Source organism: Eriocheir sinensis, chromosome 13 (genome assembly GCF_024679095.1).
Source record: "Eriocheir sinensis breed Jianghai 21 chromosome 13, ASM2467909v1, whole genome shotgun sequence".
NCBI classification, from domain to species: Eukaryota; Metazoa; Arthropoda; class Malacostraca; order Decapoda; family Varunidae; genus Eriocheir; species Eriocheir sinensis.
In genome coordinates, this window is record NC_066521.1 from 296994 (window position 1) to 369082 (window position 72089).

Here is a 72089-nt window from a genome sequence, read left to right on the forward strand (position 1 = left end):
CCTTCCTTAACATCAACATTTCTTTCATCTCTTTTCATCCCTTCTCACACTTTCTTCTTACCCTTGTTTTCTGTATCTTCCTCTTCCCTCCTTCCTTAACATCAACATTTCCTTCATCTCTTTTCATCCCTTCTCACACTTTCTCCTTACCCTTGTTTTCTGTATCTTCCTCTTCCCTCCTTCCTTCACCCTTAACATCAACATTTCCTTCATCTCTTTTCATCCCTTCTCACACTTTCTCCTTACCCTTGTTTTCTGTATCTTCCTCTTCCCTCCCTCCTCCTCCCTTAACATCAACATTTCTTTCATCTCTTTTCATCCCTTCTCACACTTTCTCCTTACCCTTGTTTTCTGTATCTTCCTCTTCCCTCCTTCCTCCTCCCTTAACATCAACATTTCTTTCATCTCCTTTCATCCCTCACACTTTCTTCTTACTTCTTTTTTTTTTTACAACAAAGGAGACAGATCTTCCTTTTCTTCACAAAAAAAGTAAACAACAATAAAAAAAAGCTCGCTACTCGCTACTTACAAAAAGAAACCAAAGAGGTGGCCGAAAGAGAGGTCAATTTCGGGAGGAGAGGTGTTCTGATACCCTCCTCTTGAAAGAGTTCAAGTCGGAGGCAGGAGGAAATACAGATGAAGGAAGATTGTTCCAGAGTTTACCAGCGTGAGGGATGAGAGTGAAAATGCTGGTTAACTCTTGCATAAGGGGTTTGGACAGTATAGGGATGAGCATTAGTAGAAAGTTGCGTGCAGCGGGGCCACGGGAGGGGGGGATGCATGTAGTTAGCAAGTTCAGAAGAGCAGTCAGCATGAAAATATCGATAGAAGATAGAAAGAGAGGCAACATGGCGGCGGAAATTAAGAGGTAGAAGACTATCAGTAATAGGAGGAGAGCTGATGAGACGAAGAGCCTTAGACTCCACTCTGTCCAAGAGAGCTGTGTGAGTGGAGCCCCCCCACACGTGAGATGCATACTCCATACGAGGGCGGACAAGGCCCCTGTATATGGATAGCAACTGTGCGGGGGAGAAGAACTGGCAGAGACGATACAGAACGCCCACCCTCGAGGAAGCTAATTTAGTGAGAGACGAGATGTGAAGTTTCCAGTTAAGATTTTGAGTTAAGGATAGACCGAGGATGTTTAGTGTTGAAGGTGACAGCTGAGTGTTGTCGAAGAATAGGGGATAGTTGTTTGAAAGATTGTCTCGAGTTGATAGGTGGAGAAATTGGGTTTTTGAAGCATTGAAGGACACAAGGTTCCTTTTACCCCAATCGGAAATGATAGTAAGGTCTGAGGTTAAGCGTTCTGCAGCCTCCAGCCTGGAGTCATGTAATTCCTGTTGAGAGTGTCTTCTGTTGAAAGAAGTTGAATAATGCAGAGTGGAGTCATCAGCGTATGAGTGGATAGGACAGTTTGTTATGGAAAGAAGGTCATTGATGAATAACAGGAAGAGAGTGGGTGATAGGACAGAGCCCTGTGGAACACCACTGTTAATAGGTTTAGGGGAAGAACAGTGACCGTCTACCACAGTAGAGATATAATGGCCAGAAAGGAAACCGGAGATAAAGGAACGGAGAGAAGGATAGAATCCGAAAGAGGGGAGTTTAGAGAGCAAAGACTTGTGCCAGACTCTATCGAAGGTTTTCGATATGTCTAGTGCAGCTAAAAAAGTTTCACCGAAACGGCTAAGAGAGGATGACCAAGAGTCAGTTAAGAGAGCAAGAAGATCGCCAGTAGAACACCCCTTGCGGAACCCATACTGGCGATCAGATAGAAGGTTAGAAAAGGAAAGGTGCTTTTGAATCTTCCGGTTAAGGATTAATTCAAAACCTTTAGATGCACAGGAAAGTAAAGCTATAGGGCGGTAGTTTGAGAGATTGGAACGGTCACCTTTCTTAGGCACAGCATGTACGAAGGTGTACTTCCAGCAGGTAGGAAAGGTAGATGTTGATAGGCAGAGGCGAAAGAGTTTGACCAGGTAGGGTGTCAGCACGGAAGCACAGATTTTAAGGACAATAGGAGGCACTCCATCAGGTCCATAAGCCTTCTAAGAGTTGAGGGCAGAGAGGGCATAGAAAACATCATTAGGAAGAATCTTAATAACAGGCATAAAGGAGTCGGAGGGGGGATGAGTCAGAGGAATATGCCCAGAATCATCCAGAGTGGAGTTGTTACAGAAAGCTTGAGCGAAGAGTTCAGCCTTAGAGATAGAAGAGACGGCAGTGCTGCCGTCTGGGTTAAGAAGAGGCGGGAAAGAGGAAGAAGTGAAATTGGAGGAGATGTTTTTGGCTAAGTGCCAGAAGTCTCAGGAAGAATTAGAAAAAGCAATGTGTTGACATTTGCTATGGATAAAGGAGTTTTTTGTAAGTCGAAGAATAGATTTGGCACGATTCCGGGTGGAATTGTAAAGGTCATGGTTAGTGGGAGTTTGAAGGCTCTGGAACCTTTTGTGAGCTGCCTCTCTATCTTTGACAGCACGAGAACAAGCGTGTATCATCCTCTTCCCTCCTTCCTTGACCCTTACCTAACATCAACATTTCTCTCATCTCTTTTCATCCCTTCTCACACTTTCTTCATACCCTTGTTTTCTGTATCTTCCACTTCCCTCCTTCCTTCACCCTTATCATCAATATTTCTTTCATCTCTTTTCATCCCTTCTCACACTTTCTTCTTACCCCTGTTTTCTGTATCTTCCTCTTCCCTCCTTCCATCTCCGTTAACATCAACATTTCTTTCATCTCTTTTCATTACTTCTCACACTTTCTTCTTATCCTTGTTTTCTGTATCTCCCTCTTCCCTCCTTCACCCTTAACATCAACATTTCTTTCATCTCCTTTCATCCCTTCTCACACTTTCTTCTTACCCTTGTTTTCTGTATCTTCCTCTTCCCTCCTTCCTTAACATCAACATTTCTTTCATATCTTTTCATCCCGTCTCAAGCTTTCTTCTTACCCTTGTTTTCTGTATCTTCCTCTTCCCTCCTTTCTCTCTCTCTCTCTCTCTCTCTCTCTCTCTCTCTCTCTCTCTCTCTCTCTCTCTCTCACCCCGGCCGTGTAAATTTCCACCCCGCCCGTGTAAATAGACGCCATGAATCGCAACAAACCCGTAACCGTGATCCCGCAAGTACCACCACCTCTATTACCAAGCCTCTAGATAAAAATTCTTAGTTTCAATGCGCGTACCCTAAGGAACAAATTTGATGAACTGAGATGTCTTGCTCTAACAGAAAATTTTGACATAATTGCTATAACGGAAACATTTATCGACACTACAAATATTGATTTAAGTTCCGAATACAACATAGATGACTAGAGACTCTTCAACAAAGAGCGTGTAAACCGTAGAGGCGGTGGCGTCGCCCTTTTTGTCAAAAGCTATTTGCAATCCACTGACAAAACACCAAGAGACAGTAACGTTGAACATTTGTGCGTGCGAGTAAACATTGCAAAAGTCAATTTAAATATATCTGTCACCTACAGGCCTCCCGGGCAATCACTCGATGACGACCTTGAAATGTACAGCGTTTTAAGGCAGTCACGTAATAACAGCGACTCACTGGTATTAGGAGACTTTAACCTCCCCATATCGACTGGGCGACACTGTCAGGTACAGAAGGCGAGTCACACAGAATGATCGAAATTTTAGAAGAAAATTATCTAAGCCAAATGGTTTCTGAACCAACTCGACAAAATAACATACTCGACCTTGTTATAACGACCCAAGATAACCTAGTCAGTAATGTCACGGTAGGAGAACACCTCGGTTCTTGCGATCATAAATTAGTGCGCGTCGACATTAGAGCTCAAACATCAGTGACTGAAAATAAAGTAAAGGTGCCCAATTTCAAAAGAGCTAACTTCGTAGAAATCCGACAAAAACTAACAGAAATACAACTATCAGATGACGGCAATGTAGAGGAAGCCTAGCTAAGCTTTACAAATCATTTACTCACTCAGCAGAACACATTCGTCCCCTTGTGCGAGAAGCGAAATAACACTAATAAAAGCCCACCTTGGTTTAATAGCGAAATTAAACACTCAGTCAAGGAGAGAAAATTGTCTTACAGGTTAAAGAAAGAACAAAGCACGCCCGAAAACATTAGACTTTATAATGATGCCAGGCGACGAGTAAAAAGATTAGTCAGGCAAAGCGTAGATACGAAAAAAATATTGCAGCCAACTGTAAAAATAATCCGAAATCTTTCTTCAGTTACATAAACAATAGAAAGGCGATCAGAAGTGGAATTGGACCTTTAACAAACAGCGACGGTGCACTAGTGGGTCAAGATGTGCTCCACTTTAGAATTAAAATATTCAAAGAACTTTACATAGTTAGTAGAGTTAGGCGAGAGATAAACAGCACAGATGTATTTAGTAATAGAATGACAATGAAGTCTAAGCCAGATGGTAGAAAATTCAGAAGAGTCAAGGTTGTGGGCACGAGAGCAAGTGATGTCGTTGCGCACGTAGGCGCAACATCCAGCTTTGGATTGAAATTTAGGATAGAGATAGTAGGAGGGAACAGAGTAGAGATTGCTGTCAGTAGCCTCAGATATCTGTGTTTCGGTAAGGAAGAGAAGGTGAGGTTTAGAGGAGGAGAGATGATGTTCCACAGAATGAAAATTAGAGGGAAGACCGCGAATGTTGCAGAAATTGAGAAGAAAGAGGTTCGAGGAGTTATCAAGACACCTCTCGGGTCGGCAGCCAGAAGGGGAGTCCTCCCTGGTAGTAGTAGTAGTAGTAGTATATTTCCCTCAGTTTAGCCATCAAGATTAAGTTTTCTTTAGAACAATTTATATAAGTAATTTTACAGCAACCTAACGTAGAAGGAAGGAAGGAAGGAAGGAAGGAAGGAAGGAAAAAGAAGATGAAGGAAGAGGAGAAATATGAAAGAAATAACAAGATATTATATAGAGAATGAATAAAGGAGGGAAGGAGGGATGGGGAAGAATGGGGGAAGAAGAGGAGGAGGAGGAGGAGGAGGAGGAGGAGGAGGAGGAGGAGAAGGAGGAGTAACCGCCACGAGGGGCAAAAATAAGCGCACCAAACATCACTGTAGCAGATCCAGGATTCAGTATATTTCCTAACTAGTAGAAGGTAATGTTATAATTGTATTTCGTAAAGAATCCTTATAACCAAAAACTAACTAAAATTACGGGTATTCTTTTTCTTGAACAGAACATTGAATAAACAACAAAACAGTATTATGAAAATACGTAAAGCTACCGTTGCCAGGTCATCGTACTCAGAGCACAGTATTTACCGGTGTCTGACGCCTAACTATTGCCAAGAAACATCAGGATCTAACTCTTTTAACGATAACTATAAATTAGTTTCGGTATTGAAGCCCAGAAGACAGTTTAGGGGTAGGAAGTCGGGAAATACAATCGTCTGAGTACGACAACCTGGCAACGTTGAGGCTGTAGCCCGCAGGCCCGAGCCAGCCTATACGCCATTTTGCGGGTGTCAGATACCACAAATAGGATATTTTTACTGCACAAAGCAGGTGATGTCACTTATTTTAACTAAGTGAGCTTTCATATTTATCTATTTGTGTATATTTCATGGTGGCAAAACTTTCATTACTAGTTTCATTTTTACTATTGACACGAATGTGTCTGTTTTTTACAATAGAATTTCACTCAAACAAGTGAATCAGACACCACAGAAATATTACCAGTGTGTGTATGAATGAATACAAAGATAAGCACATACTTTGATTTAACTCTAGGATGTCTCGTGGACCATTAATAAATAGAAACAAAATATCTGGATAGGCTACTCTTTAGCCCGTTACCGGCTATGGCTGCCAAAACAGTCCCTCCGCCAAGTTTGTACCCCCCATTTGGTGATTGTCGGGTGCGCCTATTATATACTATAAGGATAGCTCACTAAGCTTTTGTTTTACCCACAATGCACCGCGGATGACGTCACACATGTAACCAAATGGTGCTGGGCGGCAAACTGATTCACTTCACTATGTTTTCACCGTAGTGTGCTCAGAGAAAATGGTGATTTGTGGTGTATATGGGTGTTACAGTGGCTCAACTGCGGAAAGTCGTCAAGGTGTTAAGTTCATTAGGTTTCCTAGAGACAAACACACCTTGAAGGAGTGGATTTCGGCCTGCAAACGAAAAGATAAAGTGAAGGTGAAGTCTGCACGGGTTAGGTCCAAACATTTTTCAAGAAAGTGATAACATTAAAGAAAAGCCAATGAAGCTCTATAGTGAAAGTTTGGTAAAGGTAAATTAATTTAGTTAATAATTTGCGTAAATATTATACAATAGCCTATATATGTACGCATGTATAAAAAAAATACTTTTATTATATAGGTATGACAGGATTAGTTTACCCCTGTAAATTAAGTTGTAGAAAACTAATGTTAATAAAAGTTAAGGAAACGTAAGCATCGCTGGTAAACAGAGCAATATTTCTGCAGCTTGTTTACCATGTTTCTCACATTATTTATATTATTGTATACTATTAGCCAACATAACAGCTGCCTAAATTAATTACTTAACCTTAGCAATCAAAAAAGCGCAAAATCTGACCATGAATAAGAATAAATAAGGGTTTTCTAGTACATTTTATGCCGTGAGGGTAGGGTGAGAGTGAACCAGATGACATACCGGTCATGACGTCCTCGATGACGTTTCAGTGAGCTATCCTTATAGAGGGGTTGCACTGACGTCACACCGCTTCGCTTTTGTTTTAGGAAAAACAACTGTCAGCCATTTTGGGAGGCAAGAGCGATCAGCTGAGCCCCTGCCCCCTGATGATGGCTGGCCTGTGCCTCCCGTCTTCATGACACAATCTAAGTGAATATGCAAATAATCTGGACAGTGAGGCTAGCTTCGTTATATAACTATCCATTAGGCTGCCAAATGATAATGGACATACAGTATATATATTTATTATCAAACTTTAAGATAAATTTGATGATAAGAACGATGAATATATGACTAATTTAACACCGGGCATCCCCGGGCGGTGTTTAGTAAGAACATACGAACGTAAGGGTTTCGCAAAAAGCCCACTGACCAATACTTGGCAGCCCCCGTCTATCTACCGCGATTGGCAGTGTAGCACCTATCAGTAACAGTAATAGATGGGCCACTAACACACCCACCCACACAGTAACAGATGGACACTAACACCCACCCACCCACACAGTAATATATACACTAACACCCACACCCACAAAGTAATAGATGGGTCACTAACAAACCCACCCACACAGTAATAGATGGACACTAACACCCACACAGTAATAGATACACTAACAGCTACACCCACACAGTAATAGATGGGCCACTAACATCCACACCCACACAGTAATAGATGGACACTAACACCCACACCCACACAGTAATAGATGGACACTAACATCCACACCCACACAGTAATAGATGGACACTAACACCCACACCCACACAGTAATAGATGGACACTAACATCCACACCCACACAGTAATAGATGGACACTAACACACCCACACACACACACACAGTAAGATATGGACACAAACACACCCACTCACACAGTAATAGATGGACACTAACATCCACACCCACACATTAATAGATGGACACTAACACACCCACCCACACAGTAAGAAATGGACACTAACACACACACTCACACAGTAATAGATGGACACTAACACCCACACCCACAGTAATAGATGGACACTAACACACTCACCCACACAGTAACAGATGGGTCACTAACACCCACCCACACAGTAATAGATGGGCCACTAACACACCCACCCACATGGCAATAGATGGGGCACTAACACCCACACCCACACGGTAATAGATGGGCCATTAACACACCCACTCACACAGTAATAGATGGGCCACTAACACACCCACCCACACAGTAACAGATGGACACTAACACACACACACACACACACACACACACACACACAGTAATAGATGGGCCACTAACACAAACACCAACACAGTAATATGGCGGGGGAAAAGCTGAGGAGCACTCTTGCGGTAAATATTTACCTCCCAAAGTGGCGGGCCTTTGCGGGGCAGCTGAGAAGTGATCAGCTGATCGCTGATGATGACGTCACGTGCAACCCCTCTATATTATATAATCCTTGACGAGGGGGAAGAGGAGGTACATCCCCCCCCCCTCCCTCCTCCTCCTCCTTCCTCCTCCTTCCTCCTCCTCCTCCTCTCTCTCTCTCTCTCTCTCTCTCTCTCTCTCTCTCTCTCTCTCTCTCTCTCTCTCTCTCTCTCTCTCTCTCTCTCTCTCTCTCTTCGTGAAAGATAACAAGAAAGAAAAGGAAGAAGGAATGAAAATGAAGAAATTATAAAAGATTGAAAGACAAGAAGGGGAAAGAAACGAGGAGAAAAGGTGTGTGTGTGTGTGTGTGTGTGTGTGTGTGTGTGTGTGAGAGAGAGAGAGAGAGAGAGAGAGAGAGAGAGAGAGAGAGAGAGAGAGAGATAGAGACCCACCCGATATCCTGCACACGAGAGCACGCCAGCCCTCCTTGGGCGAGCGGTCGGGTGGCCCTTCCGCAGCGGTGAGGTGGACCTGCTTGGTCATTTTTGCTTTAGGCTCCCCCGCTGCGGTTAAGTTGACTGCTCGGCTGTTCGCCCGTGTCCTGCTACGGGCTGCTACTGGGGGCCTGCCCGGGGGGCCCGTGTCTCCGTCGCTGCTCGCCGGCTGATACCCATGGCTATGGCGGCGGCGGAGGCATCCCTGAAACCGCCCTGAGTTTGCATCGCTCGTCCCCTTTTCCAGGGCCCCCTTTGTGCAAAGACCCTGTCCTCTGTTCAGGGGTAAATCTTACACCACCACCCGCACACGAGAGAGAGAGAGAGAGAGAGTGTGTTTGCTGTCCCCCCCTTCTCCTCCCCTTCTCAGTCAACTGATTAAAGGACACACCATCATCTAATATTAATAATAATAATGATAATAATGATAATGATAATGATAATAATGATAATAATAATAATAATAATAATAATAATAATAATAATAATAATAATAATAATAAAAATAATAATAATAAAAATAATAATAATAGAAAGAAAAAGTAAACGAAGGAAATAAGTACAAGAATAACAAGAAGGAAAAAAGTAGAAAAGTAATAAGAGGAAGAAGAAGAGGAAGATAAAAAAAGGAAGAAATAGAAAAGAAAAGAAAAAGAGGAAGTAGAATAGGAAGAAAAAATAATAATAATAACACTCACCTAAGCCTTGATGTAGACGTTGTAGTTCCTCTTCTTTTTTTTCTTCTTCTTCTTCCTGTTCTTGCAACATATAATTAACACACACACACTTTCATTATCACCATTATTATTATTATCATTATTATATTATTATTATTATTACTATTTTCTAGGCTATTTCTAACTTAATTTCACATTATTTTTACTTCATTTTTCCTTGTTGTAATTTTCAAAGTATTTTCTAACTAATTTTCATATTGTTTTTGCATTTCTTTAATTTATTGTAATTTTCTAAGAATTTTCTAACCTACTTCCACATAATTTGTAACTAATGTTTCCTTATCATTAATTTCTAAGCATTTTCTAACTTTCACATTATTTTTAACTAATGTTTCCTTATCATTAATTTCTAAGCATTTTCTAACTTTCACATTATTTTTAACTAATGTTTCCTTATCATTAATTTCTAAGCATTTTCTCATTAATTTTCACATCATTTTTACCTTATCTTTCCTTTCTATTATTTTCTAAGCACTTCCTTTCAAATTTTCACGTGACGTTACCTTACTACTATTATTTTCTAAGCCATTTCTCACTAATTTTCACATGACGTTACATTACTATTATTATTTTCTAAGCTATTTCTCACTAATTTTCACACGAATCTTACTTTATTATCATTTTCAAGGCATTTTCACACGCTCTTTGCCTTGTCTTTTCCTAATTAATTTCTAAGCATTTTCTCATTAATTTTCACATCATTTTTACCTTATCTTTCCTTTCTATTATTTTCTAAGCACTTCCTTTCGAATTTTCACGTGACGTTACCTTACTATTATTATTTTCTAAGCTATTTCTCACTAATTTTCACGTGACGTTATCTTACTACTATTATTTTCTAAGCTATTTCTCACTAATTTTCACACGAATCTTACTTTATTATCATTTTCAAGGCATTTTCACACGCTCTTTGCCTTGTCTTTTCCTAATTAATTTCTAAGCATTTTCTCATTAATTTTCACATCATTTTTACCTTATCTTTCCTTTCTATTATTTTCTAAGCACTTCCTTTCGAATTTTCACGTGACGTTACCTTACTATTATTATTTTCTAAGCTATTTCTCACTAATTTTCACGTGACGTTATCTTACTACTATTATTTTCTAAGCTATTTCTCACTAATTTTCACACGAATCTTACTTTATTATCATTTTCTAAGCATTTTCACACGCTCTTTGCTTTGTCTTTTCCTAATTATCATTTTATACTTTTTCGTTAATTTTTCCTTTTCAACACACGACTTCCCCGCTATCTTGCCCTCCACCCTCCGCTTTCCTCTTATTTCAAGACTATTTTAGCATTCCCACGCGTTAAGATTGGCACTGTATGATCTATGGCACATCTTCTTTGTTTGAATGGCACTGCGGCACTCTGAGGAAACGCAGTTTACTTTAAAAATTGAAAAAATACATCTGGCGCTGAAGCGGGGTGTCAGACACGACCCACCGCCATTTTCACTCCCCCCTCATCTTTTCTCTTATTTCAACCTTATTTTGGCCTTCCAGGAGGCTAGAAATGGCAATATATAACCACTGGCACCTATTCTTTCTTTCTGTGGCACTGCAGCACCCCAGCAACACGTAATTCACTTAAAAAAATGGAAAAATATAAGGCTGGAATTTCCCCGCGGTGGCATTTTCCCTCCCCTCCATTTATTTTCACCCAGTTTTCCACCTGATGTAAGTTTTTCCAAGGGCTGGGATTGGCACTGTATAATCTCTGGTACCTCTTCTTTCTTCCCTGGCACTGTGGGTCGCTGGCACTGCATAGTTAGCCGGAAAATGATAAAAAGAATGAAATATTCCGGGTCACCCGAGAACAACTAAGGACGCCGCGTGGGAGCTGACGCTGACTGACCCAATGGTTTTGTACGGGATCACTATTTCCAATGTTATTATGATTATTTTTTACTATTATTGATGTTATTATTAAGATTCATGAAGGGAAAATATAGAAAAAGATGTTATTAGGCCTTTGGAAATAGATGATGTGAGAATATGTATTTGAGAAAGCTTTCGTGGACGTTGTGGGCGTTTCCAGGGGTAGTTTTTTGACCCTGGTGGTAGTTTAATCCTTCTTCTTTACTCTGAACCTGAGGAAACGCTAACTTAACCCCGATTAATTAGAATTCCGATCTTTGAAAATTTTATGTGAGAGCTACATAGGGGGCTGAAGCGTCTAAGAACACATATTTGACAAGGCTGTAGTGGGCGTTGTGGGCGTTTTCAGGGGTAGTTTAATGAGCCTAGTTGTAGTTTAACCTTTCTTCTTCACCCTGAGCCTAAGAATCAGCCATGAGGACCCGTTAATATACTCTTTGGCCTTTGGAAATAGATATATATTGTGCGAGGCGGAGGAGGCGACTGAGCCCTGCATGGAGGCGGGTGGGCGGGGCATCTTGCAAGGGTTAGTCACCCATTCATATATTACTCAACCTATTTATTCTGTGGCTACGGGAAGACCAACCACTTGCTCTCTCGGGCACACAGCTTCCCTATGTCTAAGGAAACAACTCTATCGCGCCCATAACGAATAAAACGCAGCAGAAATTCCACAGAAACGCACACAAGGGAAATAGATGAAGCGGTCACCAGCCACCTCACAGCGTACTCCCTGACCTCCGGCTCAAGAACGCCTAATTGACAAGGCTTTCGTGGGCGTTGTGGGCGTTTCCAGGGGTAACTTAATGACCCTGGTGGTAGATTAATGCTTCTTCTTTACCCTGAGCCTAAGAAAACAGTCCATAGAATGCGATTAGACTCATTTTAGGCCTTTGGAAATAGTGGATAATGTTCGCCCCCGCGGCCGACCGTCCTTCTGTCACGTCTCGGCGCCCACATCTGCACATTTGACGAGGCTTTTGATGGGCGTTGTGGGCGTTTCCAAAGGTAGCTTAACAACCCTGGTGATAGATTAACCTTTCTTCTTTACTCTGAACTAGAGAAAACAGTCAAAAGAACCCGATTAAGCTCCTATTAAACCCACTGATCAGTGATTAGACCTTGAGAAATAGTCTTTCAAACCCACACAACTCCCACACAACCCCACGTAACCCCTCCCCAACCCACACCAACCCCACATAGCCCTACTTGACCCCAACATGCCCCTCCAACAACCCCGAAAATCCCAACTAGCCCCTTCCTAACGCCCAACAACAACACATACCCCTTTCCAGTGCCTCACAATCCCACGTAACCCCTCCCCGACCAGCCACAACCACATATTATAACCCTTCCCAAACCCCTCATAACCCCCGCAACCATACAGAACCCCTCCCCACCTCCCAGTACCCCTTATAAGTGACAGAACCCTTAACACACCCTTCATATCCCCTCCCACACCCTTCATATCCCTCCCACACCCTTCATATCCCTTCCCACACCCTTCATATCCCTCCCACACCCCTTCATATCCCTCCCACACCCTTCATATCCCCTCCCACACCCTTCATATCCCTCCACACCCTTCATATCCCTCCCACACCCTTCATATCCCCTCCCACACCCTTCATATTCCCTCCCACACCCTTCATATCCCTCCCACACCCTTCATATCCCCTCCCACACCCTTCATATCCCCGCCCACACCCTTCATATCCCCTCCCACACCCTTCATATCCCCTCCCACACCCTTCATATCCCCTCCACCCTTCTATCCCTCCCCACACCCTTCATATCCCTCCCACACCCTTCATATCCCCTCCCACCCCCTTTATTATCCCTCCCACACCCTTCATATCCCCTCCCAAATCCTTCATATCCCCTCCCACACCCTTCATATCCCTCCCACACCCTTCATACCCCCTCCCACACCATTCATATACCCTCCCACACCCTTCATATCCCCTCCCACCCTTCATATCCCCTCCCACACCCTTCATATCCCCTCCCACACCCTTCTTCATATCCCTCCCCACACCCTTCATATACTCCCCGCCCCACACCCTTCATATCCCCCCACACCCTCATATCCCTCCCCCACACCCTTCATATCCCCTCCCACCCCTTCATATCCCCTCCCACACCCTTCATATCCCTCCCACACCTTCTTCATATCCCCTCCCACATCCCTTCATATCCCCTCCCACCCTTCATATCCCTTCCACACCTTTTCCCTCCCACACCCTTCATATCCCCACACCCCTTCATATCCCTCCCTCCCACACCCTTCATATCCCTCCACCCTTTCTTTTCTTTGCTGTCCTGTTTTGTTTTCTTTTTTTCTTTTTATTTCATGTCTGTGTCTGCTCAGCGAGGGAATTTTATCGGGGTCTGTAAATAGCTGTTATTTTATTATATTTTGTTTTTGTTTTATTTCATTTTTTATTTGGGCCAATAGCTGTTTTTTCATGCCCTTTATTTTATTTTATTGTCTAATTTGGGTCTATAGCCGCATTTTTTCCCTTCCCTTCCTTCCTTCCTTCTCTCTGTTTCCTTCCTTCCTTCCTCCTCTCTATTTTATTCCTTCCTTCCTTCCTTCCTTCTCTTCATTTTATTCCTTCCTTCCTTCCTTCCTTCCCTTCATTTTATTCCTTCCTTCCTTCCTTCTCTTCATTTTATTCCTTCCTTCCTTCCTTCTCTTCATTTTATTCCTTCCTTCCTTCCTTCCTTCTCTTCATTTTATTCCTTCCTTCCTTCCTTCCTTCTCTTCATTTCATTCCTTCCTTCCTTCCTTCTCTTCATTTTATTCCTTCCTTCCTTCCTTCTCTTCATTTTATTCCTTCCTTCCTTCTCTCATATTTTATTCCTTCGTTCCTTCATACTCTTCATTTTATTCCTTCCTTCCTTCCTTCCTTCTCTTTATTTTATTCCTTCCTTCCTTCCTTCCTTCCTTCTCTTCATTTTATTCCTTCCTTCCTTCCTTCTCTTTATTTTATTCCTTCCTTCCTTCCTTCTCTCTATTTTATTCCTTCCTTCCTTCCTTCTCTTCATTTTATTCCTTCCTTCCTTCCTTCTCTTCATTTTATTCCTTCCTTCCTTCCTTCTCTCTATTTTATTCCTTCCTTCCTTCCTTCCTTCTCTTCATTTTATTCCTTCCTTCCTTCTCTCTATTTTATTCCTTCCTTCCTTCCTTCTCTTCATTTTATTCCTTCCTTCCTTCCTTCTCTTCATTTTATTCCTTCCTTCCTTCCTTCTCTTCAATTTATTCCTTCCTTCTCTTCAATTTATTCCTTCCTTCCTTCCTTCTCTTCATTTTATTCCTTCCTTCCTTCTCTTCATTTTATTCCTTCCTTCCTTCCTTCTCTTCATTTTATTCCTTCTTTCCTTCCTTCCTTCTCTTTATTTTATTCCTTCCTTCCTTCCTTCTCTCTATTTTATTCCTTCCTTCCTTCCTTCTCTTCATTTTATTCCTTCCTTCCTTCTCTTCATTTTATTCCTTCCTTCCTTCCTTCTCTTCATTTTATTCCTTCTTTCCTTCCTTCCTTCTCTCTATTTTATTCCTTCCTTCCTTCCTTCTCTCTATTTTATTCCTTCCTTCCTTCCTTCCTTCTCTTCATTTTATTCCTTCCTTCCTTCCTTCTCTTCATTTTATTCCTTCCTTCCTTCCTTCTCTTTATATTATTACTTCCTTCATTCCTTCGTTCCCTTCATTTCATTCCTTCCTTCCTTCATTCTCTTAATTTTATTCCTTCCTTCCTTCCTTCTCTTCATTTTATTCCTTCCTTCCTTCCTTCTCTCTATTTTATTCCTTCCTTCCTTCTTTCTATTTTATTCCTTCCTTCCTTCCTTCCTTCTTTTCATTTTATTCCTTCCTTCCTTCCTTCCTTCTCTTCATTTTATTCCTTCCTTCCTTCCTTCCTTCTCTTCATTTTATTCCTTCCTTCCTTCCTTCCTTCTTTTCATTTTATTCCTTCCTTCCTTCCTTCCTTCTTTTCATTTTATTCCTTCCTTCCTTCCTTCCTTCTCTTCATTTTATTCCTTCCTTCCTTCCTTCCTTCTTTTCATTTTATTCCTTCCTTCCTTCCTTCCTTCTCTTAATTTTATTCCTTCCTTCCTTCCTTCTCTTCATTTTATTCCTTCCTTCCTTCCTTCTCTTAATTTTACTCCTTCCTTCCTTCCTTCCTTCTCTTCATTTTATTCCTTCCTTCCTTCCTTCTCTTAATTTTATTCCTTCCTTCCTTCCTTCTCTTCATTTTATTCCTTCCTTCCTTCCTTCCTTCTCTTCATTTTATTCCTGCCTTCCTTCCTTCCTTCTCTTCATTTTATTCCTTCCTTCCTTCCTTCCTTCTCTTCATTTTATTCCTTCCTTCCTTCCTTCTCTTCATTTTATTCCTTCCTTCCTTCCTTCTCTTCATTTTATTCCTTCCTTCCTTCCTTCCTTCTCTTCATTTTATTCCTTCCTTCCTTCCTTCCTTCTCTTCATTTTATTCCTTCTTTCCTTCCTTCTCTTCATTTTATTCCTTCCTTCCTTCCTTCTCTTCATTTTATTCCTTCCTTCCTTCCTTCTCTTCATTTTATTCCTTCCTTCCTTCCTTCCTTCTCTTCATTTTATCCTTCCTTCCTTCCTTCCTTCTCTTCATTTTATTCCTTCCTTCCTTCCTTCTCTTCATTTTATTCCTTCCTTCCTTCCTTTTCTTCATTTTATTCCTTCCTTCCTTCCTTCCTTCTCTTCATTTTATTCCTTCCTTCCTTCCTTCTCTTCATTTTATTCCTTCCTTCCTTCCTTCTCTTCATTTAATTCCTTCCTTCCTTCCTTCTCTTCATTTTATTCCTTCCTTCCTTCCTTCTCTTCATTTTATTCCTTCCTTCCTTTCTTCTCTTCATTTTATTCCTTCCTTCCTTCCTTCTCTTCATTTTATTCCTTCCTTCCTTCCTTCTCTTCATTTTATTCCTTCCTTCCTTCTCTTCATTTTATTCCTTCCTTCCTTCCTTCTCTTCATTTTATTCCTTCCTTCCTTCCTTCCTTCTCTTCATTTTATTCCTTCCTTCCTTCCTCCCTTCCTTCTCTTCTTTTTCTACCTTCCTTCCTTCCTTCTCTTCATTTTATTCCTTCCTTCCTTCCTTCTCTTCATTATATTCCTTCCTTCCTTCCTTCTCTTCATTTTATTCCTTCCTTCCTTCCTTCCTTCTCTTCATTTTATTCCTTCCTTCCTTCCTTCCTTCTCTTCATTTTATTCCTTCCTTCCTTCCTTCCTTCCTTCTCTTCATTTTATTCCTTCCTTCCTTCCTTCCTTCTCTTCATTTTATTCCTTCCTTCCTTCTCTTCATTTTATTCCTTCCTTCCTTCCTTCTCTTCATTTTATTCCTTCCTTCCTTCCTTCTCTTCATTTTATTCCTTCCTTCCTTCCTTCCTTCTCTTCATTTTATTCCTTCCTTCCTTCCTTCCTTCTCTTCATTTTATTCCTTCCTTCCTTCCTTCCTTCTCTTCATTTTATTCCTTCCTTCCTTCCTTCTCTTCTTAATTTTATTCCTTCCTTCCTTCCTTCCTTCTCTTCATTTTATTCCTTCCTTCCTTCCTTCCTTCTCTTCATTTTATTCCTTCCTTCCTTCCTTCCTTCTCTTCATTTTATTCCTTCCTTCCTTCTCTTCATTTTATTCCTTCCTTCCTTCCTTCTCTTCATTTTATTCCTTCCTTCCTTCCTTCTCTTCATTTTATTCCTTCCTTCCTTCCTTCTCTTCATTTTATTCCTTACTTCCTTCCTTCCTTCTCTTCATTTTATTCGTTCATTCCATCTCTTCATTTTATTCCTTCTTTCCTTCCTTCCTTCTCTTCATTTTATTCCTTCCTTCCTTCCTTCTCTCTATTTTATTCCTTCCTTCCTTCCTTCTCTTCATTTTATTCCTTCCTTCCTTCCTTCCTTCTCTTCATTTTATTTCTTTCTTCTCTTCATTTTATTCCTTCCTTCCTTCCTTCTCTTCAATTTATTCCTTCCTTCCTTCCTTCCATCCTTCATTCCTTTCTTCTTTGCTTCCTTCCTTACCTTCTTTTCTTCCTTTTCTTCCATCCTTCCTCCTCCCTTCATTCCTTCCCTTCCTTTCTTTTCCTTCCTTCCCTTCCTTCCCTCCTTCCTCCCATCCTTCCTTTCCCCATTTTATCCCTTCCCTCCTTCGTTTTTTCCCTTCCTTTCTTTTCCTTCCTTCACTCCTTCCTTTCCTCCCTTCCCTCCGACTCTCCTTCCTTCCCTCCTTCCTTTGCCCATTTATCCCTTCGTTCCTTCCCTTCCTTCCCTCCTTTCGTTCCTCCCTTCTCTCCCTTCTTCCCTTCCTCACTTTCACCATCGCCTAAATCACTGAAGGAAAGAACACCAAATTGTCACACACACATGTATATATTTTTTTTCAGGCACCTTTATTGAGGCGCTGAGGGTCTTAACACACACATAATAAGACCACTGATTCACAATGTTTTAAGAAATCATATCAAAAACTTAATCAGTGCCAGTATATTTACACACTAAAGGAGGGTCGTGTGTGTGTGTGTGTGTGTGTGTGTGTGTGTGTGTGTGTGTGTGTTTGCATAGATAAATAATTGTGGTTTTAGTAAGGGGGACGCAGTGAGTGAGTTATGTCATGTGCTATTTATTATTATTATTTTCTTATTACTCCTATTGTTAGTTATGAGATGTTAAGATGTGGCAAATCATGACAAGGAGTACCAGAGCTGGGCGCGTTACTGGATTTGGGGTAGTCCGCCACCGCTCCTCCGCACCTCGGACGCAGGAAGTCCGCACCTGTACTTCCGCGCCTAAATTTTTTTCGCTTGGTCCGCTACCGGACCTCCGCACCTCCGCTACTGTATCCAAAACTATTAAAGCGCGCCTGAAAAAAACTAGTCCGCACCTCAAAAATAAAACAAAGCTTCATATATATATATATATATATATATATATATATATATATATATATATATATATATAGAGAGAGAGAGAGAGAGAGAGAGAGAGAGAGAGAGAGAGAAATAGCGTATTGACAAAGGAAAGAAAAGGAACATCAGAAAACAGATCAAACAAAAGCAGGACAAATCAGTGTGGCTTAAGGGACGAGTGTGCAGGGAGGCAAACCGTCACAGCAAAGAGTGGCCGGAGAGACGGTGTAGGGAAGGGTGTGTGTGTGTGTGTGTGTGTGTGTGTGTGTGTGTGTGTGTGCGCGCGCTCGAAGTACTTCGTGACCCTGACCACACCCGGGGCACAATAAAACATGAAAAATACACTAATAACAAAAAAAAAAAAAAAAAAAAAAAAAAAAATAAGAACTATCACATCGAAACTCAAATTGGCGCAGGTACAATAGTTTTGTTTTCGTGTGTGTATGTGTGTGAGGTCGAGGCACTTCTTCATGACCTTGACCACACCCAGAGCACAAAAAAACTATCATACCAGCACAAGTTACAATTTCCCACGGCTCTTCTTGTGACAACACTGCGCCTGCGATGAGGGCGGCCACACCCTCCTGTGCCGTGGTTGCGGTGTAGGAAAGCCACTCAGCCGAGGACGAAGGGCGTCTGCTCCCTCTTAGGAGCACAGTTGAAGGCCTGGCTGAAGAGTGGCTCATTCTGCAGCACCAAGTTGACCCTGAGGAGAGAAGGAGAGTCACGGCACTTCAGACTGGGAAGCGCTGTGGAGGGGGAGGTGGAGGGAAGGAAGGAGAACAGCTGGGAGGCGGAAGATTACCTGTAGACATGAAGAGGTGGAGGAGCACCAGGTAGGAGAAAAGCTGTGGAGGGGGAGGTGGAAGGGAGGAGGCCAAAGAAGACCTGGAGACATGAGGAGGAGGAGGAGGAGCACCAGGTAGGAGAAGAGCTATGGAGGGGGAGGTGGAAGGAAGGAAGGAGACCAGCTGGGAGACAGAAGATAACCTGGAGACATGAGGAGGAGGAGGAGGAGGAGCACCAGGTAGGAGAAGAGCTGTGGAGGGGGAGGTGGAAGGAAGGAAGGAGACCAGCTGGGGGACGGAAGATAACCTGGAGACATGAGGAGGAGGAGGAGCACCAGGGAAGAGAAGAGCTGTGGAGGGGGAGGTGGAAGGAAGGAAGGAGACCAGCTGGGAGACGGAAGATAACCTGGAGACATGAGGAGGAGGAGGAGCACCAGGTAGGAAAAGAGCTGTGGATGGGGAGGTGGAAGGAAGGAAGGAGACCAGCTGGGAGACAGAAGATAACCTGGAGACATGAGGAGGAGGAGGAGGAGCACCAGGAAGGAGAAGAGCTGTAGAGGGGGAGGTGGAAGGAAGGAAGGAGACCAGCTGGGAGACAGAAGATAATCTGGAGACATGAGGAGGAGGAAGACGAGCACCAGGAAGGAGAAGAGCTGTAGAGGGGGAGGTGGAAGGAAGGAAGGAGACCAGCTGGGAGACAGAAGATAACCTGGAGACGCTGTGTGTGTGTGTGTGTGTGTGTGTGTGTGTGTGTGTGTGTGTGTGTGTGTGTGTGTGTGTAGGAAGACATGAGGAGGAGGAGATACTCACAGCCCGGCCAACACCATGAGGGAAAGTAAGGACGCTAAACAACAAGAAGTGTCCAGGTCTCCTTCTGTTCCTCGTTTGAAAGGGCCTCCAGGATACACACGTCTGGCCCTTCCTTCCCTTCCTTCCCTCCTTCCTCCCATCCTTCCTTTCCCCTTTTATCCCTTCCCTCCTTCTTAATAACAGTTTGGAGTCCTTACACCCAAACCTTCCAGCTGAACAAAAGAAGGAAAGGGCGGCATAAAAAAAAAAAAAAACATTCTGGACCACAGGACAGGAGTCAGCCTGGCCCTGTTGTAGAGCCAGTGCCACCGTCCAACACAGGGTCTTCGTAGCAGCCTGAACCTAACTGTACAATCTTATGTAATCTCTAATGGCCAGGCTCTTAATGCAACACCAGACACACAAAATGTTTTCTTAATTTATACATGAACTCAAAACACAGTCCAAGGAATATTTTAAGCCTTTGGCATGGGTCTGAGAGCCTCTTAGCCCCCCCATGTGGAGCTGTGAAACTGGCCCTTAGTGATTTTTCCCTTCCTTTCATTTTCTTTTATTTTTTCATTTTTCGTTTCCATTTTTCAAAATCAGAGCCAACGCCACCGTCCAGCACAGGGTCTTCGTAGCCACCTGAACCCAACTGTACAGCTCTCTACAATCTCAAATGGTTAGGCTTTCAGTGACACGAGATATTTCCTGAGTGGTTTCCTCAATTTATGCTAACCTCTATTTGAAGACAAATCACCATGCAAGGAATATATTATGTCTCTGGCACGGGTTAGAGCCTCTTAACCCCCATTTGGGTTGTGCAACTGGCCCTTGGTGATTTTTTTCTTTCTCCGTTTCCAGGATGTGTCCCGGCCAGCTGTTCACCCTCCCTTTGGACCGGAGGAGAACTGGGTGCCTGGGGAAGGAACATTGTGGTAACCCGGATGTCGCACCTGCCCTGTGCCCTGGGTAATGGGTTCAGGCTCGAGGCCCATGTGACGGAGATGAGCACCGAGGCCGAGTGCAGCTATGGCGGGCAACCCAAACTTTGTCTTTTGTTCAGAATTGTGTGAAGGTACAGCCAATGCTCTGGTGTCAGTAATGAGATTGATGGTGAAGTTACGTGAAGTTTCCTGAGACAAAGAGTGAAGTTACATGAAGTTTCCCAAGACAAAGAGTGAAGTTGCATATGAAGTTTCCCAAGATAGAGTGAAGTTACATGAAGTTTCCCGAGAAGAACAGGAAAGTTACATGAAGTTTCCCGAGTGACAAAAAAAGATATAAAAGTGGTACCAAAAGGGATGGTACAAGAAACTGAGTGACTGAAATGAATACAGAGAACTGAGTGTGACTGACTAAAAGGGGGACAAGGAAAGAACGTAAGTGACTGATATGGACACAAAGAACTGAGTGTGACTGACTAAAAGGGGTGCAGGAAAGTGAGTGACTGAAATAGATACAAAGAACTGAGTGTGACTGACTGAAAGGGATACAGGCATAGCTGGGCACGATAACAGAAAACCTTATTCCCGATAACCGATAACTGATAATGGAAAACCTTATCAGTGATAACCGATATTCGTTAACTGGAATCACAAATATAGGCGATAACCGATACCCGATATTAATCCACAATTCCGATACTAACTAACGATAAGTCCGATAGGCGAAAACTATGCTATATTGATAGTTTAAATAAAAAACATAGATGAATTCAAATTTTCATTATCTATATTTTAGAAAACTTACAAAACCTGAAAACCACACGTTGACATGTACCTATGGACGGTAATACTAGAAACGCCTGAACCGGTGTTGTTATTTGGCGTCCCCACCGTAAATTGTTTGCAAATACTGGTCTCTCGTGAACTACGCATGCTCAGACCAGCAAGCGTAGACCTGTACAGTCTCACAAAGCTTTTTAACCGTAATTAAGAGTTGCTGGAAGGCTGAATGAGACATACAGTACCACTACCACCATCCCCGCTGTTTCTAGACTGACACTACAGAGTGTCGTTCTAGAAACAGTGAGGATGGTGGTACTGTACGTCTGATTCAGCCTTCCAGCAACTCTTGATGTGTTAAAAGCTTTGAGACTGTACAGGCTACGCTTACTGGTCTGAACATGCGTAGTTCTGAGAGACCAGTGTTTAATAAACAAAGCTTTCGCAACTTTGACGATGGGACACCAAATAACACAACACCGGGTGCCTTCAATACCATGGCATGCTCACAAACGTATATGGAATACCAAATTTGAGACAGTGAATAATCATTTTTGGGGCAAAGTTAAATGATTTTTCTCTTTGATATATTGATTTTTGAGTCTAACATTAAAAAATAACCTAGAGTTTTAATGTTGATGATCTAAGTATGAAATCTCTTCACTGAAGATATTTCATACCCCGAAGTTTTTTCACACAACACCGGGCGCCCGGGCCACGCACGCACAGTAGGGAGGAGACAACGTTTCTTTTCTGAGAGGCTGAAAAAAGTAGCAATTATCGCTAGTTTGGTTACAAAAGTGTCGAAGATACCGATATATATATATATATATATATATATATCTATATATATATATATATATATATATATATATATATATATATAGATATATATATATATATATATATATTTAAATAAGTAGCGGATGGCCGATAACCCGATCTCGTTATCAGCGATAAAGTATCGCGATAACTTAACGCGATAACGCCAAGCTATGGATACATGAAAATGAGTGACTGAAATAAATACAAGAGAGTGCTAACCAACCCCCCAGCACCCTCTGGACAGAACACACACAACACAACACTGGCGCCACTCACCTCATCCTGGCCGGCGGCAGTTCACTCTCCATCAGCTCCAGCAGGCCCATCACCCCGCTGGCGGAACAGTAGCGCTGAAACACAGTGTTGGCTCAGACACATCACCACCACCACCACCACTACGAGGGCACCACCACCACCACCACCACCACCACCACCACTACCACCACACCACCACCAGGGCACCACCACCACCACTACCACCACCATCACCACCACCACCACCACTACGAGGGCACCACCACCACCAGGGCACCACCACCAAGGTATGTGTTACTTCCCTTCCCCTTACAGCCTGGGGTGAGGTGTTCCCAGCCACCCAGCCGTCACCCCATCTAACAGCCTGGGGTGAGGTGTTCCCAGCCACCTAGCCGTCACCCCATCTAACAGCCTGGGGTGATGTGTTCCCAGCCATTGTTAGCCGTCACCCCATCTAACAGCCTGGGGTGATGTGTTCCCAGCCATTGTTAGCCGTCACCCCATCTAACAGCCTGGGGTGATGTGTTCCCAGCCATTGTTAGCCGTCACCCCACCTAACAGCCGGGGGTGATGTGTTCCCAGCCCGTGTTAGCCTTCACCCCATTTTACAGCCTGGGGTGATGTGTTCCCAGCCACCCAGCCGTCACCCCATCTAACAGCCTGGGGTGAGGTGTTCCAGCCACCTAGCCGTCACCCCATCTAACAGCCTGGGGTGATGTGTTTCCAACCATTGTTAGCCGTCACCCCATCTAACAGCCTGGGGTGATGTGTTCCAACCATTGTTAGCCGTCACCCCATCTAACAGCCTGGGGTGATGTGTTCCCAGCCATTGTTAGCCGTCACCCCATCTAACAGCCTGGGGTGATGTGTTCCCAGCCATTGTTAGCCGTCACCCCATTTTACAGCCTGGGGTGATGTGTTCCCAGCCATTGTTAGCCGTCACCCCATTTTACAGCCTGGGGTGATGTGCTTCCAGCCATTGCTAGCCGTCACCCCATCTAACAGCCTGGGGTGATGTGTACCCAGCCACACATCCGGCACACCATCCCACAGCCTGGGGGGATGTGTTCCAACCACCCAGCCGTCACCCCATCTTACAGCCTGGGGTGATGTGTTCTAACCACCCAGCCGTCACCCCATCTAACAGCCTGGGGTGATGTGTTCCCAGCCATTGTTAGCCGTCACCCCATCTAACAGCCTGGGGTGATGTGTTCCCAGCCACTGTTAGCCGTCACCCCATCTTACAGCCTGGGGTGATGTGTTTCCAGCCACTGTTAGCCGTCACCCCATCTTACAGCCTGGGGTGATGTGTTTCCAGCCATTGTTAGCCGTCACCCCATCTAACAGCCTGGGGTGATGTGTCTAACCACCAGCCGTCACCCCCTCTTACAGCCCGGTGTGTTGTGTTCCCAGCCACTCAGCCGTCACCCCATCTAACAGCCTGGGGTGAGGTGTTCCCAGCCATTGTTAGCCGTCACCCCATCTTACAGCCTGGGGTGATGTGTTTAACCATCCAGCCGTCACCCCATCTTGCAGCCTGGGGTGATGTGTTCTAACCACCCAGTCGTCACCCCATCTAACAGCCAGGTGAGGTGTTCCCCAACCACCCAGCCGTCACCCCATCTAACAGCCTGGGGTGATGTGTTCCCAGCCAGTGTTAGCCGTCACCCCATCTAACAGCCTGGGGTGATGTGTTCCCAGCCATTGTTAGCCGTCACCCCATCTAACAGCCTGAGGTGATGTGTTCCCAGCCATTGTTAGCCGTCACCCCATCTTACAGCCTGGGGTGATGTGTTCCCAGCCCTTGTTAGCCGTCACCCCATCTTACAGCCTGGGGTGATGTGTTCCCAGCCATTGTTAGCTGTCACCCCATCTTACAGCCTGGGATGAGGTGTTCCCAGCCATTGTTAGCCGTCACCCCATCTATCAGCCTGGGGTGATGTGTTCCCAGCCACCCAGCCGTCACCCCATCTAACAGCCTGGGGTGAGGTGTTCCCAGCCATTGTTAGCCGTCACCCCATCTATCAGCCTGGGGTGAGGTGTTCCCAGCCACCCAGCCGTCACCCCATCTAACAGCCTGGGGTGAGGTGTTCCCAGCCATTGTTAGCCGTCACCCCATCTATCTGCCTGGGGTGATGTGTTCCCAGCCACCCAGCCGTCACCCCATCTTACAGCCTGGGGTGATGTGTTCCCAGCCACCCAGCCGTCACTCCATCTTACAGCCTGGGGTGATGTGTTCCCAGCCACCCAGCCGTCACCCCATCTTACAGCCTGGGGTGAGGTGTTCCCAGCCATTGTTAGCCGTCACCCCATCTAACAACCTGGGGTGATGTGTTCCCAGCCACCCAGCCGTCACCCCATCTAACAGCCTGGGGTGATGTGTTCCCAGCAATTGTTAGCCGTCACCCCATCTAACAACCTGGGGTGATGTGTTCCCAGCCACCCAGCCGTCACCCCATCTAACAGCCTGGGGTGATGTGTTCCCAGCCACCCAGCCATCACCCCGCCTTCCGCGCCTCGCTTCACTCGGTGCCCAGGCCTCAACAGTCACTCTTTAGCGCCTTACTTTGAAAACTTGGTGATAAATTTGCGTGGCTCTTGCCTGTGCCACATAACCGGCGGGCCGACCACCAGGCCCACCAAGAAAGCCTTCTGGCGCTGCAGGCGGAGCGTAAAGAATAAAAAAAAAATGCAATTGTAAAAAAACAGTAAAAGTTGACCTCTGAGGCTGTTGATTAATGAATTCACTCCCAGAAACATGCCAATAGTTGTAGCAGTAGTATAGGAGAAGTAACAGTAGAAGTAGTAGTAGTAGTAATAGTAGTAGTAGTAGAAGTATATAGTAGAATCATTACCATTATTATCAGTAGGCTGGCGTAGGTAGGAAGACACCTACTGAACGGGCGCAAGCCACTCCCGGTGAGGTATATATAGGAGATGAGAAGGGAGCTGAAGCCCTCCAAAGACCCTTCCCATGTCCTCACTAACCGTTTCCCTATTGTCTCACCAACACCGGAGAGTAGTTCAGCATGCTCTCTAAAGACAGATCCTCTCTTTATCCACACCACACTACATTCACACAACATATACACCTTTTCCCAAAGTTAAAATTTCAAAATGGCGCACATACACCAAGCCTCGGAGTCCCAGCCTGGGGGGGGGGACCACAAATTCCCCCAGGGAGGACTCCCCTTCTGGCTGCCGACCCGAGAGGTGTCTTGATAACTCCTCGAACCTCTTTTTTCTCAATTTCTGCAACATTCGCGGTCTTCGCTCTAATTTTCATTCTGTGGAACATCATCTCTCCTCCTCTAAACCTCACCTTCTCTTCCTTACCGAAACACAGGTTTCTGAGGCTACTGACAGCAATCTCTATTCTGTTCCCTCCTACTATCTCTATCCTAAATTTCAATCCAAAGCTGGATGTTGCGCCTACGTGCGCAACGACATCACTTGCTCTCGTGCCCACGACCTTGACTCTTCTGAATTTTCCGCCATCTGGTTAAGGCTTCACTGTCATTCTATTACTAAATACATCTGTGCTGTTTATCTCTCACCTAACTCTACCAACTATGTAAAATTCTTTGACTATTTGAATTCTAAAGTGGAGCACATCTTGACCCACTCTCCCTTCGCTGAAATCGCCATCCTAGGAGATTTCAATGTTCACCACCAGCTTTGGCTTTCATCCTCTTTCACTGACCATCCTGGTGAACAAGCCTACAACTTTGCTATCCTCAACGACCTAGAGCAGTTGGTCCAGCACCCTACACGTATTCCCGACCGTCTTGGAGATCGGCCCAACATTCTAGACCTCTTCCTTACCTCAAACCCTTCTGCTTATTCTGTCAAACCGTCCTCTCCGTTGGGCTCCTCCGATCACAATCTTATTTCTGCATCCTGTCCTATCGCTCCTGTACACCCTCTGGACCCACCGAAGAGGCGATGCTTCTGGCATTTTGCTTCAGCTCGGTGGGACGACCTGAGGATGTACTTTTCCGATTTCCCATGGAATGATTATTGCTTCCAGGATAGAGACCCCTCTGTGTGTGCTCAGCGCATCACAGAGGTGATTGTCTCTGGAATGGAGGCATACATCCCTCGTTCTTTCTCTACTCCTCACGCTAAAAAGCCTTGGTTTAATCACGCTTGTTCTCGTGCTGTCAATGATAGAGAGGTAGCTCACAAAAGGTACCAGAGCCTTCAAACTAATGCTAATTATGATCTTTACATTTCTGCCCGAAATCGTGCCAAATCTATTCTCCGACTAACCAAAAATTCTTTCATTAATAGAAAATGTCAAAACCTTGCTTTCTCTAACTCTTCCCGTGACTTCTGGCATCTAGCCAAAAACATCTCCTCCAACTTCACTTCTTCATCTTTCCCTCCACTCCTCAGTCCTGACGGCAACACTGCCGTCTCATCTATCTCAAAGGCTTAACTCTTCTCTCAAACTTTTTCTAAAAACTCCAATCAGGACGATTCTGGGCATATTCCTTCTACTCATCCCCCCTCTGATTCCTTTATGCCTGTTATAAAGATTCTTCAAAATGATGTTTTCTATGCCCTCTCTGGCCTCAATCCTCAGAAGGCTTATGGACCTGATGGAGTGCCTCCTATTGTCCTTAAAAACTGTGCCTCCGTGCTGTCACCCTGCCTGGTCAAACTCTTTCGCCTCTGCCTGTCAACATCTACCTTTCCATCTTGCTGGAAGTATGCCTTCATACAGCCTGTACCTAAGAAGGGTGACCGCTCCAATCCCTCAAACTACCGTCCTATTGCTTTACTTTCTTGTCTATCTAAAGCTTTTGAATCAATCCTTAACCGGAAGATTCAAAAGCACCTTTCCACTTCTGACCTTCTATCTGATCGCCAGTATGGGTTCCGCAAGAGGCGTTCTACTGGTGATCTCCTAGCCTTCTTAACTGACTCTTGGTCATCCTCTCTTAGCCGTTTCGGTGAAACTTTTGCTCTTGCGCTGGACATATCAAAAGCTTTCGATAGGGTCTGGCACAAATCTTTGCTTCCTAAACTACCCTCCTACGGTTTCTATCCTTCTCTCTGTACCTTTATCTCCAGTTTCCTTTCTGACCGTTCTATTTCTGCCGTGGTAGACGTTCACTGTTCTTCCCCTAAATCTATTAACAGTGGTGTCCCACAGGGTTCTGTCCTATCTCCCACTCTTTTTCTATTGTTCATTGATGATCTTCTTTCCAAAACGAACTGTCCTATCCATTCCTACGCCGATGATTCCACTCTGCATTACTCAACTTCTTTTAATAGAAGACCCACCCTACAGGAACTTAACGACTCAAGGCTGGAGGCTGCAGAACGCTTAGCCTCAGACCTTACTATTATTTCCGATTGGGGCAAGAAGAACCTGGTGTCCTTCAACGCCTCAAAAACACAGTTTCTCCACCTATCTACTCGACACAATCTTCCAAACAACTATCCCCTATTCTTTGACAACACCCAGCTATCACCTTCCTCAACACTAAACATCCTCGGTCTATCCTTAACTCAAAATCCCAACTGGAAACTTCATATCTCATCTCTTACTAAATCAGCTTCCTCGAGGCTGGGCGTTCTGTACCGTCTCCGCCAGTTCTTCTCCCCTGCACAGCTGCTGTCCATATACAGGGGCCTTGTCCGCCCTCGTATGGAGTATGCATCTCATGTGTGGGGGGCTCCACTCACACAGCTCTTCTGGACAGAGTGGAGGCTAAGGCTCTTCGTCTCATCAGATCTCCTCCTCATACTGATAGTCTTCTACCTCTTAAATTCCGCCGCAATGTTGCCTCTCTTTCTATCTTCTATCGATATTTCCACGCTGACTGCTCTTCTGAACTTGCTAACTGCATGCCTCCCCCCCTTTTGCAGCCCCGCTGCACTCGACTTTCTCATGCTCATCCCTATACTGTCCCAACCCCTTATGCAAGAGTTAACCAGCATCTTCACTCTTTCATCCCTCACGCTGGTAAACTCTGGAACAATCTTCCTTCATCTGTATTTCCTCCTGCCTACGACTTGAACTCTTTCAAGAGGAGGGTATCAGGACATCTCTCCTCCCGAAACTGACCTATCTTTCGGCCACCTCTTTGGATTCTTTTCAGGAGCAGCGAGTAGCGGGCTTTTTTTTTTATTAATGTTTACTTTTTTTGTGCCCTTGAACTGTCTCCTTTGCTGTAAAAAAAAAAAAAAAAAATAGTAGTAGTAGTATTTGTGGAAAGAGAAACATTACCATTGTTATCCGTAGCAGGAGCAATAGTAGAAGTAGTAGTGAAATTAGCAGCAGCAGCAGCATAGGAAGAAGGGGGAGAGGTAACCCTTGAAGGAGTAATATCACTTAAAAGTTGACCTCAAAACTTCGCCTTGAAAAACTATTAAACATTTACGCAGACTTTTCAACGACAACCTGCAACACTGTTTCTGAAGGGTGCCACAGCAGAGGAAGGGGAAAACAAACAGCAGAAAGGCTTGCTGTGAAGGGATGCGGAGGGGAGGGGGGAGGAGACCAGCTGGGAGACCAAAGAAGACCTGGAGACAGTGTGTGGAGGAAGGCACGAGGAGGAGGAGCATCAGGGAGGAGAAGAGCTGTGAAAGGGAGGAGACCAGCTGGGAGGCCAAAGAGAGCATGGAGACTGTGTGTGTGTGTGTGTGTGTGTGTGTGTGTGTGTGTGTGTGTGTGTGTGTGTGTGTGTGTGTGTGTGTGTGTGTGTGTGTGTGTGTGTGTGTGTGCGTGTGTGTGTGTGTGTGTGTGTGTAAGACATGAGGAGGAGGAGCACCAGGAAGGAGAGAGTGCCACCGCCAAGAGTGGGAGAGACTCACAGCCCGGCCAACACCATGAGGAAAAATAAGGACGCTAAACAACAACAACAACAACAAGAAAGAGGGGTCTGCCAGGAGCGTGGTGTGAGGTGTACCTGTGACCAGTGAAGGAAGTAGAGCGTCTCCTCCTCAGACTCGATGGAGGGCAGACTCTGAGGGCCGGGCGCCACACGTTTGGTGCGGCGGGGCAGGTCCTGTAGGCTGCGGCGGCGGCGGCGGAACGACCAGGACACATCTGCGGTCAGGGGTGAAGGTTAGGACGGAGGGAACATGACACAGGCAATCTTCCCTCTATGTAAGGGTTTGGTTCCTCAAGCTCTCACACTCACTCAGTCAGTCACTGTGGGCACTTGCCGGGGGGCGCGTTGCCTCGCCCACCCTACGACGCCAAGCCCGGGGGTCCCTCCAGGTGGGTCTCCGTGCAGGCCCCCTTCCCATCCCGAGTACCTCTCGGCAGGATCTATCGACTTGATCAAGCCACGAACTCTGTGGGCGTCCCCTTGGGCTCCTCCATTCAGGATTGTCTCTTACAGAGACAACCTGGTGAGCAGGATCAGCTTCTGGGCAACGTGCCACGTGCCCGTCTAGCTGGAGTTGGCGTTGACGGACTATGCAGGTAATATATGTCGAATCAGTCTCATGGAGTAGTCGCCGGTTTGACACAGTCATTCCAGCGATATCCCATGATTCTGCGTAGACATTTATTACCAAAGGCATCAATCCGCCTCTCCAAGTCCCCGTTTAGTGTCCCTGTCTCACAACCATAGAGTAAGGCAGGGAGCACAAGGGACTTGAAGATCCGGATCCTTGTCCTTCTGCACAGGTATCGACAACGCCATATACTCGTGTTGAGCGAGTCCATAACACCGTGGGCCAGGCCAGTCCGCCGTAAGACTTCCTGGCCAGAATCACCGTTGTTATGAACTACGCTACCAAGCTGTGTGTTTCCGAAACCTCATTGCCCTTGCCTCACGCATGGACAGACTGAACTGTGTCATCCAGGGAGCCTCCAAAGCTCTCACAGTTGATGAGCTTACACGTTACAAGACTCTTTATCTAGGTATGCCAGCCGTGTGTCCGTCCTATCTCCCTCCTCCTCCTCATCATCATCTTACTTTGAAAAGGTCATTATACTATTTCACTGTTAAATTGCTCCTTCTGTGCCGTTTCTGCCACCAACACCAACAACAACAACAAGTTACCACCAACAACAGTCACCACCACCACCAATCACAACAACACCAGTCACCACCACCACCATCTACTTACGAGTCGCCGTGCTGGGTGTCGCCATCGGTAGGTCTGGCTCTGTCATGGGAGGAGGAAGAGAAGCGTTAGTAGTAGTCTCAGTAGCCTGTTAGTAGCTTGTTAGTAGCCTGTTAGTAGTGTGTTAGTAGCTTGTTAGTAGCCTGTTAGTAGTGTGTTAGTAGTAGTCTATTAGTAGCTTGTTAGTAGTAGTGTGCTAGTATCCTGTTAGCAGTAGTCTGTTCGTAGTTTGTTAGTAGTGGTCTGTTAGTAGTTTATTAATAGTAGTCTTGGTAGCTCGTTAGTAGCATATTAGTTGTAGTTTGTTAGTAGTAGTCTGTGAGGAGCTTGTTAGTAGCAGTCTGTTAGTAGCCTGTTATTGGCTTGTTAGTAGTAGTAGGTTAGTAGTCTGTTAATAGCCTATTAGTAGCGTGTTAATAGTAGTCTGTTAGTAACTTGTTAGTAGTAGTCTGTTAGTAGCTTGTTAGTAGTACTCTGCTAGTAGCTTGTTAGTAGTAGTCTGTTAGTAACTTTTTAGTAGTAGTCTGTTCGTAGCTTGTTAGTAGTAATTTGCTAGTAGCTTGTTAGTAGTAGTCTGCTAGTAGCTTGTTAGTAGTAGTCTGCTAGTAGCTTGATAGTAGTCTGTTAGTAACTTGTTAGTAGTTACAGAGGGGAGCATCAAGATGCCTCTCCATTCAAAACTGACCCCTCTTGACTTTTTCTGACTTCTTGACCTCTTTTTTGGCCTCTCGACATCTCTTTTGGAAACTCTTCTAGCCACTCTTTTGAGCTCTCTTTTGGCCTCTTCTGACCTCTCTTTTGAATTCTCTTTGCCACTCTACTTGCTATTATAAGGGCAGAGATTAGCCGGCTTTTTGTTACTTATTTTAGCCATTGAGCTGCTTCCCTTACTGTAAACAAAAAAGCTTATGGACCTCCCTCTGTCTGTCTGTCACCTAATTTTGTACAGCCGGACATACTACTAACAGTGCAACCTCCGGGTTGCTCCACCGCCAGATGTCAGTTTAATCTTAAACAATTTAGCCAACTTCGTACGCATCCACCACCCGACCACTCCACCAATAGCTGTGCCGAGCTGGTCATGGCCTGACCTGAGTGGATGGCTGACAATGCTCCACTCTCTCTCTCTCTCTCTCTCTCTTGGTAGAGGTGAGGCAATGAGGAACGCAATGATCGCTGCTCAGTTTAGCATTAGTCCAACATGCACTAAGATTACTCAACAGGAGCTTCTCAGTGCTATTAAAAAAGGAAACTCCACAGCTCCAGGCCCACATGGAATAACTTATGATATCCTAAATTGTCTTGTCTCACTAAGAAATAGCCCTTTACTTGATCTATTCAATATGAGTCTTGAAAGTGGTGTTTGCCTAAAAATGGAAGGAAGCTGTCATTGTTCCCATACCTAAAAGTAATGGGGAATTCAGGCCGATCTCATTGACTTCATGCATGTCTAAGATGATGGAGAGAATTATAATTAACAGACTATTCTATGCCTTGGGTGATAATCTATCTAACAATCTGTATGGATTTGTAAAAGGAAAAGGCACAACAGAATGCATTATAAAACGTTTGTCCTACGAACACGGGAACTGCAGAGTGTTTATAGACCTCCAAGGGGCCTTCGATAGAGCCCACGGTCAAATAATCTCCTATGAGCTTGCCAGTCTGGGCGTATCAGGGAGATTGCTTAGGTGGATATCTGACTATCAGACGGGCAGAAAAGCAAGTGTCTGGTACCAAGGATGTTTCTCTGAACAAAAAAGCTTTCATCAAGGCACTCCACAAGGAGGAGTACTTAGCCCTACTCTCTTTAACGTAATTATCAACAAAATAGCTTCAGACAAGTACCCTAGGGATGTTCAACCCATTGTATACGCTGACGACATCTTACTTCAAAGTAAAACAGTCCTCAATATGCAGGTAGCACTGGAGCAGCTCTCCACGTCATGGAAATCATTGGGCCTAGTAATAAATGAAAATAAGACCAAATTTCAATGCAGACATAAAAAAATAACTACATTAAATTTAAACGGGAAGAAAATAGAACAAGTTGACAGATATAAGTATTTGTGTACTCATGTCGGGTACTCTGGCAAGGGGAAGGAGGCCGAGACGAGACACGTCATGGCAATGTGCAGGGCTCGCCTCCAGCCCCTCAAGTGCCTGGCGTGGTATGGGCGAGGAATTGGAATACCCATACTGCGCATGATATACATCAGCACAGTTTGATCCGTAATCGATTATGCTGCTCCAGTGTTGTCTGTTGAGGGTAAAGGTAAAATAAGAAAACTAGAGGTAATTCAGAATGAAGGCATGAGAATCATATTAGGATGCCAAAGAAACACCATGGTCGAGACGATGAAAATGGAATTAAACTTGCAGAGTGTAGATGACAGGGTCCAAGAAATCAATACAAAAAATGTAATAAAACTAATCCGAGCAGGGGATGGTAAGGAAATAAGAAAATATATCATAAGTGGAAAGCGATCTAATATAGATTATGTAAGAAATATTGTAAAGTATGTGAACCTGTATCAGCTGCAGGCCCAGTGCACAGAGTTAAGTGGTGACTGTGTTGATATTCCACCTTGGCAAGGAAGTGGAGGTGATGTATGCATCAAAACACTAGCCATGAAAAAGTCCAAGTACTCCCTTGAACAACTTAACCTCATTTTTAACAATTTTATAGAGAGCCTTCCCAAGCTTAACACTGTGCACGTGTTCTGCGACGGGTCTGTGAGCGAGGCAGGCAGGGTGGGGTGCGGTGCTCTGTTACACGCCTGACTCGGGCTGCAGCGAGTCGGAGCATGGGTCGCGGCTCAGTGACGGCATCTCGTCCACTCACGCCGAGCTCCAGGGTATAAAACTAGGTCTGACACAAACTCTCTCCATCAAAAAAGACGTACATATGTTTGTTGACAGCAGATCGGCTCTGGAGTCCCTATACAGCAATAAGCCCGAGTATGACATTCTTGTAACAGCGTGTAAACGTTTAATACAGTGTCAAGACAGCAGGGTCAAGCTGTACTGGCTGCCATCCCATGTGGGCATTAAATGCAACGACACGGCTGACAAAATAGCAAAATCGGCCTGCAATAAAGAGCATATTGACATTGTGTGCCCCATATCAATACGGCAAATAAGGTCAATAATAAAGTCAAGGCAGGATAAGGTCGGATCGCTCAGAAGGGCGGAGGTGTATGACTCCAGCCCAACTCCAGCACTACATGCACATGAGTCAACACACAGACGTCACATACGGCAGAGGTGGTGATAGTGACACCGTTATACTAAGGCTAGGCTATAAGTATTACTGGGAGCTTGAGCTCCCAGTAAATGATGAATTTAAAAAATGTGGCATATGTGGACAGGACGACTCTCACACACTGTACTGAATTGCCCTTCCCTCTCTAAATATAGAAACAACTTTATACACGATGGCAAGGAACAAATAGTGTGGATGATAAATAATAATAAGGTTAGGGAAATTCTCTGTAAATACAAATCTTTCGCTCCCCGAGTCTAAAATTGTAAGTATGTTTGTGTGTGTGTGTGTGTGTGTGTTTAAGAATGTACACTCATTTGTATTATGTAGGGGCTGTACCACTATCATAGAGGAAATCATATGTAATGAGTTTGTGTATGCCAGTGTTCTTGTGTGTTGCTGGTCCTAGTTGGCTGTTTGTGAGATCATAGTAAGTGTACGTGTGTGTGTGTGTGTGTGTGTGTGTGTGTGTGTGTGTGTGTGTGAATAATGAATTGTTTATGCACTGCCTAACGCCAACAACATGTATGTTCTGTTTTATATGTACTTAAGAGTACGCCACAGTAGGAAAATGTAAATTATGGGTGCAAGCAGAAATCTGCCTCACCCATTTGACTGTAATTTGTCAATAAGCCAAATCAAGTCTAATCAAATCAAATTTCTCTCTCTCTCTCTCTCTCTCTCTCTCTCACACACACACACACACACACACACACACACACACACACACACACACACACACACACACTTTGAAACAAATCGCAGAAACTCTTGGATTACAAATAATGTTTCCTGGTGTGGCTGTGCCTTGAGAGAGCAGTCACTTATGGGCGGAGATGCGAAAGCCATTAAGTAAGGAGTGACAAGCGAAATAAGAGGCCTAGGCGGGTCAGGAACTCGCCCAGTGACAATCTGACAGTCTTCCCGCCAAGAGAACTTTGTAGAGATATAGAAAACTAATATCTTAAGTGATGTTTATTTGCCTGTAGATTATTACTAAAAGAATAAAAAGAAAATATTAAATAAAACTTCTATAGAATAAATCTTACGGGAGTCAGAGGAGGAGAAATGGAGAAAGGCGTGCGCGCGCACGTGTGTGTGTGTGTGTGTGTGTGTGTGTGTGTGTGTGTGTGTGTGTGTGTGTATTTACCTATTTGTATTTAGCTATTTGTAGTCTAGGTGGCCCGAGCTAATCTCTAATAGTCCCGTCTCCATATCTACATTGATCCAGCCTTTCCTTCATTTGGTGGACACTGCTCGCCTCCACCACCTGTGTGTGTGTGCGTGTGTGTGTGTGTGTGTGTGTGTGTGTGACAGAGAGAGAGAGAGAGAGAGAGAGAGAGAGAGAGAGAGAGAGAGAGAGAGAGAGAGAGAGAGAGAGAGAGAGAGAGAGAGAGAGAGAGAGAGAGAGAGAGAGAGAGAGAGAGAGAGTGGAGCATTGTCAGCCATCCACTCAGGTCAAGTCATGACACAGCTTCTGGTGGAGTGGTCGGGTAGCGGGCGTGTACGAAGTTGGCTAATTTCTTGCGATTAAACTGACATCTGGCGGTGGGGCCGACCCTGTAGGTTACACTGTTGATATGTTCGGCTGTACCGACCATGTACTGTAGACCCTCTATTACTATTACTGCAGCTGCTACTATCACTACTACTACTACCCCTACTACTACTACTACTACCCCTACTACTACTACTACTACTACTGACCGTTCCTCATGGTGTAGGCCTCCCATGCTAATCTGGCTGCCCCCGAGTCCGCCAGCAGCTCGTCCAGGGCCAGGGCGCCCATCTGTGGAGGGGAGGAAACGATCTTGAGGGGAAGCAAGTGTACGGTGAAGAGATACGAACATTCTAGTCCATTAAGGCAGCCAGCAGCCTCCCGCCTTCCTCTCTCCTTTCCTCCTCAGGGCAGCAAGATTGACAAACAGAGAGAAGAGAAGAAGAGAGGAGGAAGAGAAGAGGAGAAGAAAGAGAAGAGGAAAGCAATTGTACCATGACCTTTCCAGCAGCCTCCCTCTCTCCTTCCTTCCTCCCTCCCTCCCTTCCTCTTCAGATCAACAAGACAGACACACTCACCTTAACGGTTGCCTTGACGCCACCCGAACCCGCGATGTCGAAGCTGGTGTTCGCCATGTACTGCTCCCGAAGGCCATTCTGCTGGCCCGTGTAGTAGGTTTGGTCGTCCAGCACATCCAAGATCCCGCCAGCCTGGAAGTACAGCCCAGGAAGGAAGAATGTAGGTGCAGTGGTCCATATTTTTAAACATTTCGGCACGGCGCCCAAGCTTACAAACTTAACAAGGCTTCCATAAGAGTTTGGGTCATTTCCTTGGGTAGTTGTATAACCCTGGTGGTGGTCTGACCCTTCCTCTGTACCATGAACCAAGAAAAGCTCACTGGAATCTGGTTGTTCTCTCTTTTGGCCTTTGGAAATGATTGACGTGAGAGGCGGATGTGTCTGATAATACTGACTGTCCAAATCCCTTATGCATCTTCATTCTTTCATCCCTTCCCTGCTGCACACGACTCTCTACTCTAGCTCATCCCTGTACTGTCCAAATCCCTCTGAACTGCACACACTGTAGGAATGGAGATCAACAGACCAGTGGAGGAATACACGAAGAATAGACCACTGGGAGAATAAAGAATAGACCACTGAAAAATAGAACAACAGACCACTGAAGGGATACGGACCTACAGACCAATGGAGGAATAGAGAAAGAATAGAAGAAAAGACTCAAACAGTTGTTTATGAAGGAAGGAAGAAGAGGAGGAGGAAGGGAGAACAGAGGGAAGGAGGAGAGGGGAAAAGGAGGGAAGGAAGGAAGGAAGAGCAGAGGAGAGTCAAATGAAGGAAGAAAGAGGAGAGGGAAGTCAGAGAAGGGAGGAAAGAAGGACAAGAGGACATATTTGATTTTTTTTTTTACAGTGAAGGAAGCAGCTCAAGGGCAAACAATACGCGTCAATCCCTGATCCTATAAAAGAGTGTATAGAAGAGTGGCCAAAAGAGAGGACAATATCAGGTGGAGAGCTGTGTTGATACTCTCCTCTTGAAGATGTCGTCGTAGGCAGGGGCTGAAAGAATGAAAGAATGAAAGAACTCTTGCATGAGGGCTTTGGACAGAACAGGGATGAGCTAGAGTAGAGAGTCGTGTGCAGCAGGGAAGGGGATGAAAGAATGAAGATGGTGGCTAACTCTTGCATAAAGGATTTGGACAGTACAGGGATGAGCTAGAGTAAAGAGTCGTGTGCAGCAGGGAAGGGGATGAATGAATGAAGATGCTGGCTAACTCTTGCATGAGGGCTTTGGACAGTACAGGGATGAGCTAGAGTAAAGAGTCGTGTGCAGCAGGGAAGGGGATGAAAGAATGAAGATGGTGGCTAACTCTTGCATAAAGGATTTGGACAGTACAGGGATGGGCTACAATAGAGTCGTGTGCAGTGGGGCAGCGGGAGGGGGAGGCAGGCAGTTAATATGGTCCTGATACTCACCTGAAGTGTCGTATCCGTGCATAACCAAGTGGCTGATCATGTGGCCAATGCCGGCGTAGCTCAGGTAGGCGGGGATAGCGTCAAAGGTGCGGGAGTCGTCCTGGGCAGCGAAGGGCACCACTGGAGGGAGGCAGAGCAGAGGAGAGTCAATCAGGGAGGAAAGGAAAGGGAGGAGAAGGGAAGAAGAACAGAGAGAAGTGAGAAGAAGGAAGAAAAAGGAAGAAGAGGAGAGGTAAGGAAGGAAGAAAGAACAGAGAGAAGACAAGGAAGGAGGAAAGAAGAAGAGAGAAATCAGGAAAAGAAGGAAGGAGGAGAGAGAAGTCAGTGGGAAGGAGGGAGGAAAAAAGAGCTTGAGTAGAGCCAAATGAAGGAAGAAAGAGATGGGGGAGGAAAGAAGAGAGAGGAGGACGGAAGGAAGAGGACAAGGAGAAAAGAAGAACAGGGAGAAGTCAGACAGTAGAAGGAAGAAAGGGAAAAGGAAAGAACAACAACAACCAAAAAAAACCCGGTTCTTTTCTTACTGATCCTGTTCAAGGCGTAGACGTGGACTCCAAACGCATCGTACGGCCGCACGAACTTCCACGGCCTGGAGGAGGAGGAGTAAATCACCATCAGTATCAACAGCAGCAGCAGCAACAGGTAAAGCTCTAGCCCAGCACCTCGACCAGAGCCACACACACCACATGACTGCCAGGCCTGTTCCCCTCACCCACCACTCTTTTAGTATTGGCACTCACTCACCACATGACTGCCAGCCCTGTTCCACTCATCCACCACTCTGTTAGTATTGACACTCATTCACCACATGACTGCCGGGCCTGTTCCCCTCATCCACCACTCTGTTAGTATTGGCACTCATTCATCACATGACAGCCAGGCCTGTTCCCCTCACACACCACTCTGTTAGTATTGGCACTCATTCACCACATGACTGCCAGGCCTGTTCCACTCATCCACCACTCTGTTAGTATTGGTACTCATTCACCACATGAGTGCCAGGCCTGTTCCCCTCATCCACCACTCTGTTAGTATTGGCATTCACTCAGCACATGACTGCCAGACCTGTTCCACTCATACACCACTCTGTTAGTATTGGCACTCACTCACCACATGACTGCCAGGCCTGTTCCACTCATCCACCACTCTGTTAGTATTGGCACTCACTCACCACATAACTGCCGGGCCTGTTCCACTCATCCACCACTCTGTTAGTATTGACACTCACTCACCACATGACTGCCAGGCCAGTTCCACTCATCCACCACTGTTAGTATTGGCACTCACTCACCACATGATTGCCAGGCCTGTTCCACTCATCCACCACTCTGTTAGTATTGGTACTCACTCACCACATGACTGCCAGGCCTGTTCCACTCATCCACCACTCTGTTAGTATTGGCACTCACTCACCACATGATTGCTAGGCCTGTTCCACTCACACACCGCTATGTTAGTATTGACACTCGCTCACCACATGACTGCCAGGCCTGTTCCACTCACCCACCACTCTGTTAGTAACAGTGTTGACACTCACTCACCATATGACTGCCAGACCTGTTCCACTCATCCACCACTCTGTTAGCCTTCGTACTCACTCACCACATGACGGCCAGGCCTGTTCCACTCATCCATCACTGTTAGTATTGGCACTCACTCACCACATGACTGCCAGGCCTGTTCCACTCATCCACGACTGTTAGTATTGGCACTCACTCACCACATGACTGCCAGGTTTGTTCCACTCATCCACCAGTCTGTTAGTTTTGGCACTCAACACACGACTGCCAGGCCTGTACCACTCATCCAACACTCTGTTAGTATTGGCACTCACTCAACACACGACTGCCAGGCCTGCACCACTCATCCAACACTTTGTTAGTATTGGCACTCACTCACCACATGACTGCCAGGCCTGTACCACTCATCCAACACTCTGTTAGTATTGGCACTCACTCAACACACGACTGCCAGGCCTGCACCACTCATCCAACACTTTGTTAGTATTGGCACTCACTCACCACATGACTGCCAGGCCTGTACCACTCATCCAACACTCTGCTAGTATTGGCACTCACTCACCACATGAAGGCCAGGCCTGTTCCACTCATCCACCACTCTGTTAGTATTGGCACTCACCAAATGACTGCTAGGCCTTCTCCACTCATCCACCACTCTGTTAGTATTGGCACTCACCACATGACTACCAGGCCAGTCCCACTCATCCACCACTCTGTTAGTATTGGCACTCACCACATGACTGCCAGGCCTGTTCCACTCATCCACCACTCTGTTAGTATTGGCACTCACCACATGACTACCAGGTCTGTCCCAGTCATCCACCACTCTGTTAGTATTGGCACTCACCACATGACTGCCAGGCCTGTTCCACTCATCCACCACTCTGTTAGTATCGGCACTCACCACAGGACTGCCACGCCTGTTTCACTCATCCACCACTCTGTTAGTATTGGCACTCACTCACCACATGTCTGCCAGGCCTTTTCCACTCATCCACCACCCTGTTAGTATCGGCACTCACCACATGACTGCCAGGCCTGTCCCACTCATCCACCATTCAGTTAGTATTGGCACTCACTCACCACATGAATGCCAGGCCTGTCCCACTCATCCACCACACTGTTAGTATTGGCACTCACTTACCACATGAATGCCAGGCCTGTCCCACTCATCCACCACTCTGTTAGTATTGGCATTCACTCACCACATGATTGCCAGGCCTGTTCCACTCATCCACCACTCTGTTAGTATTGGCACTCATTCACCACATGACTGCCAGGCCTGTTCCACTCATACACCACTCTGTTAGTATTGGCACTCACTCACCACATGAATGCCAGGCCTGTCCCACTCATCCACCACTCTGTTAGTATTGGCACTCACTCACCACATGACTGTCAGGCCTGTTCCACTCATCTACCACTCTGTTAGTATTGGCACTCACCACATGACTGCCAGGCCTGTTCCACTCATCCACCACTCTGTTAGAATCGGCACTCACCACATGACTGCCAGGTCTGTTTCACTCATCCACCACTCTGTTAGTATTGGCACTCAGCACAGGACTGCCAGGCCTGTTCCACTCATCCACCACTCTGTTAGTATCGGCACTCACCCCAGGACTTCCAGGCCTGTCCCACTCATCCACCATAATGTATTATCATGTACTATTGTACTCACCACATGTCTGCCAGGCCTGTTCCACTCATCCACCACTCTGTTAAAATCGGCACTCACCACATGACTGCCAGGTCTGTTTCACTCATCCACCACTCTGTTAGTATTGGCACTCAGCACAGGACTGCCAGGCCTGTTCCACTCATCCACCACTCTGTTAGTATCGGCACTCACCCCAGGACTTCCAGGCCTGTCCCACTCATCCACCATAATGTATTATCATGTACTATTGTAATTATTATGAGTCGTTACATACACGTCCTGCGGATAATAGTAGTACTGTACATGTCGTATTGGAGTCTGCGCTTATTGACGAGAAGCCGAATGCAGTTGTCGAAGAAGCTGTTGGTCCTGGTGATGCTCAGCTGAGGGCGGAAGATTGTAACATTAGTCTGGGGTGATACGTACAGTAAGCCAGCAGGTGATGTTAAGCTGAGGTGAAACAATGCTTGGTTCAGCAGGTGATGTTGTTGACGGTGAACAACAGTTTGAGTACAGGTGATGTTAAGCTGAGGGTGAAACAACAAGCTTGGTTCAGCAGGTGATGTTAAGCTGAGGTGAAACAACAAGCTTGGTTCAGTAGTTGATGTTAAGCTGAGGGTGAAACATAACAAGCTTGGTTCAGTAGTTGATGTTAAGCTGAGGGTGAAACAACAAGCTTGGTTCAGTAGTTGATGTTAATGATGTTAAGCTGAGGGTGAAACAAAGCTTGGTTCAGCAGGGTGATGTTAAGCTGAGTGGTTCAGTAGTGATGTTAAGCTGAGGTGAAACAACAAGCTTGGTTCAGCAGGTGATGTTAAGGTGAAAGAACAAGCTTGGTTCAGTAGCGATGTTAAGCTGAGGGAGAAACAAGCTTGGTTCAGCAGGTGATGTTAAGCTGAGGTGAAACAACAAGTTTGGTCTAGTAGGTGATGTTAAGTTGAGGATGAAACATAACAAGCTTGGTTCAGTAGGTGATGTTAAGCTGAGGAGAAACATAAAGCTTGGTTCAATAGTTGATGTTAAGCTAAAGGAGAAACATAAGCTTGGTTCAGTAGGTGATGTTAAGCTGAGGGTGAAACATAACAAGCTTGGTTCAGTAGGTGATGTTAAGCTGAAGGAGAAACATAACAAGCTTGGTTCAGTAGTTGATGTTAAGCTAAGAAGGAAACATAATGTTTGGTTCAGTAGGTGATGTTGAAGGAGAAACATAACAAAGCTTTCTAGCCTTGTTCAGTAGGTGATGTTGCTGAGGAGAAACATAACAAGCTTGGTTCAGTAGTTGATGTTAAGCTGAGGGAGAAACATAACAAGCTTGGTTCAGTAAGGTGATGTTAAGCCAAAGGAGAAACATAACAAACTTGGTTCAGTAGGTGATGTTAAGCTGAGGTGAAACATAAAACAACAAGCTTGGTTCAGCAGGTGATGTTAAGCTGAGGAGAAACATAACAAACTTGGTTCAGTAGTTGATGTTAAGCTGAGGGTGAAATCAAAACAAGCTTGGTCTAGCAGGTGATGTTAAGCTGAGGTGAAACAACGTTTGGTTCAGTAGGTGATGTTGTTGAGGTGAGAAACATAACAATCTTGGTTCAGTAGGTGATGTTAAGCTGAGGGTGAAACAAGCTTGGTTCAATAGTTGATGTTAAGCTGAAGGAGAAACAAGCTTGGTCTAGTAGAGGTGATGTTAAGCTGAGGTGAAACATAACAAGCTAGTTCAGTAGGTGATGTTAAGCCAGGAGGTTACAAATGCTTCTTTGGTTCAGTAGGTGATGTTAAGCTGAGGTGAAACATAACAAGCTTGGTTCAGTAGGTGATGTTAAGCTGAGGGTGAAACAAAACAAGCTTGGTTCAGTAGGTGATGTTAAGCTGAGGTGAAACAAAACAAGCGATCTGTGGTTGATGTTAAGTTGAGGTGAAACAAATGCTTGGTCTTGTAGTTGAGGTTTGAAACTGAGGTGAAACAAGCTTGGTTCAGTAGGTGATGTTAAGCTGAGGGTGAAACAACAAGCTTGGTTCAGTAGGTGATGTTAAGCTGAGGGTGAAACATAACAAGCTTGGTTCAGTTGGTGATGTTCAGCTGAGGTGAACACAAAACAAGCTTGGTTCAGTAGGTGATGTTAGGCTGAAGGTGAAACAAAAAGCTTGGTTCAGTAGGTGATGTTAAGCTGAGGGTGAAACAACATGCTTGGTTCAGCAGGTGATGTTAAGCTGAGGTGAAACATAACAAGCTTGGTTCAGTAGGTGATTAAGCTGGGTGAAACAACAAGCTTGGTTCAGTAGGTGATGTTAAGCTGAGGTGAAACAAATGTTGGTCTAGTAGTACATGTTAAACTGAGGGGTGAAAACAACAAGCTTGGTTCAGTAGGTGATGTTAAGCTGGTAAACACAACAAGCTTGGTTCAGTAGGTGATGTTGTTGAGGGTGAAACAACAAGCTTGGTTCAGTAGGTGATGTTAAGCTGAGGGTGAAACAACAAGCTTGGTTCAGTAGGTGATGTTAAGCTGAGGGTGAAACATCAAGCTTGGTTCAGTAGGTGATGTTAAGCTGAGGGTGAAACATAACAAGCTTGGTTCAGTAGGTGATGTTAAGCTGAGGGTGAAACATAACAAGCTTGGTTCAGTAGGTGATGTTAAGCTGAGGGTGAAACATCAAGCTTGGTTCAGTAGGTGATGTTAAGCTGAGGGTGAAACATAACAAGCTTGGTTCAGTAGGTGATGTTAAGCTGAGGGTGATACATAACGAGCTTGGTTCAGTAGGTGATGTTAAACTGAGGGTGAAACAACAAGCTTGGTTCAGCAGGTGATGTTAAGCTGAGGGTGAAACATAATAAGCTTGGTTCAGTAAGTGATGTTAAGCTGAGGGTGAAACAACAAGCTTGGTTCAGTAGGTGATGTCCAGTAATCTTTATCACTCCAGGTATAGTAAGTAGGGCTATATAACTATATACTTATAATCTATGTGTGTGTGTGTGTGTGTGTGAAATACACAGTTAAAAGTACTGAAAGTAGAGGAGAGGAAATGGAAATTAGCGATTAGCGGACTTACAATTTCGGCACTCCGCTAACGCTAATTCGCTGAATTTTTCAATCCGCTAATATCCGCTAACGTTTTTTTAGCTCGCTAATTAGCGGATTTGCGATTAGCGGACCCTTTTAGCAGAATGCCCACCTCTGCTACATACATACAGAGAGAGAAAGAGAGAGAGAGAGAGAGAGAGAGAGAGAGAGAGAGAGAGAGAGAGAGAGAGAGAGAGAGAGAGAGAGAGAGAGAGAGAGAGAGAGAGAGAGAGAGAGAGAGAGAGAGAGAGAGAGAGAGAGAGATTATGTAAGGGAAGAAATAGATGAAGAGGTATTTTAGTGAAAGGTATGGGATGGGAAGGGAAGGGAAGGGAAGGGAGGGGAAGGGTAGGGACATGAGGAAAAGAGAAGGGAATGGAAAGGTAAATGATGGGAAAAGAAGGGGAATGATGGGAAGGGAAAAGCAAGTGATGGGAAGGGAAGCAAAGGAATGGGAAGGGAAGCGAGGGACGGAGAGGGAAGGGAAAGGTAGGAACAGGAATGGGAAATGATAAAAAAGGGTAACAGTAAAAAAAAGAGATGCATTAGAGAGGAAACCCAGTGCGGAGTTATTTTAGTGGAAGGGAAAGGTATGAAAGGAGGGAAGGGAGGCAGCGAATGAGAAGGGCGGAGGCAAGGAATGAGGAAGGGAAGGAGGCAATGAGAAGGAAGGAGGCAAAGGAATGAGAAGGAAGGAGGCAAAGGAATGAGAAGGGAAGGAGGCAAAGGAATGAGATGAAGGAGGGCAAAGGAAGGAGATGGGAAGGAGGCAAAGGAATGAGAAGGAAGGAGGCAATGTAATGAGACGGGTAGGGAGGCTAAGGAATGTGAAGGGTAGGGAGGCAAAGGAAGGTGATGGGAAGGGAGGCAAAGGAATGAGAAGGGAAGGGAGGCAAAGGAATGAGAAGGGAAGGGAGGCAAAGGAAGGAGGAGGAAGGGAGGCAAGGACGAGAAGGGAAGGAGTAAAGGAATGAGAAGGGAAGGAGGCAAAGGAAGGAGAAGGGAGGCAAAGGAATGAGAAGGAAGGGAGGCAAGGAATGGAGAAGGGAAGGAGGCAAAGGAAGGGAGAAGGAAGGGAGGCAAAGGAAGGAGAAGGGAAGGGAGGCAAAGGAAGGAGAAGGGAAGGGAGGCAAAGGAAGGAGAAGGGAAGGGAGGCAAAGGAATGAGAAGGGAAGGGAGGCAAAAGAATGAGAAGGAAGGGAAAAAGGAAGGAGAATAAGGAGGCAAGAAGGAGAAGGGAAGGGAGGCAAAGGAAGGAGAAGGGAAGGGAGGCAAAGGAACGAGAAAAGGAAGGAGGCAAAGGAAGGAGAAGGAAGGAGGCAAAGGAATGAGAAGGAAGGAGGAAGAATGAGAAGGGAAGGGAGGCAAAGGAAGGAGAGGGAAGGAGGCAAAGGAATGAGGAAGGGAAGGAGGCAAAGGAATGGAGAGGAAGGAGGCAAAGGAAGGAGAAGGAAGGGAGGTAAAAGGAGGGAAGGAGGCAAAGGAAGGAGAAGGGAAGGGAGGCAAAGGAAGGAGAAGGGAAGGGAGGCAAAAGAATGAGAAGGGAAGGGAAGCGAAGGAACAGGAATGGGAACGGGAAATGAGTCATTAGAGGAAAACAGAAAAGGAAAAAATAACTGCTGGAAACACAGGAAAAGAAAAACATGAAATAACCGAAAAAAATATACAGCAGGCTAAGGAGGAGGCCCAAGAAATAGAAAGGAAAAAAAAACTAGACTCGTATAAAAATAGTAGAATAGAGACATGATAAATAACTGACGGAAACAGAGGAAAATGAAAATAAGAAGAGATGGACTAGGCTAAGGAGGAGGCCTATGAAATAAGAAAAAAAACGAAATGAAAACTAGAAACAGAACAAGGAAAAAGTGATGGGCCCACTAGGAGATTCTAAACCTATCAAGCAGAAGAAGAGAGGATGCGGAAAGTTAAAACAGTGGATAGATGGATTTTACTTCATCTTATATGCTAAAGTCGTGTACATAGGATATACCTATATATTCTGCAACAGTGTAATCTGGCATGGCGCGCGCGCACACACACACACACACACACACACACGCACACACACATATACACACACCTTGCCCCCGGAGAGAATCGAGTCACCTCTCCTCCCGAAATTGCTCTTTTGGCCTGGCACTTCCATCCATACAATATGAGAGAGTTAGATCCATATTCTTAAAACCCGGAAGCAGCGACGGGCCAAATTTGTGGCTTTACCGTGTAGCAGCGACGGGCCAAATTTGTGCCATGATTCAAACCACCCCAAATAGATGATACATAAACTGATCACAAATGCTTTGATATATATTATGAAATGGTTTGTGTAAGTGATGATTTTTTTTATCATTTTTCTCGCTTGGAGGGACCATTAAGAAACATGACCCCCGCTGCTACCGGGTTTTAAACGTCTCGTGCTCCCACTACGACCATTTCCCAAGGCCACAGGGAAGATTAACCGGGTTTTCATGGGGGGGTTCCCGTTCATGGCGAAGAAGGTGGGTAAGGCTATCACTAACATTACAAAACAGTTATCGGGCTCCCACTGTGACCATTTCCCAATGCCACAGAGAAGATTAACCGGGTTTTCATGGGTAGTGTGTTTCCCGTTCACGGCGAAGAAGTCGTGTAAAACTATCACTAACATTACAAAACAGTTATCGGGCTCCCACGATGACCATTTCCCAAGGCCACAGGGAAGATTAACCGGGTTTTCGTGTGGGGGTTTTCCCGTTCATGGCGAAGAATTCATGTAAAACTATCAATAGAATCACAAAATACTTCATGGAAATCCCAGCAACGTCTACGAGAGCCTCTTATACGTCTCGGGCTCCCACGATGACCATTTCCCAAGGCCACAGGGAAGATTGACCAGGCTTTCATGTGGTGTTTTTCCCGTTCATGGCGGAGAAGGCGGGTAATCACTAGGGTCACAAAATACTCCATGGAAATCCCAGCAACTTCTACGAGAGGCTTTTCAAACAGGTGAACCGAGGTGCCAATACGTTAAGAATACGTGCTTTAGAGCCGAAAGGGGGGGGGGGGGGGTGCATGGTGAAGGGGGACTCTCCATTAACTATTACAATTATTACTCCAGTGTCTCGTAACGCAAAAAAAATGTTGCTTCCAAGTGAGGGACGCGATGAGTCACAAGCGGGAGAGTTTCGAAAGTTACGTCGCTGTTTTCTGGAGTTTCCCACGCGAGGGGGGGCGATCCGAGGCTGGGTAGTGACGGAAAAATGTTCCCTGCGTGATTCTCGAGGAGAATGAAAGGCACGGGAGGGAGGGTAAAAATATCTGAGGCTTCTAGAACAGCTTCCGAGGCCACGGGGGAGACAGACAGACAGACAGACAGACAGACAGACACACTCTTCAACAGCTTCACCTTTTCGCAGCGGTTCACACACACACACACACACACACACACACACACACACACACACACACATACACACACACACACTCACTCATTCACTCACACAACCAAATAAATGAATAAATAAATGAATAAATAAATAAATTAAAAATAAAACAAAAAAAGATACAGGGACAGAATCTAAATATTTCGTGAGTACTGTGTGTGTGTGTGTGTGTGTGTGTGTGTGTGTGTGTGTGTGTGTGTGTGTGTGTGTCCTAAAGTGAACATGAGAATAAAATACACGAAAAACACGATCAAAGTGGCTGGCTTACTCACCAGCCTCCAAACTGCGTCCCTGTCTGTCTCCTGGACACGTGTTGCGTCATCAGGTTCACCGTCTCCGGCCGCGACGCAGAACTCTTCAAACTGGACATCGATCGAGGCACCTGTGGAAGCGAATTGGGTTAGTTATAACTAGTTGTTTTGCATCAGCTGGTTTTTTTTTTCTTTTTTTTTTTACTAGCAGGCATTTGTCCATTTTTTTATTTTCATATTTTTAACTTTTCGTATATATAAAATATAGATTTTTTTTTCACTTTCAATACATTTTTACACATTTTTTTCACTTTTCCTACATCTTTTTTGAAACATTTATTTTATACTTTTAACAATTTTTCACACTTGGTTTTGATTGCAGGCATTTTTTAGCGCATTTTTCCACTTTGTCGTACATTTTTCAACATTTTTTTTATACTTTTAACATTTTTTCACACTGTCTCCGCTACCCTAACACTAGTAATCCCCTTGAGCCCCTCCCTCCCTGTTACCATGGAGCAGAGTCTAAGTCCCTCCCTCCTTGCCAGCAGGGTTCTTATTCTCAACCGCTTCGGGCTCTTGAGACGATGATACTTGAAGGCCATATAAAAGATGTATCGGGTTCTCAAGAGTGTTTTACCTGTTCATGGCGTAGAAAACTTGCAAGACTACCACTAGAGATGTGACACCACCCTTGGCAATCCCTAACACTTATACGAGAGCCTCTTTAGATATACTACGGCGTCGAAACGTTTGAGAGTATGGGTCTAGGTTGTCTGGACGTCATTACCACCGCCCCTCCTTCCTCTCGTCGCTAACTGCCGGGACACCTCTCGCGTACTTCGTCGTGGCGGGGCGTCACTACCAACCCCTTCCTCCTCCTCTCATCGCCAACTACCCAAAGAGCTCTCTGCTACGTGGCTATCTCCGCCCCGCCGAAGCATCTAGAATCTGCGCTACGGTTCCGCCTCTCACCAACTATTTCCAAATGCTAAAAAGATCGGTTGGGTTCTATCGATTTTTTTTTTTTTTTTTAGGTTCAGATACAGGTTCATGGCACAGGAAGGGTCAAACAACCACCAGGCTCAGATAACTACCCCTGGAAATGCCTTAAACTCTTAGGAAAGCTTGTCAAATGTCTACGCTTCCGGCTCTTACATCAACCATTTCCAAAGGCCAAAATGGAGATCAATCGGGTTCTAATGAGTGTTTTTTTTTAGGTCCATGGTACAGGAAGGGTCAAACTACCACCAGGGTCTGATAACAATCCCTGGAAATGCCTCAAACTCCTAGGAAAGCCTCGTCAAATGTGTGTGCCTGGGCGCCGAGAGGTTCATGAATGCGAGCACTGAAGTCTTCGTTACGGCGTTTCTTTAGTTAACTGAAAATTTAATTACACTTTAATATCATCATCCTATTCACCTTAGTTCAGTAGCCTATCATAATCTTAGTTACCTGAAAATTTAATCACACTTTAATATCATAATCCTATTCACCTTAGTTCAGTAGCCTATCATAATCTTAGTTACCTGAAAACTTAATCACACTTTAATATCATAATCCTAGTCATCCTTGTTCCGTAGCCTATCAATCTTAGTTACCTGAAAATTTAATCATACTTTAAAATCCTAGTCACCATAGTTCAGTAGCCTATCATAATCTTATTTACCTGAAAATTTAATCACACTTTAATATCATAATCCTATCCACCTTAGTTCAGTAGCCTATCATAATCTTAGTTACCTGAAAATTCAAACACGCTTTAATAGTCTGTCATTCCATGTTACTCATCTCAGTTTTGGGTCATGAATAAGAAAAATCAAAATGCACGACTCTGAGTTAGTTCAAGGGCTTAACTGTATCACAGCTGTTTGTCCTCGTCTCTTGTAAGTCTCCTATATCGCTGTTTGCCTCTATTCTCACAGCCTCGTCATCACACACACACACACACACACACACAGCGTCCCCGGGGCTTAGAACTAACTCAACTCGGCTGCCTCTAATCTTTGTCTCCTAGTATCGTTTAGCCCTTTGTATACTGTCAGGTCGGTATTCATAGACGCTTCTTTCTCCTACATCAATTATTTTAAACGACAAAAAAAAAAGAGGTTAGACGCGTCCCCATGAGTGTTACAGAAGGGTCAAACTACCACCCGGGTCATTAAGTTAGCCCTGTAAATACCCAAAACTCCTAGGACAGCCTCGTCAAGTATGTGTTTGGGCTAAAGGTTTAATTAAGAATATGAGCCCTGGGCCGCCTCGGAGTCTGTGTGCTCAGGATCGTACGGAAGCACACAATTTTGAACCATGCAATACAGTTTACTTACGTCACCCCAGCCAGTCTTGGAAACGGTGAAGCCTTGCGTGCAGCTAAACGTATACGTGATGCACCGTTGTCACCGTTATCACTAATATCGTCTCTGTATAATTTACCGTAGCGGTGAGGAGTGGGTGTTGGAGGTGGGTTTCCGTGGAGGTGCGGCATCTAGCGTGAAAGCGAGCGAGGCAGTCACTGACCCAACACTATCGCGGCTCGCCTCTCTCCCTGTCGGCGCCCAAGTTCACATAATTTGCAATGCTTTCGTGGGAGTTTGAGGCATTTCCAGGGGTAGTTTCATGGCCCTGGTGGTAGTCTAACCCTTCTTCTGTATCATGAGCCTAATAAACACTCATGAGAACTCGATTGATCTCCTTTTTGGCCTTCGGAAAGAGTTGATGAGTGAGAGAAGTGGCAGGTCTGAGGATACCGACCCTGCACAAACATTTCGGCGCACAAATAACATATTTGACACCGTTTTCGTGGGAGTTGCGGGCATTTCCAGGGGTAGTTTAATGGCCCTGGAGGTAGTCTGACCCTTCTTCTGTACCATGAACGTAGAAAAACACTCATGATGACCCTTATTGATCTCCTTTTGACCTTTGGAAAGAGTTGATGCGAGAGGTGGAAGCGTCTGAGGATACTGACCCATGGCTCAAACCACCTCCCCGTAACAAGGTAGTCTAGTAGCATACGAGGTGAATGAGAGACTTAGTTGAATGATCTAGTTTTGAATGATCTCTTTAAGTGAGCTATAGAAGGGGACAGAGGCTTAGTTATGTGACAGTTTTGAATGATATCACACACACACACACACACACACACACACACACACACACACACACACACACACACACACACACACACACATACCAATTGCTCTTTTCTCTTTCTGCAAGGTATATAAGAAACAAGAAAAATGACCATCTAGTTGCTGCATTGTATAAGTCAGAGGCTCTCAAACTGGGTGCCGCGGCACCCTGGGGTGCCACAAGATCATCATGAACTTTGAATCATTTTTTTTTCTTCTTCTTTTTATGTTAGTCTGCATTTATAACTCTTAAGTTAATCTAATTCGACTGATGAGTTCTGTTTGGGCATGTACTGAAGCGTATGTTAATTCTCTCTACCCGCCGTCTGGGTGGCTGCGCGGCATGCATCGCCTTCCTCCCTTGGGGTGTATCCCCAATGAAAAAAAAAAAAAAAATGGCTTGAGTATGGATAATAATTTTAATTCATCAATTAAAGTCATTTAAAAAGGTACAATTGTGTATAAGAAGTTAGTTCATGTGAGGAGGGGGGGGGGGAAGGGGTGCCACAAAAGGGTTTATATAAGTTCAGGGTGCCATCACTGAAAAAAGATTGAGAACCTCTGCTCTAAGTTACATATATCTGCTCTTTTTTTTTTTTTTTGTATTTTTGAGTTTGGGGAGAATGCAATTATTATAAAGCAGAGCAGCAATATCAAACACATTTTTCTTTCTTTTTTTCTTTCTTTCTCTTTCCTTTTCTTTCTTTCTTTCTCTTTCTTTTTTTCTTTCTCTTTCTTTTTTCTTTATTTTCTCTCTTTCTTTCTTTCTTTCTTTCTTTCTTTCTTTCGTTCTTTCTTTCTTTCCTTCTTTCTTTCTTTCTTTCCTAATATATATAGAAAACAAAGCGCTAGAGAACGTTCCAGAGTCATCGTCCTGGTCCCGCGAGCCGAAACCATTGCAGGAAGTGGATGCAGATGGAAGTAGGGCAGCAATACTGAGTGCCCAGGACCCATGCATATAGGTACGTGGCCGAGCGAGTTCAGGGTTGGTATTGCCAGTCGCTTCCACCCCTAAAAGCAACTATATCCAAAGGCCGAAAAGGAGATCAGTAGGGTTCAAATGAGGGTTTCTTTAGGTTCATGGCACAGAAGAAGTGTCAAATTACCACCAGGGTCATAAAACTACCGCTGGAAATGCCCACAACTCCTACGAAAGCCTTAGTCAAATGTGTGTTTCTTAGGTTCATTGGCCAGCAGAAGGGTCAAATTACCACCAGGGTCATAAAACTACACCTGGAAATGCCCACAACTCCTACGAATGCCTTGTCAAATGTGTGTTTCTTAGGTTCATTGGCCAGCGGAAGGGTCAAATTACCACCAGGATCATAAAACTACCCACGGAAATGCCCACAACTCCTACGAAAGCATTGTCAAATGTGTGTTTCTTAGGTTCATGGCACAGAAGAAGGGTCAAATTACCACCAGGATCATAAAACTACTCACGGAAATGCCCACAACTCCTATGAAAGCCTTGTCAAATGTGTGTTTCTTAGGTTCATGGCACAGAAGAAGGGTCAAATTACCACCAGGATTATAAAACTAGCCATGGAAATGACCACAACTCCTACGAAAGCATTGTCAAATGTGTGTTTCTTAGGCTCATGGCCCAGAAGAAGGATCAAATTACCACCAGGGTCATAAAAGTACCCCTGGAAATCCCTACAAATCCCACGAAAGCCTTGTCAAATGTGTTTCTTAGGTTCATGGCACAGAAGAAGGGTCAAATTACCACCAGAGTCATAAAACTACCCCTGGAACTCCCTACAACTCCTACGAAAGCCTTGTCAAATACGCGTGCCTGGGGACCGAGATATTTAAGAATATGGCCCCGGGAGTAATGCATTCACGAGGGAGAGTGAATTGAAGCAAAATGTCACTTATGTTGTGCAGGTTAAGTTAAGAGCAAAGTTTGGGGTACACGCTATAGCTGCGCGTGGCCTCGGTGCTCATCTCCGTCACATTAGCCCTTGAGCCTGTGGCGGGAGATATATATATATACATATATATATATACACACACATATATATATATATATATATATATATATATATATATATATATATATATATATATATATATATATATATATATATATATATATATATATATATATATATATATATATATATATATATATATATATATATATATATATATATATATATATATATATATATATATATATATATATATATATATATATATATATATATATATATATATATATATATATATATATATATATATATATATATATATATATATATATATATATATATATATATATATATATATATGATGAGTTTAAAAGATAAAGAATAAAACTGAAAGTTCAGTTTAGTTTGGAAAATTTAAGCAACCCAAAAGATTATATGGTAGAATTTACTAAAAATTGGATCATTTTTAAAGTGGATTATTTTCTAAATAAAATACAAATAAATGAATAAATAAATACACAGATGAATAAATATATAAATAAATATATAAAGACGCTATGCATTTCATGCATAACTGGTGGAGTCTTCGGCACCTGGCGGGTGGTCAGAGTACAAGGATCTTGTCACGTGTGGGTGGAGTAGATAAGCCTGGGAAAGGACGGGTGCACGTGTGAGAAAGTGATCTTATAAAAAGGCATCAGGTGACCCGCCGGCTGTGCTGCCTCCCTTCCCTCACCACGCTGCTTCCAATCCCACTGGCCCCAGCTTGGGAAGGCGCCGGTCAGTCAGTCAGTCAGTCAGTCTCTCTCTCTCTCTCTCTCTCTCTCTCTCTCTCTCTCTCTCTCTCTCTCTCTCTCTCTCTCTCTCTCTCTCTCTCTCTCTCTCTCTCTCTCTCTCTCTCTCTCTCTCTCTCTCTCTCTCTCTCTCTCTCTCTCTCTCTCTCTCTCTCTCTCTCTCTGCTGTGGATGACGTCACCTAATCATCGCGGGGCGGGCGTGATGTCGTCATCCCGGCGCACGGCAGATGGTCACATAGGCTGGAAGTCAGTGTGGCTGATAGGGGCCTAATAAATAAAGTTCATCTACTAGTCTGGTTTCTTTTATATGTACCAATCCCGTCTTTACATTAACTAAAAATCTATTCCTGGAGATGTATATGCTTGCTCTCTAATTTTAAAAAATCTTCAGAATAAAGCCAGAGAACTAGAAGGAAGACACATAAGTAAACAGCCGTTGAAAAGACAGCAGCATGTACTTCATAGGTGTCAACTAAACTGACATGTGATAAATACCACGGCCGTCCTGACATGCCTTGTGGAGAAGTCTAGAGCCCGCTGGTGGGCCCGTAGCGGCGGTACAGGAGGTTGGAGGCAGGACGGCCCTGGACGGGCCACTCACTTCTCGGCTTCATCCCCAGAACAGAGTTACCCCGCTGCCCCCGTGGCCGTAGTTGTGGATGACCTGCAACCACCACAGAGGAACACCGTTTATTCGGCGCACTCCCGCCCTTCCTTCATTCTTGAGTCCGTAACTTGATAAAGCTCTAGCTCCTACTTTCTCCTCCTTTCTCCTTCGACACTTTTACTCTAGAATCACCACAAAGATACACCGTCCATCTGCTACACACTCTTGGTTCCGTCATGGATCCATAAGCTTCTCCCGTGTTCCCCCCTTTGTCGAGATATTCTCCCTACCATCAGTACAGCAGCGGAGAAACTTTGCGTGTCCCAAATTTTAAAATGTTTAAGAGTTCAGTAGAATGTCATAATCTTGAGCATTACTCAAACAATGGGAATTGTGTTTTCTTGAGAACGGCATCCTTTTCATTTATCAGAAAACAGTGGTGTCACAAGTCAGGTTTAAGCACAGTCATGTGTTTTCAAGCTTTATTTTTTGTATGAATAACCATGTTTGTACTTGTAAAGCTGTATCACAGTTACGTAAACAGTGTGCTATGATGACGTTATCCTCTCAGGAAAGGAGAAAACATGGAATATGTGAATATGTGTTGTAGTTGTAGTTACCATCCTATGCCTGAAAGCAGTGTGGTTGCACGAGGACTCGCATCCTACTTCATTACCTGAGTCTTTACAAATGGTAATACTCGCCAATATATGGCGTGTTATACACCATTATAAAGCACATCTCATGGACTTTTCAGAGACAAAGTATTACATGGAACGAACAGTATGTAGATATATCATCAGCTGGAGTAGGTAGGAAGACACCTACCGAACGGGCGCAAGCCACTCCCGGTGAGGTATATATGGGAGGTGAGAAGGGAGCTGAAGCCCTCCAAAGACCCTTCCCATGTCCTCACTAACCGTTTCCCTATTGTCTCAACAACACCGGAGAGTAGTTCAGCATGCTCTCTAAAGACAGATCCTCTCTCTATCCACACCACACTACATTAAAACAACATATACACCTTTTCCCAAAATTCAAATTTCAAAATGGCGCACCTACATCAAGCCTCGGAGTCCCCGCCTTGGGGGGGACCACAAATTCCCCCAGGGAGGATTCCCCTTCTGGCTTCCGACCCGAGAGGTGTCTTGATAACTCCTCGAACCTCTTTCTTCTCAATTTCTGCAACATTCGCGGTCTTCGTTCTAATTTTCATTCTGTGGAACATCACCTCTCCTCCTCTAAACCTCACTTTCTCTTCCTTACCGAAGCACAGGTTTCTGAGGCTCCTGACAGCAATCTCTACTCTGTTCCCTCCTACTATCTCTATCCTAAATTTCAATCCAAAGCTGGATGTTACGCCTACGTGCGCAACGACATCACTTGCTCTCGTGCCCACAACCTTGACTCTTCTGAATTTTCTACCATCTGGCTAAGACTTCATTGTCATTCTATTACTAAATACATCTGTGCTGTTTATCTCTCACCTAACTCTACTAACTATGTAAAATTCTTTGACTATTTGAACTCTAAAGTGGAGCACATCTTGACCCAGTCTCCCTTCGCTGAAATCTCCATCCTAGGAGATTTCAATGTTCACCACCAGCTTTGGCTTTCATCCTCTTTCACTGACCCTCCTGGTGAACAAGCCTACAACTTTGCTATCCTCAACGACCTAGAACAGTTGATCCAGCAACTTACACGTATTCCCGACCTTCTTGGAGACCGGCCCAACATTCTAGACCTCTTCCTTACCTCAAACCCTTCTGCTTATTCTGTCAAACTGTTCTCTCCGTTGGGCTCCTCCGATCACAATCTTATTTCTGCATCCTGTCCTATCGCTCCTGTACACCCTCTGGACCCACCGAAATGGCGATGCTTATGGCATTTTGCTTCAGATCGGTGGGACGACCTGAGGATGTACTTTTCCGATTTCCCGTGGAATGATTATTGCTTCCAGGATAGAGACCCCTCTGTGTGTGCTCAGCGCATCACAGAGGTGATTGTCTCTGGAATGGAGGCATACATTCCTCGTTCTTTCTCTACTCCTCACGCTAAAAAGCCTTGGTTTAATCACGCTTGTTCTCGTGCTGTCAATGATAGAGAGGCAGCTCACAAAAGGTACCAGGGTCTTCAAACTAATGCTAATTATGAACTTTACATTTCTGCCCGGAATCGTGCCAAATCTATTCTCCGACTAACCAAAAACTCTTTCATTAATAGAAAATGCCAAAACCTTGCTTTCTCTAACTCTTCCCGTGAATTCTGGCATCTAGCCAAATACATCTCCAACTTCACTTCTTCATCTTTCCCTCCACTCCTCAGTCCTGACGGCAACACTGCCGTCTCATCTATCCCTAAGGCTGAACTCTTCTCTCAAACTTTTTCTAAAAACTCCATTCTGGACGATTCTGGGCATATTCCTCCTACTCATCCCCCCTCTGACTCCTTTATGCCTGTTATAAAGATTCTTCAAAATGATTTATTCACTTAACCTAACCTAACCAATGCATGATAAATGATGACCGTAACTTGTAGATGAATGTTCTTTGGGAGATCTAGATTGGTATTTATTCACTTAACCTAACCTAACCAATGCATGATAAATGATGACCGCAACTTGTAGATGAATGTTCTTTGGGAGATCTAGATTGGTATTTTGCACTTAACCTAACCTAACCTAACCAATGCATGATAAATGATGACCGTAACTTGTAGATGAATGTTCTTTGGGAGATCTAGATTGGTATTTTTCACTTAACCTAACCGATAAGTGATAAATGATGACAGATAAAAGATAAATGATGGCCTTTATTTGTAGACGAATGTTCTTTACTAGATTTAATTAGTATTTATTTATTTGTTGTATTGTGTGTCGTGCACCCCAGCATTTTTGGTCTACGGTTCTGTAATGTGAGGTCTTCCAAGAACACCTCACCGTCTGACCTGCCTTCAACTTACCCGACTACCTGACTATCTGGTTATTTGACTGCCTGACAACCTAACCCTACTCAAAGCCATGTAAGAAGGAAAATGAAGTAAACTGACCGGACAGGTGAGGTCTGACCTTGAGGGAGGGCAGGAGGGAGGTGCAGGCGGACCAGATGGCGCTAGAGTCGGCTGGGCCCAATATTTGTTATCTTGGTGAGCCCCGCCCAGCACCACCGTGTCGTGGCTGTATGCAGATTTTTAAAACGTCGTGTTAGTATTTATGAAGTCATGTGGCTAGTTTGGCTTACTGATTCCATTTTTGGTACGGTGGTAAGAAGTGTTGGGTTTTCGCAGAGGTAAGTCGACATATTATAACAAACAGATTTGGGTTTAAGTACATTTTTTACTCAAGTCCAAGTACGAGTACATTACGATATCATATGTCCAAGTACAAGTGCTCCGTTTTATAGCTGAACTCGAGTCCAGGTACGATTACTTTTGTGCTGTACTCGAATCCAAGCACGAGCCCTTTTTACTGGTTTAACCTTAAGATTTTTTTTCTGCTTTTCTACTTTTGACAAGTGGCAAACTGCCATCCCTTCTTTGCCCTGAGTCACCTCACATGACGTCAGTGTCACCTCACCCTAGGGCCCAGGCCACCGGACCTTCCCAAGGCCCAAACTTAGGACACACCTTTGTTAATCCCTTACCCTGGCCTCACCTCCACCCAGGCAGGTCGTCCAACACCACACCAGCCACACGTTTGCATTTTTTGTTGTGCTCGAATATACTCGAAAGCGCTCGTACATTCTCGAGCATTTGGAGTCTGATTACAAGTACAAGTACTACGGAACTTTTGGCCCCGACAACAAGTACATCATATCATCATATTATGTACTTCAATACGCGTACAAGTACGAATACACATACTTGGGCCGAAACCTGATAACGAACTCCGTCGTGACAGTGATATAAAAATCAACAAAATTAACTCGCCGCCCGTTGAAGAACGCGTCAAAAAAGACATACCAGCCACAGTATTGTTAGTGACGACTAATACGACGTAAAAAATCAGGCACAAGTCATGGGTGTTACTCTTTACTCCTTATATTAAAAAACATAAAAAGGAAAAAAAAGACGAACTTATCCTGAGAGTACCTCCTCTTACCCTCCTCCAAATCTTCTCTTCTTCTTCCCTTCCTTCTCGTTCTCTTTTCTTTTCTTCTCTCATCTGTTCTCTTTGTTTCATCTAATCTTTTCTTTTTATTTACGCTTCTTTCCATTTCCACCTCCTCCTCTTCCTCCTCCTCCTCCTCCTCCTCCTCCACCACCTCCTCCTTCTCCTCCTCCTTCCTATCGCTGGTGTATTTCTTTCTAGTGACGTTGACAGAAGCAACCCTCACAAGGCGGCATCAGCCTGGATCACGTCGCTCTGTTAGGCTGCTGTGACACCCTTCCTTTTGATACACTATTCAATCCTGATGGAATGAAGAAGGCATTGTTTTTTTGTTTTTTTCTTAAACACGTTGTAACGTTTGATAATTGCCGAAAATATTAATAACGAAACACCCGACTGCATGCCGTCAAACGCTGGATTTTTCAAACGTCATATTAATATTCATGAACAGTTACGTGGCTAGTTTTGCCTTCTTAACAATGAAGCAAAAGGAATATATTCAAGTGCCTCGTGGAAAGGATGCTAATTTGCACTCATTCATCTGGGTAAGCAATGGCTGAGTGGTCGACGTGCGGGTGCGGTATGCTGGAGGACCCGGGTTCAAATCCCGCCCGTCACTACCAGCTGACAATTTTATACGCCTCCGCGGTGCAGTGGTTAGCGTGGCTAGCTATGAACCTGCGGGCCCGGGCTGGAATCCCGACCCGGGCAGTCGGCGTGCAGCCCACCCAGCAGTGCATCCTCCCTTTCGGGTTGATCGATAGAGGGCTACCTGGGGACACCCGGGAAGGTAAACTGTGGCAACCCGGATGTCACACTGGCCCTGTGTCCCGGGGTGATGTGTTCTTACCCACCACGGACTCAAAGGCCAATGCAACGGAGATGAGCACCGCGGGCACGCGCTGCCATGCCGTATGCCCCAAACTTTACCGTTACCTTTTATCTAACACTGACCCTCATAACGTGACCTCTACAGGGGTACACGGAGGGGTCAGGCACCAGGTCACGTGCTTCCAGGCCGCTGCAGTTGATGAGGAGGTCAGCCTCGGCGGCGGCGTCCTGGAGGGCTGCCAGGCGCCGCACCACCAGCCGCCCCCCACGGGCCCTCACCTTCTCCAGCAGCGTGGGAGGAACCTGGCGGGCTCGGCGGTGAAGGTGCCGCAGCGACTCCCTGACCTGGGGACGGGCGGGGCGGGGCGGGGCTACTCCGCCTCCTGCTGTTGCTTCTACTACTACTACTACTACTACTACTACGCTACTACTACTACTACTACTACAACTAGGCTACTACTACTACAACTAGGCTACTACTACTACTACTACTAATACTAATACTACTACTACTACTACTACTACTACTATTAGCACTCCCTCACCTACAATAACTACTGGTACTATAGCCACTACAATAAACATTGGCTTACAGCTAAATAACATGTCAACGTACATTAAATTGGCCCAGAAGCCCTGCCCCCTCCCTCACCCTCCCTCCAAGGCAACAATGACTCCTAAATCCAACCTCCCTTCATCAAACCAGGTTGGGTCAGGGTTTCCGGGTCAGTTTAGTGTACGGTGGCTTTAGATACACAGGGGTGTGATGCTTACTTGCAGTGGGGGCTGTACTTGGCACACTCCTGGGGGCTGAGGGAGGTGTAGGCGAGGGGGATGTGTCGCCATGGGTCCGGTGCTGGGTCGGGGGTGCTGTCGAGGGTGGTGCCTTTTTGGCCTTCCCGTTCTTCCACCACTTACAAGGCAGATCCCACGTCTCCTGCGACCATTGACTAAAAGGGACAGCAAGAGCGAAGAAGCTTTTATTAATGTAACTATCTTGTGTTGAATGAGTGAAGATACATAATAAGACGAAGTGACAATTAGTATAGGTCTGATTAGGTTGTGAGGGTAGGATCTACGGTACTTTAGGTTAGTTGAAGTTAGGCAGTGTTTGGTGTTGGTAGTGTTAGTGGGTGTGGGTACAAAAAAAGGCATAATGGAAGGGTGCGAGGCTACGATATATGTTACGTTAAGTTAGGTCTTGGTAGAGAGTTAGCGAGTGTGGGTTACAAAAAAAAGGCATATGTGAAAGATTAAGTAGGTTTTATCATGAGGTGGAGAGAGATTCGTGTTTTGGTTATATTAAGATAGGCAATGTTAAGTAATGTTTGGTGTTGGCAGAGTGTTAGCACGTGAGGGTACAAAAGTAGGCATGAATGAAGGATTAGACAGGTGATGTGAGGTGAGAGGTGAGGTTACTACAAGGCTATGTTAGGTTAGGTAATGTTAGATAATGTTTGGTATTGGTAGTGTTAGTGAGTCTGGGTAATATAGGAGGGTGTATATGAAGGGTTAGCCATGTGTAGTTATGAGGTGAGGTTAGTATGTTGGTTAGGTTAGGTTAGGTAATGTTAGGTAATGTTTGGTATTGGTAGTGTTAGTGAGTCTGGGTAATATAGGTGGGTGTATATGAAGGGTTAGCCATGTGTAGTTTTGAGGTGAGGTGAGGTTAGTATATTGGTAAGGTAATGTTTGGTAATGTTAGGTAATGTTAGGTAATGTTTGGTAATGTTAGGTATTGGTAGAGTGTTAGTGAGTGTGGGTACAAAAGGAGGCATGAACGAGGGATTAAGCAGGTGAGGTGAGGCAAGTATATTGGTAAGGTAATGTTAGGTAATGTTTGGTAATGTTAGGTAATGTTAGGTAATGTTTGGTAATGTTTGGTATTGGTAGAGTGTTAGTGAGGGTGGGTACAAAAGGGATAGACCGGTTTAGTTATGAGACTATATTGATTACAAGAGTTAAGTTTGGGAATGGTCGACTTTGATAGATTTTACTGTGTGACTACAAAAGAGGGCGCCAAGGGAAAATTAGGTAGGTCTAGTTATAAAGTGACTGGGTGAGGTATTGGTTGAGTTAGGTTACGTGAGTTAGGGCTTGGCATGGCTGGTTTTGATAGAATGTAGTGCGTGTGGGTGCAAAAAACGCCGTAAGGAATGGATTACATAGGTTTAGTCTTCAGGTGAGATGAGGCGAGTATATTGGTTAGGTTAGGTTACATTACGTGAGTTTAGGCTAGACACGGTTGGTTTTGGTAGAATGTAGCGAGTGTGCGTGCAAAAGGTAGAATTAGATAGTGAAGATATGCAGCACGTTAAGTTAGGTTACGCTCGGTTATGTTCAAGGCGTTGACGAGATGGAAGGCTTAAATTAGAAGTTGAATTTGTTTATAATATGCGACCAGTGGAGTGAGGTGCGCTTATAATGGAAGCCTTGTGCAATTGTTCCCAAGTCGGACCGGTTATTGAGTTATGGTTAAGAGGCTGAAGGAAAGGCTGGGCCAGTTAATTAATGAAGAAAGCTGACAATTATGATGAAATTTATGTACGAAGAACATCTCTCTCTCTCTCTCTCTCTCTCTCTCTCTCTCTCTCTCTCTCTCTCTCTCTCTCTCTCTCTCTCTCTCTCTCTTTTGCGCAGTTTTGTGAGAACTACGTATTAAGTCATTTATGCACTCCAGTCTCTTAAAACAAATAGAAGTTTAGGCACTGATAGTTATATCCTTCATTACATTAAGAAACAAACAGAGAAATATACAATCATCTCGTATCCTTATGTCCTTGCTTAACGCCATAGAGTCCTAACTGATTTGAGGATGGCTAACGTTACACCGATCATTAGGGAAAGAGAAAAATATACCGGGTAATTACAGGCCCATCAGTCTAATGTTCCTAATAGGTAAGCTTCTTTTCTAAAGATTCTTTTGTTCCAAAGAGTATAAAACTGTACAACCATCTAAGAACTTAGCTGTGTAAATAGATACAACCTAGTAAAGTGTATAAAGGTAGTGACTGGAATGATATTGTGAATAATGTAATGTTTTCAGTATCTTTAATGCAAAATATGTATTTTTAGCGAATGGATGAGCTCAATGCCAAAACAAATTTCATGTTGTATTTCGTATTCAATGTGACAATAAAGTCATCTTATCTTATCTTATCTTATCTTACTCGAGGGCATAAATAGTGACAAAATGTGTCACCTTGAAAGTCACTCTAAATAAAGATTTACAACACGGCTTCCGATGCAGGAGATGCTGTTTGCCGAACCTACTGACCTTCCTCAACAACCTCTTAACAGTTTTGACGTAATCTAATCAGTGGACGTAATTTGCTTTTATTTTCAAAAGGCATTTGATAAAGCTCCACGCCGTAACATACTTTACAAACCAAACAAGTAGGTGTTTAGGGAAAGTACACGAATGGATAGCAAACCGGCTAAGCAAAAGGCAACAAAAGGTAATGATTAATGGAGCTCCTAAGAGTGAGCCAGCCTGTCAGCATTGTCACGAAAGCTGGCGGGGTGGACTCGCTGGCCTGGCACCACTGGTTGGCTGATGGTCTCTGCGCCGCTGACTGGGCTGTTTTACTAGACCTGACCTGCGGCAAATGTCGCTTGGCTTGACGTAGTAGTCTACTATCTCTCGCATCGTGACACCTCTTTATTTCAGCACTGTTGACATCTAAATGTAGTTACTCTAATAATTTATTTCTAATGTACAATATATATATATATATATATATATATATATATATATATATATATATATATATATATATATATATATATGTATGTATACATACATACATACATATATACTTATATATACATACATACATATATATATATATATATATATATATATATATATATATATATATATATATATATATATATATATATATATATATATATATATATATATATATATATATATATATATATATATATATATATATATAACACATTCACCGCGTGATGGACGACGCGGGTTCGAATCCCCACGCTACCACTCGGATTTTTCAGTCACCGCCGAGTGGCTTAAAACTACCCACATGCTGTCCTGAAGACCACCCATCAACCCGGACTCTAGAGGAAGCCGTCCAAGCGAATCAAGAACGAGTTCCGGGGGGCAGCATGAGCCAATGCAAGATGGCGCCACTATAAACACTCGCCTGCGCCAGAACGGGCTGGGCCGACCATCAGGCCCCACCTGGAAGAAGCCTTGGGCCGACCATCAGGCCCCACCAGGAAGATGCCTACCGGCGCAACAGGCAACGACGTTTAAAAAAAAAAAAAAAAAAAAATATATATATATATATATATATATATATATATATATATATATATATATATATATATATATATATATATATATATATATATATATATATATATATATATATATTATACGATAAAGAAGACACAAGGGAGAGTACAATAAAGACCGACGAGAACGAGAAGCAGGAGATACGAGAAAATTATAACTTTGGCGAATAAAATAAGAAGTGAAGAAACAAACAAAACGACACAATGAATATAGTTAAAAGATTGAACAAAAAAAAAATGCAAATGAGGTTTTTAATGAAGGCCAGCCGCAGCAACAAGAATGAAAGGCCAGACAAAGATAAAATTAAAACCGTGAAGGAATAACTGAAGAAACAATTGGAAGGCAGGAAAATGCAAAGCGAAAAGGAACGGTACTACGAAAACAAGGAGACTTGGAGACGAAAGAAAGGTAAAGAAATATTTGAAATAGTAAGTTATAAATTAAAAGAAAAGAGGATGGCTTGACAAATATATACATTAAAGAAAAACGCAAATGTAGAAGCATTTCCTCATGTTACTTCGTTACAAAATTACTCTCACGGCTTTAATAGGAACTATAGATGTTGATATGAATATATGGACGTGGACTATGTAATGTCCTTGCCATTTCATATTTTACTAAGTTACTGTTGGTAATCATTGGTGCATATTTTTTAATAGGTCGTACAGGAAGATGGCGGTATATTCTTTGCCAGCCTTCCCTTAAGATGAACACACCTACTTACACTCACTTGACAAGCCTTGTGGCCCTGGGGCTGGCTAGCGAGGAACACAGCCAACACAAATAGCACCCGGCAGGGCCTGCAGCACCTGAGCAACAAGTAATACCTAGCCTGGTGCTTCGCCACCGGCCGCTTCGCCTGGGGGTGGATCAGCAAGTGTTATAAAATTGATCGTTCAACCATTGATCAGCGGGTAGATGTGTGTGGCTTCTCTCTCACTGCAAAACTTCGACATATTGGCCGGGAAAACACTCCACGGTAAGATAAATGCAGCAAACTAATACAAATGGGGGACTTTCAAAGCTTTCATTATGTAGGGGGAAGCGCAGTACCAATGGATTTCCGTGACTGTGACTACTACGGCGACTACGACTACACTACGATTGATAATAATAATAATAATAATAATAATAATAATAATAATAATAATAATAATAATAATAATAATAATAATAATAATAATAATAATAATAATAATAATAATAATGATAATGATAATAGTAATTAGTTGAGAGTATTGCTTATTGCATTTTATTATTTTACAAGGAAAAAAAAACTTCTACAGTGTTATGCTCGTATCAGTCTCCCTGAGTTGGCGAATGAACACACTTTAAACACGTGTATTTTTACCATAGATTGTTTCTACATAAAGTTGAGTTTAATGACAAATTCAAGTATTTTCAAGGTAATGTGATAGCGAGTAAATTGATCACATCTGCGCCAGAAGATACGAGAGACTCATGCCGTACAAAATGTAAATCAAGTCTGGCAAACTAAAGGGACGGAGCAACATAAAAAAGCAAGCATGCGATGAAAATACTGACATAACTTGAACATAAGATTTTATTTATTTATTTATTTTATTTGTTTTATTTATTTATATTTTTTGCGTGTTCGCCTACAGCGCCGGTAGGCTTTCTTCAGGGGCCTGGCGGTCGGCCCAAGCTCGTCATGGCGAAGGCAATTTTTATAGTGGCGACATTAATTCTTGGCTCATGCTGTCCCCCGGAACTCATTCTTGATTCACCTGGACGTTTTTTTCCCGATGGTTGGTCTTCAGGACAGCATTTGGGTAGTCTTCATTAGGCCACTCGGCGGTGACTAAAAAATCCCAGACGGTAGCGTGCGGATTCGAACCAGAGTTGTCCGGTACGCGGTGAATGCGGGGCCAGCACGCTAATCACTCAGCCACCGCCTACCCTAATAAGTAAATAGTAAATAGTGACAAGTTTGATTTGAATAAGAGGTAAATAGTGCCAAGGTGGAGTTTAATATGAGCAAAATAGTGACAAGGTGGAGTTTAATATGAGCAAAATAGTGACAAGGTGGAGTTTGATAAAAGCAAAATAGTAACAAGGTGGAGTTTAATATGAGCAAAATAGTAACAAGGTGGAGTTTGATATGAGCAAAATAGTGACAAGGTGGAGTTTAATATGAGCAAAATAGTAACAAGGTAGAGTTTGATATGAGCAAAATAGTAACAAGGTGGAGTTTAATATGAGCTAAATAGTGACAAGGTGGAGTTTAATATGAGCAAAATAGTAACAAGGTAGAGTTTGATATGAGCAAAATAGTGACAAGGTAGAGTTTGATATGAGCAAAATAGTAACAAGGTAGAGTTTGATATGAGCAAAATAGTAACAAGGTAGAGTTTAATATGAGCAAAATAGTAACAAGGTAGAGTTTGATATGAGCAAAATAGTGACAAGGTGGAGTTTAATATGAGCAAAATAGTAACAAGGTAGAGTTTGATATGAGCAAAATAGTGACAAGGTGGAGTTTAATATGAGCAAAATAGTAACAAGGTAGAGTTTGATATGAGCAAAATAGTAACAAGGTAGAGTTTAATATGAGCAAAATAGTAACAAGGTAGAGTTTGATATGAGCAAAATAGTGACAAGGTGGAGTTTAATATGAGCAAAATAGTGACAAGGTGGAGTTTAATATGAGCAAAATAGTGACAAGGTGGAGTTTAATATGAGCAAAATAGTAACAAGGTGGAGTTTAATATGAGCAAAATAGTAACAAGGTAGAGTTTGATATGAGCAAAATAGTGACAAGGTGGAGTTTAATATGAGCAAAATAGTAACAAGGTGGAGTTTGATAAAAGTAAAATAGTAACAAAGTGGAGTTTAATATGAGCAAAATAGTGACAAGGTGGAGTTTAATAAGACCAAAATAGTGACAAGTTGGAGTTTAATAAGACCAAAATAGTGACAAGTTGGAGTTTAATAAGACCAAAATAGTGACAAGTTGGAGTTTAATAAGACCAAAATAGTGCCAAGTTGGAGTTTAATAAGACCAAAATAGTGACAAGTTGGAGTTTAATAAGGCAAAAATAGTGCCAAGTTGGAGTTTAATAAGGCAAAAATAGTGACAAGTTGGAGTTTAATAAGACCAAAATAGTGCCAAGTTGGAGTTTAATAAGACCAAAATAGTGCCAAGTTGGAGTTTAATAAGACCAAAATAGTGCCAAGATGGAGTTTAATAAGACCAAAATAGTGACAAGTTGGAGTTTAATGAGACCAAAATAGTGACAAGTTGGAGTTTAATAAGACCAAAATAGTGACAAGTTGGAGTTTAATAAGACCAAAATAGTGACAAGTTGGAGTTTAATAAGACCAAAATAGTGACAAGTTGGAGTTTAATAAGACCAAAATAGTGACAAGTTGGAGTTTAATAAGACCAAAATAGTGACAAGTTGGAGTTTAATAAGACCAAAATAATGACAAGTTGGATTTAAATCATAAGAACAATATAGTCACAAAAGTTTAATTTCACTGATAATAAGAGTAATAAGAGACAAATTCAATTACATATAACTGTGACAAGCGTTATGTCTAGCTCAAGGGAAGACTTTAAAACTTTGTACGGAATGAGCAGCGCTGTACTTGTTGGCCCATCAGTCTGGAGCCAACACTACCTCCAGAGAGAGGGACCGGTGCCTGCAGTGTTCGCCTGTACATCGAAGCAGCTCCGCGTCCCTCATTATCATAACACAACGAACACTGCCACCAATTTCCTGTTACACAACTCGAGTGACTACGCAAACGGCTACACGAGGAAACAGACATGACATGGAACTAGTAAATCAATAAGTTGGCCGTGCTATTACTCATCACGCGGAAAGCATCAGCGATAACATTTCTTGTATAGAGGGGCTATAAAACCACTTCAACGGGAACACTTCATCCTAAACCTAAATCGAGAAGCTGAAGATATTCTCATCCCGCCGAAGGTCACGTCCCAGCTGCGGAGGCGAAGGGCTTGGCGAGGCACACTTGGCGGCGTCCCTGGGTAGGCTGGCTTCCGGCGCAATTAGTGTTGTTTGGTCTACGCCACGACGGGGTGGACTGGCTGGCGGAGAACAGGCTTTAGGGCAGACTCCAAGACATGGCCGCTTAGAGGGTGGAGGGGAGGCGAAGCCATCAGTGAATATTTAGCATTATATTCCCACATATTGCATAGTTTGTGATAGTGTTCTCGAGTGTGTTGAATGTATTGATAAAAACGCTGCTTTGAGAGAGAGAGAGAGAGAGAGAGAGAGAGAGAGAGAGAGAGAGAGAGAGAGAGAGAGAGAGAGAGAGAGAGAGAGAGAGAGAGAGAGAGAGAGAGAGAGAGAGAGAGAGCACACTATAATCAAAATGAGCCTATATCTAACACTCATATAATCAAAGTGCCTATCCATATATATTTGATGAGAGCTAACAATACTGAGGAGAAACATTGGTTTACACAGGGCCTGAAGAGGAGGGTGCTGACGGCCGCCTGGACAGCACCCACACGAGTCCCGCCACACCCACGGACAGCACCAGCACCGTAGTCAGCAGCAGCACCACCGGCCAGCGCAGCCCTGGACCAATCGTTGACATCTTAGCCAAATCATCCACTGGATGAGTCGGGGTGGGCTCGAAGTTTGCGGCGCGATTCTCCAGGAGCAGCCTCTCCACCATCACCCACACAACCACGCAGAGCGCCGCCACCATCCCGGTCACCACCACGGGCAGGATGACTACTCTGCATGGTAATTTCCTTATTTTCTTGGAGGTTTTCGAGCACAGGGGGGGAGAAATATATTCTGGTGTTCCTTCACTCATCTCCCCAGCTCTACTGGTGTCCGTCAGGCTGGGAGTAAGGGCCTTGTCTGATCACCCCTCCCTCTCCTCCCACGGCGGGCGGGCGTTGGCTGCCTCTCAGAGATTCGCTCAAAACAGGCTCGAACGTTAATGGTTTCGAATCCAACTAGGCCACAAGATTATTGTTATCTACAGGCGTGATAAGTGAACAGGACTGAATGTGTGCACTATTCCACTGCAGGATAGTAGTAACAAGTGTCCCGACACACACACACACACACACACACACACACACACACACACACACAAAGCTTCGTAGTCCAATGGTAAGCACACTTGCCTCACAACCGAGAGGTCCTGGATTCGGTTCCCGGGCGGAATGGAGATGAATGGGCACTCTCCTAGAATTCATAACTCTGTTAAGCCAGTGAATAGGCACTCGGTGTCAGTCGAGGATTGAGTCCTTCCTCCCGGGTGTAGGGTGTGGTGTAATGTTCCAGCCTTGCGCAGAGATATCACCAGAGCTCCAAGATCGTTCAGGGAGGGTACTGTCTGGCGATCGAGAGTCTAGCGCGTTATCAGACCATAGCGAATCACACACCACGGAAGTGGTGTAGTGGATAATCCTGCATTCTTGCAGACTGAGGTTCGTGCCTTGCTAGGTCAGAAAGTTGTTTTTTCGCTGACAAGAAAGGATACTGATTCCCTTTGAGCAAGGAGGAATGGGGATGAGGTCCCAGCTTTGCTTTGGTTGTATGAGCTCCAAAGCACTTTCCGGTGGTTAAAGGATGGATGATAGTACAACCATGGGGGTAGGATGGGAGGAGAGGCCGAGGAGCGGAAAAATTGAGGTCATTATGGTCGGCCGGCGGCCATGCTGGGACTGGCAGAAAGCAGTTGACAGCCGCCGCTCCCTTGCCCAGCCCTGATCTGACCTTACACTAGACTTGACCCAACCCTGGCTGCTCTCTTCATTCTTTCATTAATTCTGCATACAATGAGTTAGCAGGATGGACGTGTCAATGTGTGTGAAGGAAAAACTTGAAGAAAGATGCCTGTCAGTTGTTCTGCTTATGGTGGCACAGCAAGACTTTTTTTGAGAAGGTAACGCATATGGGAGGATACAATAATACTTATAATTGCATAGTTAGACAACTTTCTGCTGTCTATTAGAAGTTACTGGTACATAATGATATGCTAGATATTGCGAGTGGTAACCGCCTCCCCCAGAAATCTGTATCAATACTAACTGTAGGACCCAGCCAGTAAGGATGCAGTGTCTCAGCATTCTGTAAACATTATAAACACTTCTCTAGTGAAAAGCGGATTTAAAGATGAAACAACTATAGCAAGTGCAGATAAAAAAGAGGAATGGTTACGTGTACATTTCTAGTGGTGCACACCTATCAAAGTGCTCCAACAAAACTGTTGCCTACCTCGCCGGCTTAGTCGATTACAGTCTTGGAAGATCTTTTCATAGCGAGGCAGCACAAAAACTCCACATATCACACTGGGGAGAGTGGACTTCCATAACGTGACAAATGCAGTTTAATGCTGGGATCACACATCCGCGATTTCGCTCTGCGAAGGTTGGCGATTTTGAAAATTTTCGAAATCGACATATACGCTCGACATCGTAGCGACGTCCCTGCGATTAGTCGCAATAATCGCGCGGTAAAGTTCGCACGACTTGCGGGTGCCGGCCCGTCGCGCGAACATTTTGAAATGTTCAAAAAGTTCGCAGAAAGTCTGCGATATTGGCCAAATCGCACGATTATTCGCACGGTTAAGCGAGAGACCATCGCAGTATGCGCTCCCATACCCTCGTCAAACCCAAGGGGTCGCGGTGTATGCGAGCGTATATGAGAGCGACTTTGTACGCTGCTTCGGGAAGCGAGATGGCAGCGAGAGAGCGGGAGGGTGTGAAAAACCGTTGGCGAGCGACCGCTCGCCCGCACTCAACACTATCCTGCCACACGCCGCTACCCTGCCCACCTGAAAAATAATAGCCTAATTTTCATGAATTTATAATAAAAGCATATTATTCCTAACTGCTAAATAATAGCTTAGTATTCATGAATGGTAAATAATAGAATAGTATTCCTATTTTTTTTTTACAGCTAAGGAGACAGTTCAAGGGCGTAAAGAAAAATATAAAATAAAGCCCGCTACTCACTGCTCCTGAATAGAGGTCAAAGGAGTGTCCAAAACGAGAGGTCAATTTCGGGAGGAGAGGTGTCCTGATACCCTCCTCTTGAAAGAGTTCAAGTCGTAGGCAAAATAATACCCTTGTGTTCATAAATTACGGGTAGGCGGTGGCTGAACGGATAGCAAGACGGCCCCGCGTTCAGGAGGAAGCGAGTTCAATCCCCGACCGGTGCCACCAAGCTGGGATTTTTCAGCCGCCGCCGAGTGGCTTAAAACTACCCACATGCTGTCCAGAAGATCACCTATCAACCCGGACTCTAGATTCTAAGATTAAAGATGAGCTCCGGGAGGGTAGCATGAGCCAATGCAAGATGGCGCCACTATAAACACTCGCTTGCGCCAGAACGGGCTGGGCCGACCATCAGGACCCACCGGGAAGAAGCCTTGGAACGACCATCAGGATCCACCGTGAAGAAGCCTACCGGCGTGAATAGTGTTCCTAACTGCTAAATAATAGCCTAGTATTCATGAATACAAAATAATAGAATACCATTTCTAAATGCAAAATAATAGCCTGGTTTAACAAAATGCAAAATTATAAGCTAGTGTACACAGTAAAATTATTAGCTAGAATACACAGTAAAATTATTATGTATTTCTCTTGATTACTTCATTAGCTAGTTAGCAAGTTATTATAGATTGTAAAACTCTTTCCACTTACAATTTATTACAGAAAACCTTACACCATACGAATAAAGTCCAATATTCCTCAAAACAACTTACTTCGTTCCCAGGAGATCACGACCCCCAGGTTAAGAACTGCTGAATTAGAAGCAAGAAACAATGAAGCAATATCAGCGACAGCAAGGGAGGGTAGCACGGGCTACTACTTGAAGCACTGGGTAGTCGTTACTAACCGACTATCAAATTTGAGTCGACACAAGCAACTGGCGTTGACAAATGGGGATTATTTTACTATGTATATTGAAAACCTATAAGTTTGATCAACCGAAATAACAACCTTAGCGTTAAAGCGTCGGGATATGCAGGGTGCCAAGATTAATTTATGGTTAGTTAGTTAGTTAGTTAGTTAGTGCGTATGTGTGTGTGTGTGTGTGTGTGTGTGTGTGTGTGTGTGTGTGTGTGTGTATATATATATATATATATATATATATATATATATATATATATATATATATATATATATATATATATATATATATATATATATATATATATAAAATGTGGTGTGTGGGGATGGATGGAAGGTCCTCTCCCACATAGCCGATTCACTACGATGGTCCACGATGGCCCATCCCTCAAAATCGGCGTTGGCTGTCGTGGACCGTAGTGTGTCATCGTGCGATTTCAGACCGAAAATGGGTCACAACGACATGGCGAGGGAGGATCGCACGTCTACGCACGACTATATCGCATACAACGACGACTGTCGAGCGGGCATCGAGGCATCGCACGACATCGCACGACATCGCATGACATCGGCCGACATGTCGGCGCATATGTCAGTACGGCAGCGTACGACGTACTCGATGACAGCCCGACATGAACGATGGCCTTTCGAATATCGCACGACTGTCGCTCGAAGGGCGCACGACACCACAACGACGTCGAGCGCACGTCGTGCACTTACCGTGGGTGGAGGTGTGTCTACCCTGTAACTTGAGATAGGTACAGGCAGGAGGAAGGACCCCTGGGCGGCTGAGGAAGGCGGTGAAGGTGGTGATGGGCGAAGCAGGTAGCGTGAGTGGACGCGAGGAGACCGGCGAGCAGACAGGGGCGATGGAGCGTAGTGTCGTCAGCCGACGGGGGCGCGGTATACTACGGGGCAGCGGGCAGCCTCGGGCATCTGTCGCTGGCAAGCGCGCGCGATTTAAACCGTCGACCGACGTCGGCCGACTATGAGGATTATGTCGGCCGACGTCTTGGAGCCATCGCACGTCCCCCCCCCGACATCGGCCGACATCGCACGACGTCGTACGCTGCCATCGTGGGTATCGAGCTGTCGGCCAGCGTCGGCCGATTATTTTGAACATTCCAAAAAAATCGGCGGTCGTCGCCGATGCTCCGCTGTCGGCCGACGTCGGCCGACCCCCGTCGACCGACATAGGGGATTATTCGTGCAAGCAGCGTAATCCTATGCCGATGGCTATACTTTTGACGCCGATGCTCACATTTCGGAGC

The 72089-nt window shown here is 44.3% G+C and overlaps 2 protein-coding genes across 4 annotated transcripts; both read right to left on the bottom strand.

The window, feature by feature from the left end:
- Positions 1-18438: 18438 nt before the first annotated feature.
- Positions 18439-47335, bottom strand: LOC126998255 (uncharacterized). Its single transcript, XM_050859737.1, has 10 exons — positions 47227-47335; positions 40754-40862; positions 37824-37888; positions 37303-37422; positions 35888-36019; positions 35519-35600; positions 30550-30588; positions 29376-29515; positions 22474-22547; positions 18439-18771 (listed from the first exon to the last, which is right to left on the bottom strand). The coding sequence occupies exons 5-10, from the start codon at positions 35942-35944 to the stop codon at positions 18681-18683; spliced, it is 483 nt and encodes a 160-aa protein (XP_050715694.1). The 5' UTR covers positions 35945-36019; positions 37303-37422; positions 37824-37888; positions 40754-40862; positions 47227-47335; the 3' UTR covers positions 18439-18680.
- A 19021-nt stretch (positions 47336-66356) lies between these two features.
- On the bottom strand, positions 66357-67809 carry LOC126997838 (uncharacterized). Of its 3 annotated transcripts, none has more exons than XM_050859056.1 (2): positions 67399-67809; positions 66357-67016 (listed from the first exon to the last, which is right to left on the bottom strand). In XM_050859056.1, the coding sequence occupies exons 1-2, from the start codon at positions 67758-67760 to the stop codon at positions 66863-66865; spliced, it is 516 nt and encodes a 171-aa protein (XP_050715013.1). In that variant the 5' UTR covers positions 67761-67809; the 3' UTR covers positions 66357-66862. The 3 variants fall into 3 exon arrangements, with proteins under 3 accessions (XP_050715013.1, XP_050715015.1, XP_050715014.1); XM_050859058.1 differs by having other exon boundaries at positions 66357-67063; XM_050859057.1 differs by having other exon boundaries at positions 66357-67020; positions 67399-67803.
- Between the last annotated feature and the right edge of the window lie 4280 nt (positions 67810-72089).

What these genes read in the sequence shown, in the direction of transcription:
- LOC126997838 (XM_050859056.1), bottom strand. Translation starts at nt 67,760, where the DNA reads ATGAGTGAAGGAACACCAGAATATATTTCTCCCCCCCTGTGCTCGAAA. An exon ending in CCCTCCTCTTCAGGCCCTGT is followed by an intron (nt 67,017 to 67,398) that starts GTAAACCAATGT and finishes TCCGCCAGCCAG; the next exon opens with TCCACCCCGTCGTGGCGTAG.
- LOC126998255 (XM_050859737.1), bottom strand. Translation starts at nt 35,944, where the DNA reads ATGGCGAACACCAGCTTCGACATCGCGGGTTCGGGTGGCGTCAAGGCA. An exon ending in GACACCCAGCACGGCGACTC is followed by an intron (nt 29,516 to 30,549) that starts GTAAGTAGATGG and finishes CCCTGACCGCAG; the next exon opens with ATGTGTCCTGGTCGTTCCGC. An exon ending in CTGCCGCCGGCCAGGATGAG is followed by an intron (nt 18,772 to 22,473) that starts GTGAGTGGCGCC and finishes TTCTCTCCTCAG; the next exon opens with GGTCAACTTGGTGCTGCAGA.